Raw genomic sequence first — 68,962 nt, 5'->3', positions numbered from 1 at the left:
AGCAAAACCAGAAAATGTGCTTTGCCAGCTTGCATGATTCACAAAGATTAGATCACTGTATTGGTGGTCTTCTAAAAACAAAGAAGAAAAATGTAAAATTCCAACTAATTAATATTTTACATTTTTAAAAATAATGCATATGGGAAAATTGATTTTTTTTTTTTGTGAAAGGGAGAGACTTACTAAAAAATAAAAAGGATTGCACTTCAATTTTTGATTTAATAACAAGCATTTCTGCCCTGCAACTGAAGTGATTTGTAATTTCCCATGGAGAGAAAAGGCCCCTCTCCCAATTACATGTTTTCATCCCTGCACTGACTCTGTCACCCATTTGACCCTCAGTGAATTCATTCAACTCTCCAAACTAGCAGAAATATACAGGGGGGGGTGGGGGGGTGGGGTGTGTAGTTTTCTGCTTACTTAGATGAATCAGCTCGTGGTAGTGTCAGATGAGTACCTGAGCCAACAGAAGGAAGACGAAGGGAGAAGCATGCTGCTGCAAATGAAGGGAAAAAAGGACTAAGAAGTGACATTGCCCTCTTGGAGGTTGTGAGCTACTGCCCTGGCTCAGACATAATGCAAGATTTAATACAAAAGATGGACTCCCATAAACCTATGCAGGAAAACATCTGAGGATTTTTTGTTTCTTACAATTAGTTATCAGCTCTATTTCCATCTCTGCTTCCTATGATCCCTAAGAACAGTGCATGTTATATTTGATCCCATTCCACTCTTATACTGCTAGCATCTATGTGCTCCACATCTGCCCTGGACAATAAAGGTTTTCTGGAATTTTGAATAAAAGTAACAATAAACCTCACAACTATGATCATGAAGAAGGTCCCTAACCTGAGGAAACTTTCCAAAGCAAATTCTTACCAGCTTTCTGTGGCTTCTGTCCTGTTCATGAGGATAAATTAATGTTACTTCACAGAGATTCAGATCTCCTATCAATCGTTCACTGTGGAGATTTAAACTGCAATTAGCAAGCTCTAAAATCGCTTGGTCACATTATAGTTTTTTGTTTCCTTCTCCAAAAGAAGGGATCATATCTTTAATTAATGCCAGCAAAGTTCATCTTCATGAAGCGTTATAAATTTTAGCTAAGAAAGCAATGGGATCATGACACCATCAACTCCACTCACTTGGGGAACATAAAGGAGAAAGATAGATACAGAAAGCAGAATTGAGAACAGAGTACTCAGAGGCCCAAAGTTCAGCTCTAGGCACTACCTCCAGTCTATCACAAGACTGGTTTTAATAAATTCTAGAGACACTTCAGCCACAAAGCAAGTGTCTTCCTTTGGATTATGTGCTCAGTGCATCTCAGACCTGCTCTAGAAGTAAAACTTTATCTAATGAGTAAAATCGGACATCAAACAGCTCCCTGCTCTGATTCTGATCTAACATTGAATTTTAAAAGAAGCTGGCTAATTAGGAAGCTCCACAGAGTGTCACAGTCAAATGAAAAGAGATCTGTATCAGAAATTATTTTTATAAACAGTTAATTTGCCACCTAGATCCATAGTTCCATTATTTTTTGTATCTGCACTAACCAGAGACCAGCCTGAAAAAAAAACCCTAGTTTTACGCTAAAATTGTGGCAATGCCTATATTAGGAATCAAATTCTTTTTGCTTTAATTGCATTTTATAAAATATGGGCACAATGGTGAGAAAACATAGTAAGTCAGTCATATAAGAAAAAAAGATTAGAACTTTCCTCTATTATCATACAGCCCTATTCCTCTAAAACTGCACTATCAAAAAGTAGAAACATGTTCAAAATCCGTCTCTCACATCCAGTCTGTTCAGGACAAAATTTTGCTGTCTTTCCTTTCCTTCCTCTTTCTTATTTTGGGATCCATCATACCTACATAATTTCTCAAACACACATGGTTTTGCAGATCAGTCTCAACACATAACTAAGATACTTTACTTTCAAAGACATGTCATGAGCTGAAGTTAGAAGCCTGTGGCAAATTTATTTGGTTTTTTTAAGGAAAATTTATAGCTTTCACTGCGCAACATTTTCTCTAAGACCAGACATAAAAGTAACCTTAACTGGAAGCACTCCAATTCAACAGCAGCACTTTACAATTTCTTTTTTTTTTAAACAGTAGCATTAAATATATATCTCCTTACCCAAACCACATTAGCTCTGATTATGCCAGGCATGATCCATGCATTTAGTAATACAATAAGGAGTCCCCATTTCAAACAGTCTGCAGTCTAAGTAGACAAAATGAAGGAAGATATTTACAAAAGCTATTTTGTAAAAAGAAAACTAAGGCAAAGTTCTGAATCATAAATAATATAAGCATTAGGACATAAATAAACTACCAGCGATCTGGGAATAGCACAGAGACCTTCTAAGTCCCTCTCTAGTGTCTTAGCCATGAGGCTTCTCTTTATGAGTAAAGTATGACTTAGTATTGGACTGTGAAGTTTTTTAATCAAGTAGTATTTGTCTTACATATAAACATAACATTTTCTCCAAAAGCAAAACCAACTATTCTTTCTGACACCATTAATGACTTTTCAATTTACACTAAAATGCAACCAGCTGTGACTGCCTTTATATCCCAATTACTCATCTTTTTCAGCAGCATATACAGATTTTCTCCTCTACCTGAAATGACTTATGGATTTTTCAGAAACAAAGAAAACATTAATAGTAAGACTGAGATTTGCTCATCCTGGGACTGGATGCCTGACTGGCAAGAACCGTCATATTTGGAACATTTGGAGATGCACCTGAAATGCCATCCTTTTTTAAGAGTTCCGAGACAGCAGTGATAACACACCAGTACAATCCTGTGAAACAAAAGAGACCTTTTCCTTCATTATTTACAGACTGTATATGGCAACCCTGAAAAGGTTAAAGACCAAAGCAGTGTTACATGAAAGTTAGCGCCTTGGGTGGCCTTATGTCCTAAACCATTATAAAGCTCTGACTCAAGGGAGATCAATACCAACATATCCTGGAATTACTGGAGTTTGGAGGTCATGAAATCTGACAAAATCACAACCTGAAATGGTAATTGGCAGAGAATGACAGGGTTTTTTATTGCTCTTATTATAGTTAAAAAATAAACGTTTGGTTTATGTTTATTGGAAAAATGACAAAACTGTTTAACTTTAGCATTTACTACTATTTTAGGGCCTCGTATTTTTCTTCCTTGCTTCAGTCAATAAGGCCATCTTCAGATGAGGGCTTGGGGGGTTTGTTCTGATTTTTAAAAGAGGAAGACTATTCAAATACAGGACTAGAAAATTTTGCTACAGTTACTAATACCATAATTCCAAGCAGCTGTCAGTGCAATGTGTAAAATCTTCTGGAATTAACAGAACAAAGAGGAAAAGGAAAGATGGCAACACACTGTATCTTAACAGCTGGATGCCAATTACTACTCTCTGTTAACAAAACACAGCCATCTACTGGAGGTGTCTTTGCCTCCCCACTTGCACAAAGTGGTAATTCAATTAGAGGTCTCTTCCTTTCACACAGCTCAAAATTGTAGACAAGTTTCACCTAAAAAGATTAATGTTCTCCATTTCATTGAAGCCATTATTACGCTTCTTTATTGCAACCCTAGTTATTATAAATTATGGCTCTTTCACCATTTGATAAATTCTATAACTTTCATCTTTGTGTGCTTTTAAAGTTCACCCCTAAGAAGGAGGTCTTCTGTATAAAAAGGAACTCTCTTGATCACGTGAGACAGTTTAAAGGGATCTGTATTACATGAGGTGAGGTGTCAACAGAAATTTGCCACTGTATGCACTTCTAGTTAATGCCACCTGTAGCACACAAAATGTATTTGGCATTATTAGACCCTTCTATTTTTTCTCTAGCTGAAAAATTTGTAATGCTTCCTTGGTTGCTCCATTACTCAGGATTTAAGGAAGGAAGTTACACATGCCCATATGACAATACCACCAGCATTCAAGGTTAAAAGTGTAAGTCAGGACACTGTAAATTGAGAATCTAAATAGAACAAATTTGAAAGAATAATCACTTGAAGTCTTCTGGGGAAGTTTTACTTTTGGGCATACAAGCCTTCAGTCTACACTCAGATCATGTTTTATATTTATTCTCTTTATCTAAAGATGGCTACTTCAGATGCAACTCCTAATCACAAAGTCTCTAATCCACTGGTTACTAGAAGTTTTGGGATTTACCAAGGCAATGATTCCTCTCTCTAGTCTTTTTTTCCCTATGCATTTACTGCTGGTGTGATGCCAGGAGCCCCTGTGATTGACAAAAGATGGAAAGAAGAATGTTTAAGATAAAGCACTCCAGTACTAAGTCTGTCATCCACTTTGCTAATCTGCCATGTGGAGTCTCTGTGAAGCACTCAGGACAGGCAGAAAACTGGGGGCTGAACAGGACATCCATATAGCGAGCAATTCTTCCAACAAACAATTTGGAAAATATGAGCTGTTTCAGTGCATTAATCAGCAGAAGAACTATTCACTTCTGTTGTATTAGTTTTCCACCAACTCAGTGCACTGAAATGGCTCAGCAGCCCAATAACCCAGGGAGTCAGGGAAAGGATTTGGCCAGAGGCAAGAGACAGCAACAAGGCAGACAGCAGTTAGATTGCCTTAGGCTGCTAGAGAGCTACAGCCTTAATTTCCTGCCATTTTTTACCTTTGATTGGCTTATCAGGAGGTCAGTTGGGGAGCAGTGCTGTTGTAAGGAAATGGGAACACACAGCTGGAGGAAAAGGAGAACAGCAGCACTCCAGTGGCCCATCTTAGATTAGTTTAAACCTCTTGAGTCACTAGTGTCTTACATTTTTCAGTTCTGTTTCTAAAGGTGAGATGCTTATATATGATTAATTCCCTCAAAAGGAATAGCGAAGATATTTCTAAAGGATTGTTGCTGAGATATCGCTAAGCAATCTCACTGTTAACATCTAACCTGCCTACTCAAGTTTCCGTCTTACTCTTGAAGCATGGAAAGGCCTTAAGAGAAATCAGCCTAACCTGTAATGTGAGGGGAACTGATAACAGAGAAACAGTGAAGCTGAGCTACACACTTGCATTACCCAAACGCTTAGGTTTCCCTTTGATTCTGTCAATAACCAAGGTGCTTTTGCACATCTGTAAAACACCTAGTTAATTTTTCCCCCCTTAAAAATTCCTATTGAATCAAAATTATTTTTTTTATTTTTTACAAACTCCTCTGGGAGTTATCCTTAAGTGTGGCAAACCAACTATTGGTTACAGCTCTGCAAGGATAAAAGCTGTAAGGAAAGAAAGAAAAGGAGAGATAGAAGATATTATTTCTCTTTAAAACAAAACAAAAAATCTAGCTAAAGATTTATTGACTTCACTTTTGGTTTAGACTCTCTAGATATCTTACTAATTAGTATGCAGTGTCATTCACAAAGCAATCAGAAAACTCAGAAAATCAAAGGCAACAAAAAAACCAGGAATTGCACTTCTCACACTACCCCTTCCAATCTTTTTCAACTCTGTTTACTGCAGCTCAGAGATGTGACTCAGTTATAAGACCACAATTATTTGTGGAGAAGACTTAGCCACATGCTGCCCTCAGGTGCACAAGCGCAGCGTCACCAGAATTGTATGCAAGCACCTGAATGTTCTTTAGTATCTTAAAAGATTCTTCTAGTATTCCTATTGAAGGAGAAACTTACCACTTAAATATGCTGTAGGAAACTTAATAACCTTTGCCTAATTTCTCTTTTTTTCCTTTTTTACTGGAGCAGCAAAACACTCTGTTATCTGATATGTGCAGTACTTTGCAATAATTTAAACTCTAGAACTCTGTTATTCTTATAATACCATTATTTAGTAACTTTAAAATAATTTTTCATACATTTCTATTGCATCCAGCAAACTTGCAAATTTACAAAGCTTTTCAGAAAAGGACTGTGTAGCCTAGAACAACCAAACTTGTGTCTGCGGTTGGGCAGGAAAGGAAGGAGAGCAACCTGGAAGTGTAGCTGGATGCCAAAAGGGTACTTGGTATAAAAAAGTATTGGAAACCACTTGCCACAGATAAAGTGATGGTTTCACAATCTTTTTGTAGCCATGATGACATAGTAAATCATGCCATGTTATTGGAGGGGTGAGAAATTCTCTATTAAGTAGAAGTCTGAATTTTTTTCAACCTTCATGGATAATGATTAATTTTTTAATGAACTTCCAATATTTTCTTTTCAAACATATGACTAAAATAACTAACAATGTTTCTGTGTAGCATAAAGGTGTTTTTCTAGACTTGTCTAGGGACTGTATAATGTATTTCATTGGCTTATCATAGAATATCTAACTTTTTCTTCTGCAATTTGCAACATTTCTGTTACATTAATAGAACAATAAGAGCCCATTTCTTCAGCTAATTAAGTCATGTATAAGTATTCCCATGTGTGTTAGTTGAAAACTGCATTAAGTAGCAAAAATGTCAGCATGTTTCAAAGATACTGCATTTATATCTTACTAGGATTCAGCCTGTAATCAGACTTATAATTCCTTTGACTCTACACCCCTCCGTTGAGTTGATTTATACCACTTTTATAAAACCTTCAAAATTATGCTTGATCCAAAATTGCATGCAGTAGTAGAAAAAAGCCAAGCTAGTAAGAGCCAAGGGAAAAAAAAAATAAAAAAAAAACCACCACAAAAAAACCCAAACCAGATAAGCCATGAAAAATGTAAACCAAAACCACACAGGTCATGAAGTCTATAAATTAAACTATGCAAACAGATGTGCTCTGATTTCTGATTTGGTCCCCCTAGACTAGACCAAATGATACCACGTATCCAAACATCCTGACTCTTGTAAAGTGCTTGGAACATTATGTAACAACTTTTAACAGACCAAAATCTTTTGTAAAATATTAATCATCTCATAATCCCAGCTGAAACTCTAGAACAGATGAATGACCCTGAATTCATTAACAGCTAGGAGGATTACATTAGAGAATATTCCTGAACGCATATTCCACAGTCACAAATTGCAGCTCCTATAAAAGCTAGCCAAGCAACTACTTCCTTTTCCCCAAATGCCCTCTATTAGCACAGTTTGTATCACAGGGTGCTACAACTTCAGCAGCTTCTCAGGTAAGTATCTCAGCTTGGTTTTTTTCCTATTTAAAAAACTTTGTTCCAAGAAAGTAAAGCTTTTAAAGAGACATTGATGTGCTGTTGCTCAGTTCCGTTCCCAACAGAAGACCATTTAAAGATCATCTATAAAATCTACGTGGTCTTTTAAGGCTGTCACAAAAATCTGGTATTTACAGTGTTTGCTGGGAAGGTAACACCTTGGGAGCTATTTGGTTTTCTCCCAGGTAGCTTCACAACATGATACCTGGTCTCAGAGTGTTCTTGCTGTACGTTAGATGCTGCTCTGTGAATAAAGTAGTACCGTGGTGTCACCTAGTGGGAAGTTCCGCTTGTTGCCTCGCTTTTTACAGTACCAGCAAATAACATGTTCAATAACAAAAAGGAAAATCGGTGTGTTGTTTTTACCTGCTTTCACATTCCAGTCCACTACACTGGTATTAAAAGCTTTTTTTTTTTTTCCCCTAAAAAGTAGGCAATAGTTCAGAGTAGGTATATATCAGTAGTATACATAGTCTATATACTACACTTCTCAGACTGTCATTTAATATCTATCTGGTGAGTGTTTACTCTTAACTGGCTGATTAAATATATACCAAATTCTGTTGTTTGATTCCATGCTAATATCTTAACACAAGTTTCTCTTCAATATTCTACTCTGTATTTTCCTTTATTTACTGCAATGACATACATTTCCACCTAATACCATTTCCGTTTCCTCTCAGGGACTCTAATGACCTTTTAAATTAATTTCAAACAGCTGATTCTTTCAGTAGTAATGAGGATTTTTTTCAAGGATGGCACTAGCTGGTACGTTAGGATCAGGGAGCATAAGGTTGTGGGGTTTTTTTTTTTAAAAAAAGTAATGATTGCTTTGACTCAATACAGGTGTGATGACACATCTGGAAATAATTTTTTTAAATCATTCTTTGATTAGAAGTGATTGAAAGGATGTTATCTAATTAGCTGCACTAGAGGTAGAAGTACAGCTAAAGCTGTTGTCTCTAATAACTTAATTGCTATTATAATGGAGGAATTTATTCACTGCTGTGGAATTTTTTGAGGGGTTGGGTTTGATTTGGTGGAGTTTTTTTTCCTAAAGGAAACATGTTATCATTTCTTAATACTGTTTTTCCTCAACTGGCATTCACCTACCCCAGTGCAAAGGGGAAGAATGATCTAGTGGTTTGATGAATGGGAAGGGAGGGAATAGTACAACTCAAGCAAGGAATCTTTTATTGGTATTTGATGCCGCTGTAATCACTGGAAGATGACTTTTGATTGTTGCAGTACATAGGTGTATAGCTTATAGCCATCACACTAGCACAAAGTGATTCCTCAGAACTTGGGGGATCCAGCTCTACTCAGCAGCCACTGAATACTTCTTGCTGTAATTTGTAGTGCTCTGTGAATTTTCTATAATATGCTGTTAAACACACAACACACTAGGGTTTGGGTTTTTTACGTTGTTCCAACTACAGCTACACTTGGTATTTATTACTACTAGGCTTTTAAAGGTCAAAAACTTGACTAGCTCATTTGTAACATAATCTTGCTGAAGAGGTTATAGGAATGCAAGGTATGACTGACAACTAATCATGAAAGTTCACCCTTTAGCATACAGTGGCATTTTGGCTGGCTTTAAATATTTAAAGTTTGTGATTCACTTGAAATGTTAAATGGTAAAAAAGTTTCTTAAAACATTAACCCAAAACCAGTAAATCTGAGATAAGGAAGAATTAACCAAATAAACTGTGTGCTAAGTATCACTGCCTGAAAATTAGTATTCCTTTCAATATCACCGAATGCAAATAATATAGCTTTTCTTATTCTAAAATTAACTATCTTCCATTTTGGCTAGCCAGACTTTTGTCTTAAATGTAGTTTCCTGATTAAAATAGGAATCCTTCAGGAACAATCTTTTTCTATATTTTGAATTCACCATTATTTAAATATTTCAAATGTGGGGGGTTTTTTCCCCTCTCTTAAGACAAAGAAGGGGGTACAGTAAAACCAAACAAGGCCATGCAAGATCTGCATGAAAAAAGAACTGAATTTCACTTAACTCAGACAGCTTCATAATGATACTTTTTCTTTGGAATAATCTAGTTGATTTCTACGGTTAGGAAAAGCAAAAAGTAGTAAGGGCATCACTTAGCTCCCTGGCTAACTTTTCAGTGAGACCTAACAATTTTTTTTGTGATTACACAGAACTGACGTTTATGTACTCTGGCAGACCTAAACAAATCACATCATGGGCTTTCAAAATAAAACACTGTTCATCTTCACATGACTAGCAAAGGCTGGACTAGTGGTCTGTAAAGAGACTACAGTGGTGAAATATCATCATCTGCAGAAGACAGAGATAATAATAAGCCCACTCTCAAAGTTAAAAGTGAATAGTGTTATTCATGCATAGTGCCCCTCCTTGATAAATTTGTGAATCAAAACCAAAGTAACACCACATTTGGGGGTTTTTTTAAGGTGCTTAAAGCTGTATCCTATATAAACTACATCCTCCTTGGCTGCCCCAAATGACTCCTTAGGAAATTGTACTTTGTAAACAAAACAAACTTCTTTAACTTAGGGCTCACTTACAATGTTATAAGATTTCTTGCTTGCTTTAAAATAAGAACTGGAAGGAAAGACAGCATTTAATGTATTCAATAGCTGACTTCATAACATTTAACTCATTTTGGCCAAATAGTAATAAATGAAGCACAATTAAATCATATGGCTGTGTAGGAAAAAGTTTAGCAAATTTCTTATGCACAGTATAAGTTTCCTATTTGATCTCAGCAGACATCTGAAATAAAATGCTCAAATGTTTCTTTAATAGTAACATAAGAAAAGATGATCACAGACTATGTGGTAGTTCCACTTAATATTTTTACTGTAAAGGGGAGTCTGATGCATCATTACCTTATGGGAACAACATACTATAAATAGGAGTCTTGGTTTGCTCTTATTTTCTCAGTCACAAAACCTTTATGCCCTATTCTTCAGATGTATTGGAAAAGTTATTTCAATGCTTAAAATTCTGCTTTGCTTTTCTAGTCAATATTGCCCTGACTCTAATATTGGATGGATAGTAAAAGGCAGAAAATCAATGTCAAGCCTTACTCAAGTCAAACAGAGGTATATTCATATAGTCAACTGCAAGATTGCAACTGACAAAGCTGTTAGGTACCACTTCCTTATAAACACAGCCAAATACTGCTGGAGTCCACAAGATGGAGTAATACTTATCTCTAACCTTTTAGCAAAAGTAGCTTAAAGCCTATACTTAGCTCATATGAATCACGGGTGAATAAGAAGCTGCTGATCTCTGAATTCTCAACAAAAAACTAAGAGCTTCCCTGTGCTTTGTGGAACAAAAGTTGTTAAAGTTTTGTCTGAGAAACCAAGATAGAATCAAACTTAAAGTAGTTTATAGCAGGAGAACAAATAAGATACAGACCTGAAGATTTATTTAGCAAGACTACTGAAATTGATCTTCAACTCTCCTATTCCCTCCTCCTTCTCACATTTCGTAGCAAAAAAACCCACTTTTCTCTATGTAGCAAAAAAAGCTAATACGCAGCATCCACTATCTCATGACTAAATGAGTGATGTATCCCAAGCATATACAGTTGCTGAATGGAAAAAAGGATAATAAGCCATGCATCAGTAGGCTACATCGATATTTGAGACACGCAGTAAGGTCAAATTTTCATACTAGGGTAATTTCAGTTCCCCTTCATGATAGATCTTTTCTACCAAACACAGTCCAAATACATTAATGAAGTCGCTTACTGACTACAGTTATTTTTTAACATCAGTGATGCAAGCAAGCACTTTTCACAGCAGTGAACCTGTCATACCAATCCACCATTTTAATCAAGTTATGATGACTTTAATTATAGGCAGAATAATAAAGATCTCTTTAAGTTGTCACAATGTAGCTGCATAAATCTGGGATGTCAAAAGATACTATAAATTTTCTAATGGAAAATTATGTTTGGGAACACAGCAATAAAGATCTTTAAAGTGTATTTTTGTTACTTTCATAACTTGTGTGAAAGTAAACTCTTTCTTCATTCCCCCCCCCCCCGTCTTTAACTCAGAACATCAAGCAAACTGCTCAGTTTTGGGAGGGCTTGTCTTAGAGCCCTGCTTATGCGTGAAACTGCTTGAAAACAGCTCAGTTGGCTCTTCAGTACCTGCCCTCCATCAGGCAGGCAAGGCGGAGCTGCCGGCTCGATTGCTCATGACTAGTGTCATATGACACGTTAAAGATGGCTGAAGGGGAGAGTTGCACCGCGTCTGCTGCGGAAATAAAAGAAGACTTTGAGATTATTGACAAAAAACAGATTCCTAATACGACTGAGTTAAAAAGCGAGGAAAAAGAGAAAACGGAAGAAGCGAGGTGGTCTGCTCCTATCTTGTCGCTGGCCAAGAAAGCCTCGGAAAACTTGGCGCTGGGCTATGGCAACGCTCTGAAGTCTGCAGCTTTGGTAGGATTCATATCCAAACCAGTCAGCAATGACAGCACAGCAAAAACAAGTATGGTTATGCTTATTTAGTAAACTTGCTTTTATGGTGCGCAAATAAGTTTGCTCCCGTAAGTGCTGTTGATTAGTGTCAGTGATGTGTGGTTATTACTTTGAATTTATTTTTAAAAATCTGACGGTGTTTTTTAATTTAAGCAAAATTATAAAAGCAACACAGATGTAGAACTTAACAAAATGGATTGTAATTGGAAGAATTCTAAACTCTTAATATATTTGGGAAAACTGACTTCAGTTTTATGCAGTAAGCTTATATTTGATTCCTTTTCTCCCTCTCCCTTAAAGTTGACCTCAGCAGCAGCCTGACTGCACTCATCAGTGATTTAGTCAATTCGTTGTTCTTCCTAGGTGTGCTGGTTCACAGAAGGAACTATACTGCTGCTCGCAGAGCTTTCATGTCAGAAAGTGGACAAGTGAACTAAGATACAGATCTGTTATAAATTACTTTTTAACTACACTAAAAATGCCTTCTATTTAACCACAGCTTGCTTTATTAAACATCCGTATTCATGGATATAGCAACCATACAGATTTATGGAACAGGTCTTTTGGAACCAAATCAAAAGGGCTTTAGTTGAATTCATATCGAAGTTAAATCTCGGTGATGTAACATGGAAACAAAAGTTCAAATGTAGCAGTAATCGGGCCTGGAGTCTTGTATTCCAGGGTCTCAGACTAGCACTTAATTGTTTTGGAGCAGTGGAGGTCAGTTTTTCTAACTGGTGCTGACCCTTTTGGTTTTAATCATATTAAGTATTCAAGCTGGAGTTCTGTGGGGATGAATTGTGTCTGCATAGTGAAATAAGTTACTGCTGATGGACATTTTTATTTTTTGTGAAAATTCCTCAGTGTTGCATAGTCAGAGTTTAAGATTAAATCTGTCCTGAAAAAAATAAGATTTGTGTCTTTCCCTGCATCTCTAAATCTCACACCAAACTTCTCACAGATTTGTTTCCTGGATGCCCATCGTGAGCACCTGGGATCTAATCTGACAAAGGGCAGAATATCCCATTGTCTTCATCTGCATTTGGAATAATGCTGTGAATAGATGTAATTCAAAACAACACAGAGCATTTGGCAAGGGGTGGGGAATAAAATGTTCTCCTGCCTGAAATGGAGCTCCCACACTTAATGGAACTTTTGCCATAATCTTTCAGCTTCTTATATGTAAAGTAAGGGAATACAACACTACCTCCTCAAATTATTCAAAGTATTTGGATAATATGTTGATGAGTTTTGTGGAAAATTCCATAAGAAAAATCCATTCATAAGATATGAGATGTGAGCAGGCACTAAATCACCTATTCTGCCTATTCTACCTATTTATTATTACCTTTGACCAAGCACTGTAAATTCAATTCAAAGCAGGTATTTTTAAGAAATAACCTGAGGCCTGCAAGACCACTTGCAGAAAAGTAGCAACTTGTTCCCCGCTGCCATCTTTTTCCAAAGATTTTATAACCTCTACCTACAACTTCAGATCTGTTGATCACATGTAAACTGTACCACACACTGTGCAGTCAGTTGGATGTACAGAAAGGTACATCATAAAACCAGTGTCTGCTGTTGAAGAAACTTTGTCCTGCCTTGCAGAGAAGGCTGGGAGCTGCAAATCTAAAGAATACAAATCAAGAAAGACAGTCTTAAAGACCAAGAGATGGAAAACTGTTCTTCCTGCTTCAGTGTTTTCTGACTTCAAAGTGTGCTGAATGATTACAGTAAACAAGGCATGGGGCTTCAAAAAGATGTTAAAACAAATCTGTTGAATTGAATGAGATACGAGTCTGTGTGCATTCTTAAAGATTGCAGCATAATGTCTGTGATCTTTTGCACTTAGGTAACCCGATTCCTAATCTTTGAGGCTTGGCTTTGGTAATGTGTCTAATACCTATTTTGCATGTACGAACTTGTACACAGTTTTGCAAAAGACGCACTTGAGCGTGTAAATTTGCAACAGTCTAAAAACTACTGTTCAAGTAACTAACTTCATACAAACCTTTATTAAGACACTAATTTAAATTTGTGTTCATAAAGAACATTTAATTCACAGGGGTTTTTTTCTGGTTAGGGGTTTTAAGTCTTGTGGATAATACGGTATGTGTATCTTGAACAAGGCTTAGAAGCAAAGCGTTCCTGATAAAGTAAAAATTCAAATTCAGGAAACCACCAAAGTAAGCTGGCATTGCTACTGAAACACCACAATGCCCAAAGAAAGTCAGTGATTTTGTTTCTGCAGTCAGCTTTTCTTCTGTTCCTGATGTGTAACCTGACAATATTGACATCAAAATTCAAGACATTACAGCTCTTTTAATCCTCAGCCTCAAGACATTGTATGCATTTTTGAGGCATCCACTACATTGACTACAGTCACTGATACAACAGGCTGACAGGACTTTGTGTGCTTTGTGATTATTAAGATCAATTTGATTAGAATGACTCCCTGTTTTCACTCTCCTGATACGGGAAGAGTTTTGCTCGTTTTTAATCCTAACATCAACATTATGTGCACAAGAAGGAAAGTAATAATGAAAATTAGTGCAAAGAGAGACTTTCGCATGGTGTTAGAAGAGTGCTAACAGTCTTGCGTGTGACTGACACAGGGGCTCTACCTGTTAGACTTGGTCTTCTAGAACTGCTATTACTGGAAGGGAGTGTGACCGTGTTTGATCCACAGGTGACAGCAGGATTCTCCTAATGCAACAGCGTTGGCTCAAAAAATCATTTAGGTGGCCACTGGTGCGCGGCTGGCAGCATCTGTCAGAACCTGTTGTTGACTGACGGAAAAGCGGTAGCTGGCAGCCTGCTTTGGTCTCGCCCTCCCTCAGGTTTCGAGGAGGAGAGCGTGCCCCGCCCTGCCGGGGCGGAGCAGCGATACCTGCCGCCGGGGAGGCGCTGGCTGCCCGCAGCCACGCAGCACAAACTTTCTAAAATGGCGCCCGGCGCGGCCCGCCCCGCCGCGCGCGGTCTCGCGAGAGTTGGCGGGGGGCGGGGGCGGTGGTGCGTGCGCCGTTGCCGCGGTAACGCGGGCGGGGAGGCGGCGCTGGGCCCGGGGGCAGATGCCCGCGTCCCCCGGGACTGGTAACGGCCCCGCTGCCCCCCGGCCTCGGTTCTCGAGCCGCGCCTGCGGCGTGCTGAGGGGGATTCACCCGCGTCTCCCGCCCAGCTCTTCTCAAGCTGTTTACCTCCTCAAGATGGAGACCGGGACGGGGAGGCCCCGCTCTTGTCAGCGCTGTGAGGGGACAGGAGCACGGCCTTTCTAAAAGCAGCTTTTCTTTCTCCACCCGTGTCCCCCCACCCAGCTGCGCGATACCACGCCATGGAGGAGCGCGCCAACCTCATGAACATGATGAAGCTCAGTATCAAAATCCTGATCCAGTCGGCCCTGAGCCTGGGCCGGACCCTGGACTCGGACTTCCCTCCCTTGCAGCAGTTCTTCGTGGTGCTGGAGCACTGCCTCAAGCACGGGCTCAAAGGTGGGCGCCCACTCCCCCAGGCTGAGGAGAGGCAGATAACTGTGTCGTGTCTCGCTGTGTCTCCAGATTGACTTCTGTGTGACGTTAACATTAATCGCATGCACCGTATGATGCTAATCAGTATTACGGATATAACTATGTGGTTACCTTCTCAAATACCCTGTATTTTGTGCCTCCTAAACTGTCAAGGTATTTTTAATGCTCCCTTTTCATTGACATATTAGGAGCTGGTAAGACAAAGTAAAACATAGACTAAAATTTGTAATTCTGGATTTGGAAGCCCGTCGCTTTTCCTCACAAACTTCTCTGTGTACTCCTTCTAGTGAAGAAGACTTTTATTGGACAGAACAAATCATTTTTCGGTCCTTTGGAGCTAGTGGAAAAACTTTGTCCCGAAGCATCGGATATAGCAACTAGTGTTAAAAATCTGCCAGAGTTGAAGTAAGTTGGTTGTTGGGGATGATGCATTTCACTTATACTGCTGGGAAAAAGAATCATTCTTGTAGTCTCTCCCCTTCCTTAATGAGGTCTTGTTCCCAAAGAGAAAAATTTGGTATGTAGGTATGTAATATGGTATGTAGAAGGCATTGACTTCTCCAAGAGATAAGGAGGATATCAAAATACTCAGTGCTTCTGATTCAAACAGTGCTGTCAGATTAAAAACAGCATTTGGAAACTTCTATAACCTGCTAAAAATAACCGTAAAGTCTTCACAGGTGTTTTCTTTCCTCTTCTTTCCCTTGCTTTTATGACTTTGTGTCATTTTGTACATACTAGTCATATTTAATTTGAGTAATTCAGAATGATAGAGACTAGTTTTAATGCTAGGATGCATCAATAGTTGGGTTATGGTGGCAGTTGAAAATATGTATGTCTTTCCAAGTTAAGAAGACTTTACAATATATTTTCCCTTCACTGAAGCAATGGGATATACTTAAATACTTCTGTGGTCGGGAGACAACACTTCATTTCCCTGGGGATTTTTCTAAAATTTTTGTTTTTTCAGTAAGTAACAACCTTCATCTCCCTTTGTAAAGGAAGAATTTTGAACTGCACAAATCTACTTAATAAAACACCTATTTTTTTACCAAAACATGCAACTTTTCATTTTAGGACAGCTGTGGGAAGAGGAAGGGCTTGGCTTTATCTAGCACTCATGCAAAAGAAACTGGCAGATTATCTCAAAGTACTCTTGGACCATAAGCATCTGTTAAGGTAACCGTACAGACGTACGTCGATTTTATTCACTGAATCACCGAAACCTTGCATTGCTGTAGTTAAGAGGTCATTAATCGACCAGCTTAACTTTAAGCTTGTTCTTGCAACCTGTAGAGGAGGTTGTTCATTGTTTTTGCAGTGAACTTACAGAGGAATGAGCAGAATATTTTCTGTGAGAGTTCTGTATCTTCTGCCTTCAGTGAGAAGGGGCTGATGAGCTGAGCTTTATGAGGACTGCATTACTTTTATATGATTTCAGTGCTGGAAGTACTGTTATAATTGTTTGATATGCAGTGATGCCTTATAATATTTCTTCTAGTGAATTTTATGAACCTGATGCATTGATGATGGAAGAGGAAGGAGCTGTCATTGTGGGTCTGCTAGTTGGGCTGAATGTTATTGATGCAAACCTTTGCTTGAAAGGAGAAGACTTGGATTCCCAGGTGAAGATTAAAGCTTAAATAAGATCAGTTGGTATGAGATTCTAGTAGAATTAAGCACATCCATAAATACTTTACTGAGACAAGTCCACAGTTCTGTCCAGAATGTCCTGTGTTGATGCTTGTCATGTTTCCCACGTTGAATTGAAAGAAAGTACATAAGCATCCGTCTCAGTTTATGTTGTCAAAACTAATAACTGCTACGAAACTGAGCGCACTGAATGTGGTTATTTTGATGCTGACAAACACTAGCTTGCGTGTTTGCTTCAGCTAGGAAGAATATAGGCATTACCCATCTCTCTAAACTTAAACTTCAAATTTTTACCTTTTTCCAAATATAAAGTAATACCTGCTGCTGTGCAGCATTGCACTGTGAAGGTTGTTAATGTCTTAAATATATTTTTCAGGTTGGAGTGATTGACTTTTCCTTGTACCTTAAGGAAACACAGGACAGTGATGGCAAACAGTACGTATGGTGAATTAGTTATTTGTAATTGTTATGTTTTTTGTAGAACAAACCTGTCAGACAGTCTGTGGGAGCACAGGAGTGCTAGAGATCTCAAACTCTTTTAATCCTCAAAAAAAGAGAATCAAAATAGACTTTGTTAGCTAAACAAAAGTACTAACTTTCAAAGGTTGAGCCCATGGTAGTTTTAACAATACAGTGTGGAGAGTTTGTGTCTTGAGCTGGGACCAAATTAAAAGCACCCAAAATTTTAGATTGTGTTTTTATTTGGTTTTAGGAGACATGATCTGCCAGGTCACCCAGTACTGAATCACTGCTTTGTTTTTAAGCACTGTTTCAGAGGTGCTCTCAATTAAGTAGCTGTCTTTGTGGGAGAGATCAGTTATGGGGGGCAGGAAAGTAATTTTAGGTGAAACGTTAGGTGAATTAGAGACTGCAACTGTTAGCATCACTGTATCTAGAAGACCTGTAGTGAATGGAGAGCACTTCATAGTTTGTGTGCTTCTGGCACTTCAGAGCATTTTACTGTCCAGCTGCTGAGGAGAAGCAGCTAAGCAGCTGCTTCATCTCCCTAGTACTTCCAATCTAGCTCAGGCACAAGTATTTTTATAAGAAAAGGAGAAAAAGTTTCAGCTCAGTTTGCAAGTCTATGCTAAGAGCCCTAGCATAAACTAACACTTCAGAATGAAGGAGTTTCTTCTCAGTCAATAAATTCTCACTTTTACAACTAGAGATGGAGGGATTACAGCTGTCCTTGACCAGAAGCATTATGTGGAAGAACTTAACCGACATCTAAGGTGGGAATTTCATCTACTCTAATGTACAAAGAGTTGTCCTGTTTAGCTTTTCCAGTATGGCTTTGAATGTCTCTGCTGTCAGCCTTGTAGATTTTTGTCTGATATTGAAATGCATTTTCTGATTATTTCCCAAAATCTTAGTTTCATTTTGTAATCTTACTCTTCTGATGGCATGTGAAATGCAGAAAACAAGTCTGTGTAACGATAGGTTACTTTTTTGAGACTTATTAGTGATTAACAGAAGATTTTTGGAGCTACTTTTTCAAGAGAAAACTATTACAAGTGTGCATCTGGAAATTCATTCTTTAGAGGAAGAGTCTCTATTCTTGCCCTGTAGGTTGCTCAGTGGAAGCAGCAGGCCTCACTTACCCACTTGAGCATGAGGGGTGTTGAGACTGCAAAAGCTAAGCCAGAACAGGGCTGCTAACTAATATGGTAGGCTGCCAACTGTAGGGAAATGCATAGTCATCTCAGTGCTTAAGAGGGACAGTTGTCCTTCCTCTCATTTTTCTTGCCAGCTCACCAAAGTATTTAACTGTTAACAAATGCAAGATGGTAAAAGTATGGTTGAGGATAGGAATAAATGTTGAACATTGGCACTTCTTTTATTGTTCTTATGCATCTCTCTTCCTTGCTGCAGTTGCACGGTTGCAGATCTTCAGAACAAAATAGACTGTTTAGAAAAGACCAATTCAAAACTCCAGGAAGAGGTTTGTGTCTGTTCTGTTAAATACTTCTGTTAGCTCTCTTCCATTAGAGGTGAAACTCCCCAAGAATATACCTTGGACGTAAAATATTTGAGTTGATGCTAGTGAAATATGGAGGATTGGTAGTACTGGCATGAGTTAGCACATGGGGAAAGCTCTGTGGAAAGCTTCTACATTATGTTAGCTGTTAAAATGCTTTGGGGCGCCTCCTTGGTAGATGGGTGTCCTTAACCAAGTTTTTTGTTTCGCAATTCTGTCTCCACACAAAACTAATCATACCGCTGTAATGAACATGACTTGTCCCTCTTCCTTCTGCACGTACATGTGCGTATGTATTTGTCATGTGAGTTGAACAGAACTCGGAAAAGAGAAGGAAAAGAATCATACTTCAATTAGGAAATCTTTCCTAGCTGGGAGCTGAAATAGAGTCCAGCAGCATGCGTGATAGTGGTTGTTGGGGGTTTGATGGTGGTGGGTTTGTATCTGTGTAGTCTGATTTCCAATACTTTGGGGTATCTCCCCTTGAAAATGCCATGAGGTTCCACCAGTGGATGTCAGCTCTGACTTGCTGTATATTTGCGCTGCATTTGTGCCAGAATGAATACCACAGATGGCAGATCTGTGATGGCTTTCAGCCTTTTACACTAGGATGCGTTTCTTAGCGCAGTTAATATTTAAAAATAATTGATGAGAGCATGAAGCAGAAGGTAAGTGAACCAGTGTTGTTGGGCTTATTAATTTAGTCTGTAGAGTGAGTATGGGTGCCAAAGGGTCAGGCAGCTTCTGGGGAGGATGAAGGGGTCGAAAGGGGAAGTGAGCAGCACACCTGCTACAAAGGCTGAGCTACCAACTTTAGAATTCCTCCAGATGTTGCATGCTTGTACAATGATTAAATATAGATATGTTCTCTTTGTAAACAGCTTGCAGCAGCAACTGACCGAATTGGATCACTTCAGGAAGAGCAGCAGCAGTTAAAACAACAAAATGAATTAATTCGTGAACGGAGTGAAAAAAGCGTAGAGGTGAGACACCTATTTGAAGATGATGAGGACCCTTAAAATAAGTGATCTCTTGTGATCAGCTGTAGTCAGTGCTCTGAGAAGCACTTTGAACTGGAATGTTAAGCACAGTTTAGCGTGCTACTGTGTAGATCACTGGTTTTGTGTATAGTACGCCCAGGCGTTAGAGTTTGCTGTTCTTTACTGCATGCTTAAACATACGCTTGCAGAAGGGAGAAAGCATTAAAAGTATTGGAATGGTTTAATTTTATTTTTACTCTATCCTTTGAAATTTCACCTTATTAATGTTTGCCAGCTTATTAAGTGTAAAATAGTAGGATTTTACTTGAAATAGCACTAGAATTATTGTGTTACGCACAAGAATTTAAGGCATACTTTAAATACATAGCTTTGTGATCTTAACGTGGCTTTTTTGCTCATGTTTCTTGTAGGTAACAAAAGAGGACACAAAAGTAGAACTGGATACTTACAAGCAGTCACGCCAGGGTCTTGATGAAATGTACAGTGATATTTGGAAGCAGTTGAAAGAAGAAAAAAAAAATAGGCTGGTAAGGAAAATTAAATATAGAAAGTGAAATGAAAGGTGCAGGGTTCTGCATACTTTAAGGTAGCGTTACAAATACAAGATGTAGGCTGTGCACTTTTTGCAGCTATTCAGAATTCATAAAGGAATTGCAAGCAAGATGCTGGACGTTGGTTGTTAATAGTGCTGTAAAGAACTGGAAATCGGGGCTTTTGCGGTCTTTCCCTGTTTAAGAACCTACCAGCATTATTATAGGAGAGACCAAGATCAAAACACAGAGGCAACTGTCTTTATGGAGGAAAATACGGTATATGCACAACAGTCACTTGCACAGTGAATGTTAATTACTAAGTGGTGAAGAGGCTGCCCAGGCCCGCTCAGCCTGTGGCTCTAAGTTAGCCCAGCTCCAGCTGCCAGGAGAAAAGCTTCATTTGACAGGCCACTGGGTTACCCGCGGAGCTCTACGCTTCATGCTGGCAGATCTGCACCCTTACCCTGGTCTGGAGAGCTGGAATAGTATTTTTGTGTTACTAACTTAATGTATTATTTGAGACCTAGTTCTTCTGTAATGTCATAGTTCGGTGTTATCTCAGAGTAATGTGTTGTGTATGGGGTTATATGGGTTTTGGAAATACTTATCCCTGACACATGATGACACAGCAGTAACTAGGAAATCTCTTTGCAAGGAACTAGAGAAGGAGTTGGAGCTACAAATTGGAATGAAAACAGAAATGGAAATTGCCATGAAACTTCTGGAAAAAGATACTCATGAAAAACAAGACACTTTAGTTGCTCTTCGCCAACAGTTAGAAGAAGTGAAGGCTATTAACTTGCAGATGTTTCACAAATCTCAGGTATGGCCACAGTGGAGAATAGAAAGAGCAGCTGTAGTGGTGGTCTTCCCATGTTAATCGTGCACTGGGGATGCATAAGCACTTACATGCATCTGAAGTAATACTTAGATGCAGCAATTTTCTTAAGAATATCTGTTTTAAAACTGTAGAAGGAATTGTTTAAATTTTTTATTCTGCTTCATTATTGGTATGATACTGGATCTGTTTGGAAAGAAAGGGAGTTTCCTTGAGTATGCTGCATAGTGTGCCATGGGATCATCCAGCAAACGCTGAGACAAATGGAGAGCTCTGGTGGGAGAAGGTGTTTGGGAGAGTCCTTTGTTCTAACCACAGAATGGTTAGTCTTTAAAAAAGCTACTTACTGCAGCCAAGAACTGTCTTACTGCTTCTCCCCATCTGTGTTGTCATGCCTTTCACCTGCACCACATAGAACACTGTTTACTGTGAAACCAACCATATGGCTCTCTAAACCAGTAGAAAACTGTCTCCTGAGGTCTGTACCCAAATGGTCAGCTGGGTGCTGTAGCCCGTGGAAAGGCAGCACTGGGTTTGGGGAGCGAGGAACTCTGTGGTCAAACTGGCCTCTGGAGCTACCAAAAAAATTGTTAGATTGGTTTAGGTATTTTGTTATACCCCCTTTAGCAGAAGATCTGGCTCTCCAGATGTAAGGTGGTTAGAGAAGTAAAATGAAAAACATTTTGCTTTCTGGGCCTGTCTTCCTTCCGCAGTCTCTTCCTTACCCTGGTAGTTTTTAGAGTTTACTTTCTCCATCCTTTGTGTCATATGGGGACATTTTTATGGGGTTTTTGTTATTTGGGTGGGTTGTGGTGTTTTGTCTTGTTTTTTTTCAGTTGGACAAAAAATATACTGATAGGCATTTCTGCAAGGAAGTGACAGAGCAGTAGCGTTCACACAAAATATTACAGAGCTTGTCTCCATTAATCAAATAAGAGTTTAACTAGACTTCCCCTCCCATACCTGGTGCCAGAAATCCAGAGGGGATTTCTCTCAGTTTTTATGGACTGTTTCTTGATGCCTGTTCAGGCTTTATCCAGGCCTTTGCCTCCTTCACAGATGCACAGAAACTTGCAAGGCAATGGCCAGTGAAACCCCAGTGCTGAGGTATGCCTTTGCTTTCAAAAGCAGTATTTTGTATTTCTTTGACTTCCTGGTTCCACACCCACTGAGTGCAGTTGTTACATTCAACTCATAATTGATATTCTTACTCTGTCAATTTAATCTGATAATTTCTTTCTTCAAGTTTGTTTCTAAAGAGAAGATTTTTGGCTTGTAGCTGATCTCATAGGTCAAAACTTAGTACAGTTAAGATGTTTTTCTGAGCTCTTAACAAAACAAGTTGAGAAGTGTCTGCTCTGGCACTATCAGCATTTTGTTTGTACATTCCAGTCAGACCCAGGCATGGCCTGTAACAAGCTAAAAGTTTGTCATCTAGTGGCAGACTTTCATTAAATGCTAATGCTTTGTGCTTTAGAAAACTAAAATGTATTACCTGGAATATCTGTTCACCTCTACAGAATGCAGAGTGTTCACTACAACAGAAAACAGAAGCAATATCCTCTTTTGAAGGAAAAACAAATGAGATGATGTCTTCTATGAAACAAATGGAAGAGAGGTAAGTACAAGCTCACGAAGTCAACACTGAAGTCAGTAGAAAGTTTCCAACAGAAACCTTTATAGGATGACTTCCATACACCTCCTATAGACGTTTGGACACGCGTGCCAGCATGATGTTCTTTTTCCTTTCTCCTCCTTATCACTCTCTGTTCTTGCCTGTTCTCTTTTCCCAGGCAAACATGCTCATAATTGACTCATTTGAAAACCATAGCTCTTTCCATAGGCAGGCTCTTTAAAAACATGTTGACTTTGGTTTAAGAACATGTCTGACTCTTGCTTTTGGAGGTTTTTTGCAGAAACAGTTGCTTTCAGAAGTCTTTTTATTTTTTTCTCCACTAGCATTTTCAGTTCAAGCTTTTAGAAAGATCTGAATGGTAAATCTGAAAGAACAGAATGAGAGGGGGTAGGTAAAATATGTGAATTGACAACAAATGTACGTGTTCCTTACTTTGTAGGTTGCAGCATGCGGAAAAGGCAAGGCAGACTGTGGAAGAAAGGTGCAACAAGATGAAGCAAGAGCTTGCTGGCAGGCTTGACACTTGTCGGCAACAGATGTCCCAACTGGATAGCAAATGGTATTTAACCCGATCAGGTGTTTTTCCCTCTCTTCTGCCATTTCTTTAAGAAGTGCTTTCTATTCTGTTTGTGCTAAGGGGTAGGTTTGAATTATATTGGGTTCAGGAAGTATTGACATAAGTGTGCAAGATCGAAGAAAGCACAGCACTTCTGTGTAGTGCACAGTTACCATGAGGATTTTGAAATGTTTTTTCTAGAATATCCTGTTTAGAGCACAGAGTGCCAGTAGAAATCTGGCCGTTCTGGCTGGCAGTGGAGCTTTCAATTGCTTTCTTACTAAATCAGGAGGTAGGTATGGTCATGCCTGTAGGCTGATCATGTAAGTGACTGTCATCCAAATGGACTGGGGTTTTTGGAGGGGTTTGGGGGTGTGTTCTCGGGGAATGTTAATCCTCTGCGGATTTCTAATACCTAGAGAAAATGCTTCTTTCACTGTTCAGACTTGAGGGTAGAGCATCATTTTTAAACATGGATGTTTAAACAGCTAGTCAGATATGTACTTGTGGGGATTCGTTTTGGTTTTGTTTCCCTTTTTTCTTCTAGCCATTCATTGCTGCTTGTTTTCTGTGACCTGAAAATGCTGATACTGTTTTCGATGTCTGCTGCCGTAACATCCCTGTTATTTCCCAGAACACCACTCTAGTTTTTGCCCTCTTTTGGACAAGGTTTCTTCTTCTCATACTATTGCTATCCTTAAGTGCTATAGGATATTTTTCTGCTATAGGGTTTCTTAGAATGAATTCTTTTTAAATAGCTCAACTCTGGAAAAGGAGTTAAAATCTGAAAAGGAACAGAGACAAACTTTGCAAAAAGAGCTACACCAAGAGAAGGATGCTACCACTCTGCTTAAAACAGAATTGCAACAAATGGAAGGACTGAAGAAGGTATGCCCGGTGCAAACGTGCCCCATGCTCAGGCTTAAAGCTGGCTTAGAACCAGGGCAGTGTTTGCACCTGCAGTGGAGTGTTTCTTCTGTACCACTCCCCTCTGAGGGGTTTCAGAAGCTTGGCTGACCTACATGAAATGCTAATACAGGGCCCAAGCAATGAAAACAGCTCAGCAGCCTCCTCAGCCACCTCTGGCTGCCCGCCCTGCCTGAGCTGCATGAGGTCTGAGCCACAGTCAGTCAGCAGCTGAGCTGGGGTGGGATAGCTGGGGACAAAAAGCTCATCAGCTATGGGACAGATACCCCTGCTCAGGCAGGAAGTGGCACATTCAGGGCTTTCGCTGACTGTGTGAGGTCTTTCAGCTGTGTGTAATAAAATAACACATTTTCAAGCATTCAAAACAACTGAACATGATTTATTTTTTAAGCATTAAGATTCTTGTTAACCCAAAGAGAATTTGCTCCCGTGTATCCAGCAGCTTAGATTTTGACATCACAGTTGTACACCAGTATCTGTCCGTACGCTCGTGTGTGGGCACGGAGTGCTGCGTTCTAGCTGTGCTCGAGGATGTTTAAAGCTCTGTCTGGTAAATACGGTTGAATGATTTCATTGTTTGTGCAGAACCCGTGGGTAGTTCACCCATGTAATTCTAAAAATCAAGCCTTAGAAATAGGTAGTTTTGTAAGGGAGCTTACTCTTGTGAACTGCTTGGGTAGTTTGGATAGACTGATCTAGGTTATAGGTCAAACTCAGCACACAAAAAAATTGATTTTTGTGCTTGATTTTATAGGAACTGAGAAAACTGCAAGATGAGAAGCAGCAGTTAGAGAAAGTCTGTGAGGAACAGGAGCAAGCTCTTCAAGAAATGGGACTTCATCTCAGCCAGTAAGTTGTAGGAACTGAATTCCTGTAAGTGATGTAACCTGGAGGATGGAGTATCAAACTAATACAATTTTAAAACCTATCCAGTTATAAAAATCAATAAAGATGAGAATTTTAGGAGGCAATTACTATGCATGGGCAACTGAACAGCCATAAAATAAAAGTGAGGGAAGACCCTTGCATGAGTAGGCTGCGTGAGGTAGGAAACACCACTGTAAATGCTTAGTTCTACCAGTGGAACTGTGTTTTTCCCACAATCTTATGAATATACTGAAAATGGGGCAAACCCCAAGGTGACAAAGTTTCCTGGTGATACTGAGCAGTTCAGAGCTGTAACAAGGAGCTGAGGAATTAGAGTTTAGATTCAGTGGCTGGACAGTGGAACGGCAGGTAAAATTGGACACAACCAAATGTAGAGTCACGCAGAGGGAATAACTTTTTTTTTTTGCAGATCGAAGTTGAAGATGGAAGATATTAAAGAAGTAAATAAAGCGCTAAAGGTACTCGACAGCTCACGGATGTTTTGACTAAACGTGATTTCATTTAACACCTTCCAATTGCACTACAGTTATCTTACTTTAAAAGATGGCTTTTGAAAAATACCGACAACATTGGTAAGTTGCCTTTGAATTCTATTTTATAAATTTATTTGTATCTACAGTGAGGTTTTCATTGCACTTTTCTAGGGTCATACCTGGCTGAAGGATGATGAAGCAACACACTGCAAGCAATGTGAAAAGGAATTCTCTATCTCAAGGAGGAAGGTAGTGTTGTTCGGGGGGTTATTTTTGCCTTTTGCCACGGAAAACAAAAACTGCTGTTGCCTGGTTTGCTAGGGAGGACCGACACTGCTTCAGTGCCAGCTCTCGTTGGCATGATAACAACGTAGAGAACTAATTTGGCATTTCCCATCCTAAAAATAGTTCTGCTTGGGTGCTTCCCTCAGGAGGGAGCTGTTAGGGGCCGTGTTCTCCCATCCTGTCCCTTCCCCGCTGAGCTGGATGCTGACAGCGGGTGCTCAGCACCTTCCAGGGGCGAGTGCTGCTGCCAGGCTCCTGCCCGGTGGCTCGGGCCAGTGCTGTGGGCCTGCACAGGGCGCCAGGCGGCCAAGGCACCACGTTCCCTCGGTGCAGAGCTGGGCCTGCCTGTGCTTTCCTGAGCCCGAGAGCTGCTGGGTGGCAGCGGGGCGGCTCCTGGGGCCCTGGCCAGGCCCCTCTGGGCTGGGGGTGCTCAGCCCCTGCGCAGGAGGAAGCGCTGCTGGGAGGGTGACGGCAGCGGACTCCAAGAGCTTTTAGGTCTGATTTCGCTCTTCTTGATGCTCCATTTTTAGGCAGCTGCACTTATTCTAACTCTCTGTTTGCAGCACCACTGCAGAAACTGCGGGGACATCTTCTGCAACACTTGCTCCAGCAATGAACTTGCACTGCCGTCGTACCCTAAGCCTGTCCGTGTTTGCGATACTTGTCACACTTTACTCCTTCAGCGGTGTTCGTCTAATTCCTCCTAAGGCTTTGTAACCTTGACAGGACCACTTTAACATTGGAAAGTAGCCATTATTTTTTTAATGCTGAATTCCAGGTATCTTCTGTGCAGCAGACTGGTCTCTAGAGTTCTCCACTGTAACACAGAGTGGTGTAAAGTAATTTGTAGGGATAATGGAAGCGAATGTTTCTCCAACTGGAATAATTAAGAAATTTATGCCAACTGTAATTTCCCTTAAAGTTCTATTTGAAACTAAATTGCAACTTCCCTTTTCTGATTTTTATAGATATTTGTATTAAAATTTGTATATGGCATTTCTACATTTATTTGATCCCTTTAGATGTCACTGTCTCTCTGCACATTAACTTCAGTTCCTCTGTAACTCTGCTGTAGGTGCTCCTGTTTGTTTCACAGGCTCGTGTACAGTTTTGTATTTGCTCTAAGTACAGAGAAGAAAAGTCAATTTATGAATTGTCTATAGAAAGAGATTTATGAGAATTATGAGAAGTGTTAATGAACGTGCCTTCTGTTCACCGCAGTCAAAAACTACACCTTGTACTTGTTCTGAAAGTCCCTGTGACCACAGTACAGTAGTTACACAATAAAGCCTTTTGCAAAAACTGAAAGCAGGGTTGAAGTTCAGAGTTTTAACGGCCATCAGTCACGGATCATGGAAGAGAATGTTCCTGTATGGCTGTGCACAGCGAGGGCTTAAACTGGAGACACCAAAATGTGCCCAGAATAACTGAGTGGTAAGCTCCTGCTCAGGGTGCCAAGGCTGCTGCTCTGCAGGAGTAACCGCTTCCCCTGGTGAGAGCGGGCCATGACCCCATCCCGCAGGGGGGCAGGCACTGCTCACCCAGTGAGGGCAGCACCAACTCCTGCCTGTCCCTCGCCAACGAAGCCCTTTGCTGACCCCCAGCACGGCAGCAGCGCTGCACCATGTCAGAGATGCCAGGGCAGGGGCTGTTGTGACCCCAGCAGTGGTGGTGACTGGTCACTGCCCAGAGCTGCTCCCCGGCCCTGCGCACCCACCTGCTGCTTCCAAAGGCCTCGCTTAGAGCAGTGCCAGCCCCGCCCAGCCCTCCTCCACCTCAGCAGCCAGGTCCCAGAGCCCAGTTTTAATAAGACAGACAACCTGCTCAGGGTTTAACAAGTACTAAGGATGGGAGGGGGGCTGCGTCACTGTAGAAAGGGACCTCACATTTCTAAGCCTCAGGAAGAATGGTTAATTACAAACAGCAAATCAATTTACTACAGCAAACACACAGAAGTTCCAGTGCTCAAAAGCTGCAACTCAGCTGCTTATAAAACCACATTAAGGACAATGTTTAGCAAGTGGAATTTACTGAAAGATGGTTGTGCCAAGCTGCCCAGTCCATGGATACACACTTTGGCCCTGAAGAGATGCCTCTGAGGCAGCACAGAATTTCCTCTCAGCCCCCTGCACAGCTCCAGCCACAGCCCCACCTTGGGGGACTGACCAACAGCCTCCACCCCAGCTGGGGCTGGTTTTCCTCACTAACACCCCTCAGCTGAGAAACAATCATCACTCCACCACCCTACCAGGCCAGCTCTGGGGTGAGGATGCTCACAGGCAATGCATGTTAACAAGCACTACAGTCAGCGAGCAACACTGCCGCAGGTATAGCTACACCACAGAAGCTGGAGAGCAAGAAGGAATGAGTTCCAGTTTTTAAAAGGAAGATTTATTTAACAAGTTTCACTTAGCGCAATACACCTAAAAAGGAAATCACAATACAATGAAAGATTAAATCAAGGCCTCAGAATTTTATACGAACACCAAGACCAAAATCCTAAAGTAGCCGTATTGCGTCTCAACACGTTTCCCCCATTAACTTAAAAAAAAAAAGCTTTAACGTGCCTTACAGGATATTAAAAGAAATAAACTAGAACTAACATGCCAAATGTTCACTTTGAATTTCAGACACAGCTTCTATATGGTTTCTTTACAAAAAAGCATGTCTCTCAACATGTATTCAAAACAGTGTTGGATGTAATATGGTATAAGAGCAACATTTAACATAATTCAAACAGCTTTAACCTAAATACGCTTACTGCTTAAATACACTCCTACAACAAAACTAACTTGAGAAACGCTCAAAATTGTTTAACAGTTATAGTCTTTACTCAACTTGGTTATTACATCCTACATGAATGTTCATTTCTGTATGTTCAAAAATACTGAACCTGAAAGGTTTTAAAATAACAATCCTGAATTCACTTACAGTAAAGCATAAATCACAAGCTCGTATTGCAAAACTGTTAAACTTAGTTTTTTGTTTTTTTGTTTTTTAAAAAAAGATGTGACCAAAAGTCAGCGATGGGTTACATTCCCCAGCCACCACTCATGTTGGACATGTTCGACATGCCGCCCATGCCGTTCACTCCCATGGACGCGCGGTTCCCGCTGCTGTAGTAGCTGCTGTTCATGGCGCCCTGGCTGCCGGGGTCTGAGGGGGAAAACCGACAGCAGGTTCACAGCTGGTTCAGGCCGATTCGAAGCATCCTTCCCCCAACGCCTGTCCTTGCTGGGCCACCTCGTAAATACCGCCTACTGGGCCCAATACTGCAAAGTGTCAGTTTAGAGCTCCGTACTCAAAATTTATTGATGTTCAAACGTTAAGAGTCAGCTCTATCTTGCCCCCCCCCCCCGCACCCCCCTTTCGAAGTCAGTCTCCCATCACTGCTGTGGGAGCAGAGAGGACCCGGCCCCCCATGGACCTTCCCCCCGTCTGTACTGCAGTTCAGCCAGGCTGGTCTCCAGCCTCCACACTGAGGGAGCAGTGATCAGGGTAATACCAGTCTGGAGACTTGGCATTTCTGATTTCCCCCATTTCCCCCCTCCCCCCTCAACTCCAAGTTCTTGCTTTGAATCTATTCCCCTCCAGCTCTCCATTAGTTTCAAAATTCACAACAGCCAAGTCTTCAACTTCCAAGGGCTTGTGCTGCCCAGTCTGTAACACGACCCTCCAACACCAGGGAACACTTTCAGACATGCTAAGCCAGCTGCACTTCGCCCACCTAAACCAGTGAAGAAATGCTCTTACCATAGCCACTCATGCTGCTTTGGCCTCCATATCCTCCTCCATAACCCCCGCTCAGCTGCTGGTTAGCTGGACCACCATAACTGGATTGGCTTCCTTTCAAGTTAAGGATGAAAACGTTAAGCACTGGCCTGTCTCAGCCTGCTGGCCATCAACAAATCCCCCCTTCACCCAACCGACAGACCCATACCCTGGCACTAGCGCTCCCTCTCACCCAGGTAACTTTCTTCCTAAGTACAGAAGGTAACAAAAAGCAAGCGAGCAGGTTTCTGAAGACATTCCTACAGTCAAGCAGCAACAAGAACTTTTAAGAATTACAGCAACTGCTTGTGACTCTCCAGTCCTTGCTGTAAGGGTTCACTTTTGCTGTTCCTATGAACTACACACAGCAGGATCCATCTGCTGGTGAATAACACACACCCCAAGAGACCTGAGTGACCCAGAGAGGACTGTGGCCCACGGCAGTCCCCAGCCCCTGGGGAGGCACCATCAACTCATGAACTGGGGTCATTAACCCAGTCTTGGCAGACTTATTCCTGTTCCAGACCAGTTGTGCATCACAGCAGCACAACAGCTCGCTGGAGAGGACACCTCTACTTAAGCTCACTAACTACTGCTCTTCACCTCATGGCTTGTCTGTACTCCCACTTTAACGGTAGTTAAAGCATCAGCATTAGACTTCAAACATTTTGTCATCAAAATACTACACAAACAGCAGTGTATCTACATACCCCTAACCCCAGCACCCTCAAGAAAGAAACTCCCCAAAAACCAACCACCTCCTTAATCTCCAAGAAACCAGACAAGTCAGGTATCAAGAAGGGTATCTGCTCATAGACACAGCAATAGCAATCATTTAGACTTGTGTTGCAAACACGTTTTAGATTTTGAAACAATTTCAGGGTTTGCTAGAGCAATTCAAACAGTTTCTCCAAATTCCAAATAGATTCTTCCCTCACCACCAAGACGAGGCTTGACTGGCAGGTCACGTGCCACAGATACACCCTCCATCACCAAACTATGTTCTGGTCTCCAAAAGGAAAAAAAAAGGAGGGGGAAGGAGAATAAAGAGACAAGCATCTCCCACTTCACTTTCACACCACCACATACCCAGGAGCCACTCATCCCTCTGCTCATCCCACCACGCACGCTGCAGGCAGCACCAGAGTTTATTCAACCTGTAATTGTTCAAACGTATTCCCGAAAGGTTTATATACCTGGCAATGTGCTAGTGTTCCAATCTTGGACTACCCCTTCCGATTCCTTGACTGTGTGATTAAGACAGAATGTTGTATTTCAGTTTTTATGCCAGGAATAAAGTAAGCAGGAGCTGTACAAAATAGCCAGCTTCCTTAAGTGCTTGTTTAAAAGTGCGGTTAGACTGCTTACACATACCCATTGCTCCCATCATCTGACTGCCATAAGCACCACCACTTCCTCCTGCTGTAGAATTCAGGAAGAGTTCTACGTATCTGTGTTCTGAAAGAAAAATTTTGCCGTGAGAGCATTTCACATCACACCAAACCTGGGCAGTTTGTCTCACTGCCAAGTAAGGCTGCAACAAAACCTTTGGCATTCCAGTTACAGCACACGCAGTATGCTGCAGCGCTGTATTGGCCCTAAAGCCACGTACTCAGAACAGTCGTACTTACGCATATTTGCTTTGTCTTTGGACATAGCAGCCACTGCATCCTCATGAGTAGCAAATTCAACATCTGCCTCTCCAGTTACTCTGCCATCTGGTCCAATTTCGATGTGTACTCTTACAGGGTTCAGAGGTGAGAAGAACTACATACAAAATAGTCACAGAGATTAAAACGCACCAATGCAACAATTCGGTTTTACAGCAAGCCGTTTCCTCTCAAGGAACACTTGTTAACTGCAGTGCAGTTGACACATCCAACAACAGAACCTTAAAGCCATGCACTGAAGAGCAGATTTGGCACTCACATTATAGATGTCGTTCTCCGTAGCTCGGTAAGGCAGACCTCTCATGTGGACGCAGTGGCCAGTCGTGCTCTGGAAGGTGGATCCCCCGTCGCCGTATCTGTGGTCCGACATTCCTGCAGAGAAAAGAGTCCATTCTAGGTCTTTCAGATGTATTTTAGTTTCTTTTGAGACGTATTGAAAGTTCAGTTACTATTGCTATTAGAGCAATCTTACCTCTTCCAAATCTATCAGAACCAAAACCATAGCCATCATTATACCCATTGTAGTCATCATAACCTCCATAACCTACAAATAGATTGGACAACATGTTCATTTCAACTACAGAAACATCCAAATACACATGAACACAAGTGCAGACATTATCAAGTGTCATTTCTAGAAGAAACAAAGCCAAGGACATAATACAAACCAGTGGTTACAAAGCAGGGAAGACACTACCAGGTCCAAGTGTTGCTGCTTCTCAGATGAGCAGCTCCCTCTCGGACTTCGCGTACGTACCTCCTCCGTAGGCTCCACGCCTCATTCTTTCCAAGCTACTTCCTCTACCAAGACTGTTATATCCCCGCGTAAGACCAGGTCTGTCGTAAGGACCGGGTCTCTGCATTGCCAACAGCTTGCGTGGAGGGTCGTAGTGAGTGCGCACTTCCGCTCGACTACTCTTGAAGATCTCAATGTACCTACAAGTGTTTCCACAGAAAGAAGTCAGTCCTTCGTTCCCTCCTCAAAAACCTCACAACTTCACATTAAAACAAGCCATTTAGTCATAGCCTCGAAACTGGCAGTATATTTTAAGCCAGGTTTCTTTACATTATGTAGGCAATGACATACTATTATAAACACTACATTACTTTCAAATCAGTGTATTTTCAAGAAATTACAATTACTGAAGGGTTTACATGCTCCTCATACTTCACAGTATCCCAACCTTAAGGGTGGGGGAGCAATATTGATTCCCCACCCTCCTCCCCCCCAATTTAAAAAGTGTTAGTCAAAAACGTAGGAGGGACCGACGTCCGCTCAACTCAGCACTGTTTTGCTCATGTGGCAAGGTAAACAGAGGGTTAAAAACCCAGTCTCCACCAAGATTTTAACCCATCAGGATGCTACAAAAAGCTCTGCATGTGCTAGTGAACCCAGCCTATGCTTCAGTGATTCAGCGTAGGCAAAAAGTGCATGCTTCAATGAAAAATAGTCACAAGTAAAATAGAATAAAACCCTTTGTGACAATTTCTTGAAAGCTATGCTTATTACATTGAAGATTAATACAGTAAGAAAATTTGTTACATTTCAACTTATAAAACAAGTTTAGAAAGTATCACATTTTCTTATGGTAGTAAGAGTACTGTGCATGTCTTTAGAGCTAAAGGCATAATTGGTGCTATTTGAGAAGTTAAAGCCATAGTCTCTCAACTTTGTCGCTTTCAAGCTATCAGTTTTTCACTCCTCCATTATTACCCAGTTTCCAAAGCACACTTAAGCTTAGCCCGATTTTATGGTTTGTTTTGGGTAGATCCAAACAGTCTGTGCCATACGCACATCAGCAATATCTTATCACCAAGTTAGAGACCAAAGTACAATTTCTAGTCGGATGTTAACACTTTCAGAAGAGAGAATATGGATTTAATTGTTTACCATAAGAAAAGTGACATAGCCAACCAACCATCCATCCCCACCTGTGCCCTATTCTTTCCTTGTGTTTCTTTAGAGCCTTTTCAGCTATTTCCTGTGAAGCAAACTGCACGAAGGCCTCCCCCGTACTCCTCCCCTGGAAGTCCACCGGCAATGTTATCCCATTTGGCACGATTTCCAACCCTTCAACCCAAGGACAAATAACCCCAGTAGGGGGGCAATATTAACATCACAAGCCCAGTCATGAGTTTTTCTTATAGCTTTAAATACACCAGAATTTTAACACTTGTAAGTGAATGGTATGTTGATTCTAGAACACCAGAAGAAAAAGCATGTCAACAAAGAGATCCACGATCACATACCATTCAGTTTACGTTCTTAACCCACCCTGCAGAGCACAGAAACGTTCTGAGTGTCAGGGACAACTCCTCAGATAAGGCATCTAATGCAGGGTGCATTAAGAAGTTCACATATTACAAACCTCTTCAATTCTGTGAAAGTATTTAAGATGAACTTTTTAAGATAAATTCAAACACAGCAAGTTAAACAGCTTTATATATAACAACTATTTTTACTAGAAGACACTCAGGTAAAATAGTCTTATGCAAACATCAAGTTTCAGCATTATTTTTTATCTTTAGGAGTGCTTAATTAAGAAAAAATCATGAAGTAATTTGATTCAAAAGTATTAGTTTCTGAACAGAAGAGGCACATTTTGTATATTAACCACATGAACAGTTTTTTAAAGTTTGAATCACTTAACCATGTAAGAAAAACAACTTAAAATGCACATGCTTAGGATTTGCTCTTGTTCACAGTATATTACCAATTCAGAAATCAAAAAACAAGTTCTGAAGTTGTAAAATTGGAAGTATTTCTACTGTATTTCAAAGCAAAACAGTAAACTCAATCGTATCTTGTTATAGCAAAAACATTCCAGCTTATTTTAACACTCACATTTAGAAATCTACTACTTTGAAAATGCTACTAACTTAAATCCTAGACAAGTCAACAGATTTCATTCTTAGGCATTTGTAATAGTATTCCAGTTCCTAAAACATACAACAGCTGCAAAAAAGCAAGAATGAGTCAATACAAGACATTATCTCTTCATCCATGAAAACTTTAAGCTAGAGAACATCAAGGGGGTTTCTTCCCCCCTAGGAAGGGGAAGGGGAAGATCTGTACTTGGATAAGAGTTCAGCATGTTGTTTTTTCTCCTGGAATCTTATTCAATACTAAATCTATGTTTATAAAAAAAAAAAAAAGTCACAGGCACAATGCATGCCCTTCCTCAGATTCCTGCTCCTTGAACCAAGCCCTGTGGTAAGGGCGTTCTCCATCCTTCACTGAACAGCATGAGCCAGCTAAGCGTGTGGGTGGAAATATCCTCCCATCTGAATTGTTCACTTCTAATTTAGAAACCGAAGACACTTGCTTTCTGCTATCCTTACTTGGAACAGTATGTCTTGCTAAGTATAAATTAGAGTAGCTTTCTGGAGTTCCCTCAATTATTTAATAACCAAGTAATTTAGGAATTGATCCCTCAAGTCCAGATAACTAATGAAGAATTGCTTATTTACTTTTAATACCCATTAGTATGTTGGAAGTACTACTGGGCAATCCATGGTTTGTTTTTTTAAAGCATAGACCAATAGTGCTATAGCTACTACTTTTATCCCACATACCTGAAAAAAACTGTACAATTTCTTCTTTACTACAGCCAAATGGGAGTCCTCTAAGACGTACAAAACCATCATTAGCCGTATCAGGGCTGTTGGGACCAGTATGCTTCAGAACCCAATCCATTTCAACGTTGTTTGACTTGAAAACTGTAAAAGGCACTTAGAATTAATGCATTCTGGAATATGCAACAGCTTTAAAAGTAATTTGCCTTGAAACTAGTCAGCTTAATGATATACAAGTCCATTTGTCCTTTCACATGCATTTTAAAGAAACAGAAAAGCAATTAACCAAAAACCCATCAAGCACAAACACATTTAGTCAGTTACTAGACCAACTGAGTCAAACCTTCAACATATCTGTGTCCCATTGTTTCTCTGTCTTTTTTCAGTGCCAATTTCACATCCTCCTCTGATTCAAGTTCAGCAAATGCTTCTCCACTTGGTCTGCCCTCCCTGGTGTAGATGAAACGGATACCCAAAGCCCCATTTAGAATTTTGCAATCTGAAAATGAAACGGGAAGATCAGAATTAATTACTACAGGAACATTGACTTTAAAAGGTTCAGATACTCTTAACAGGAAAAAAACCTAATAGATTATATCAAGAAAATGAAACCAGGAGTATTCTTGTTGTAACTTTTATAGCGACCAATAAACTAAGGGACTAACTAAAATTAAGTTACCCTTCTTCAAGGCTGAAGATTAGCAAAATTAAGCATCAATGCAGATTAGCTGTTTTCAAAGATTTGAAGCTTTGCTGCCTCAAGACAAGTTGAATGTGCTATCTGCTTTTCATCATGCCTTGAAGACTTTCTCATGAGCATGAAGTGAAATAAGGAGTAGTAAAAAACAGTGTAAGCATAATGAACTAAATGAGAACCAAGTCCAGTATGCCAAATACCTGATGCAGCTTTAAAATCTCCAGACACTGGAGCAAGCATGTATTTATCACCACTATTTATTACTGCAGGATGCTAATAATTTGTGGGAAGGACACGACACACTAACCGCTTCACACAAGAGAGCCTATAAGGACAACACCAAGAACTAAACTGATTTAGTTCAACCTGAAGCAAGAATATTGAAGTTTTCTTTAAAATGAAAGCGTCTCTCTTCTGGCTGCTCAAGAAGCTAAGGCAGTTGGGGCTATCCCAGCAACTCACAGACTAAGCTCCTTTGTGTCTAGCTTCTGCTAGCAAAAGCACAGCTTTCCATACCAGGTCCTAGCTGAGGCACTTGTTGCATTAGAAACTTCACTAGCTACTGAACTGCCCTGAATGCTTTCAGGAGCTGCTCACTGCAGCCACTGCCATAGTGTCCCCAGGAGGAACCCAGTACTGACACCAGAGCCCAGCCCCTCTCCCAGCCCCCTATCTCCCCACAGTCCCACTTACCAGAGAAAAACCTCTGCACCTCCTCGGTGGAGCAGGACCAAGGCAGCCCCCTGACTTTCACCACATATCCCTCGCTGCTCTCCGTGTTGAGCATCACATTGGGGGTGAGGCTCGGCTCCGTCTCAGCTTCTGTGGTTGCTGGAGAAGACCAAAACAGGCCCTTTGAGACGCCGCACAGCACGGCCGCCACCCGCACCCCCTCAGAGCGCCCGGCGGCCCCCTTGGCCTGTGCCCTCCCACCCCCGAGCCTCCTCTACCTTGGACCGCTGCCCGCCTCACACACACAAGAGCCGCTCCCGCCCGGCGCACGCCTGGCCCGCCCCTCCCGGCCCGCGCCCAGCCCCCATCCCCGCACGCACACATGGTGGGGCTCCGCGGTGGTTCTAGGGCTCCGAGCCTGATCCGCTGTCCGGAGAGCGCCTAGTCGCAGTCAGGCGGCAGCGAGCGGGCGAGCCTGTGGCGAGAGCGCGCTAGGAAATGGCGGCGGGGACTCCCGCTTCCGCTGGGCCGGGCCTTCCGCCGCACAAAGAACCCCGGCCCCAGACACCGCCCTGGTGAGCCCGACGACTCGCAGTCCCCGCCGAGGCGCACATAATCCGTGGCCGGCAGGAGGGCGGCGAGCGGCCGCCGAGGATCCGCGGGCTGCCCGCACCGGCTCCCGTAAGGGGCTGCGGCGTGGCTCAGAGGAATGCGCGGGGCGCGTGCGCAGAACCACCCGGCGGGCTCCTGCCGCGCCCCCGCGGCCCCACCTGCGCATGCTCCGTAGCGCCACTGCGCCGCTCCGCCCCGGGACACACACCCGCTCCGCAGACGCTGCCCGCGCCGCGCCCGCCAGGTGCGCATGCGTCCTCGCTAGTCTAGGGCCTGGCCGCCCCCCGCCCCGGCCCTCTGTGCGCATGCGTCGCTGCCTACCGAACAAAGCCACGGCGCGGATTCCCGCGCACAGCGCGGGGCGGGCCTGCGCGCATGCGCCTCTCAGCGCCGCTCTCCACACTGCGCATGCCCCGGAGGCCTCACGCCGCTCCCCCCCCCTCCTTCCGCATCCCCCCCCCCGCCCCCTCCTCCGGCGCCCCTGGTGTGTGCGGGGGTGGGGGGCCCGGTTCCCGCTACCGACACTCGCCCCCACCCCCCGCACCAGCACGGCACCGCGTTGCACGGAGAGTGAGGAGTCTGGCTGAACAGAGAGGTGTGTGGGAACTAGCACTTACCAGCTTCAAATGCTGACGCTACCCCACGTGAAACAATCTGCTCGCTTCGGTCACTGAAGCCTGGTGTGTTTGTAGGAGATGGGGAAAGAAGAGACATGGGTCACAATTATCATAAAAGAAAGGAAAATATAACTCCCTCCCATCTCCTCCAAACACACCAGACCTAGCTAGATTTCACCCTGAATCTCGTTATTATAGAGGCAACAGGAAGTTACAGGAATAACTACAGTCACACAGCCTCCAACAGTTGCACCCATAAAAACTATCATCTACAAGTCCTCCATCCCCTTTCTTTACCCTGCAAGAACAAGCAGTTATGTTTCAACTTGCCCACGCAGGAGTTAAGCACATTCCATTCCACCCCAGGCATGCCAACACTGACACGGGAATTTTGGAAGCAAAGGTGCTCAGAGCAGCATCTAACCCTTCCTCCCTGCGTGTTTCCGGTCAATACCAAAACTGACAGCCCTGGGCTGAGCCATTTCACTGCCTGCAAATCTACACGGCCTTATCCCTCACGTAACTACGTAAAATGTTTAGTTTAACAGACACCAATCTGGCCTACTAACAACCACCTCCCCCCAAAGCTGGAGGCTTTTTGAAAATTTAAAAAAAAATGATACTCTTAAGTTTATGTCTGTAAATCAAACAAAACAGAGCACTCGTTTACGTTAATGCAAATCGAATCAGTAAGCGGAACCGTTTTACGGTAACTTCCTAACAAAACAGCTCTGCTCACCTCCCATTTTAAAAAGCCCCGCGGGCAGTAGCTCGGCAGAGGCCGGGCGGGAGGCAGGAGCGGCGGCGGAAGGAGCGGCTGCAGCCCGCCGCGGCGGGGGAGGGGGCAGCGCCTCCGCCTCTTCCCGGGGAGGGGTGGCGGGAGGCGGCCATCCCGCCCACCGGCTGGCGGGAGACTTAAAGTGGGCTGGAGCAGCCGGGAGAGCCCCGTGCGTTCCAGCTCGGCGGCGGCGCCATGTCCACCCCCGCCAAGCGGCACTGCCGCAGCCCCGCCAGCTCCCTCGACTCCAGCTTCCAGAAGCGCCTCCGGAAGATTTCCATCGAGGGGAACATCGGTGAGCTCGGCGGTGCGGGGAGGGAAGGGGGGGGGGAGGTCGGGGGCTGCGCCCGCGGGGGTCGGGGCCTCGGGACGCCCGGAGGCGGTGCAGATGGCCGAGAAGCGTTGGGAGCGGGGCCGCTGAGGGGCCTTTTTCAGCCACCTCTGCAGGCAGGCGAGGGGATCATGTTGAGGGAGAAGCGCAGCCGGCGCTCAGCCGAGACCCGCTCCCGGCGACACTCCGAAATTGGCGCCATGGCCCGGGGGAAAGGGAACCCCGCCGCCCACAGCCCCCGCCCTGCCCAGGCCGGACACGCCCGGTATCTGTTACAGCAAGGACGCGGCGTCCTCCCGCCGTGCGGGTGGGCTTGAACAGCATGAACGTCCCGGGCTCCGGGGAGACCCCCCCCCCGGCCCGAGCCTTCGCACCCAGGGACGGGGCCGCCTCGCGCGCGCCCGGCCCGTACGCTCCGGCCCGCAAACGCGCCGCCCGCCCGCGCCAGCTCGCGCGCCGCGCATGCGCAGCGGCCTTCCCCGCTCGGCCAGCGCGCGCAGGCGCGGCAGCCTCCGCCTCCCAAACAATGCCGCGCGAGGCCCCGCCCGGCTCAGCCTGCTCCTAAAATGGAGGCGCAGCCTCCGCCGGGTTCTTATCGGCTGCCCGGCCTAGGCTCGGCCTTCTGGCGCTGGAGATTAGAGCCGTTTACTCAGAAGGTGCATAACCCCGCTCCCAGCATCCCAAAGTCTGCCCGGGTGCCCTGCACCTCTAACGCTGCAGTGACACTGCCTACAGCCTAAGAAACCTCAAAACTACCACTATCAGTAAGACCAGTCTAACCCACACCCTTAGTGAACTTCTCAAATCTTCTCCAGCTGCAGGGAAGTCAACATTTGTTAAGCTACTAGAGAAACACAGTGACGAGTGGGAGATCATCCCTGAACCCATTGCCAAGTGGTGCAACATCCAGACAGCTGAAGATGAGTATGAGGTAGGTGTGCTGGAGCTGGGAAGCTTGGGGAGACAGATGTTTTGGCTGGGGAGCCATCCCAAAATTCAGCTATACAGAGTCTAGAGCGTCCAGAGTCATCCCCACTATCATATCAGTTGACCAAACACTCAGAAATTGTAAAGCTACTTGAAAGATGCTACTGAATGCATATTCCAAATAACTACCCTACTCCATCCACAGGAATCACATTGAAGTATGCAACTCAGTGATCAACTTAAAGAAGCTGTCATTAAATACTACCATCAGCTCAGAAACAAATCTCTTTATTCCTATGCCTAAGCATTTTACAAAAAAAAAAACCCAAGGCCCTGAATTCTTACTTCAACATACCAAATTTTGGATTAAGAAAAAGAAATTAAATCCTGCAAATATGCTGGTATTTTCTCTCTTGTCCCCTAGGAACTTTCAACATCACAGAAGAGTGGAGGAAACCTACTTCAAATGCTGTATGATAAACCCACAAGATGGGCTTATACATTTCAGACTTACGCTTGCTTGAGCCGAGTAAGAGCACAATTAAAACCTGTCTCAGCCAAGCTACATGAAGCAGAACATCCAGTGCAATTTTTTGAGAGATCTGTGTACAGTGACAGGTAATTACTCTCACATTGCAACAGGAGTTCAGATTAAAAGCTCCAGATCTGTATGTTCAGACATGGAGCTGGGGAAACACTGATACTGAACTAGTATCTGCAAGGAGCAGGGTCGACTCAACATCTGTATTTTACAGATGTAGGAGTGCACAGCTATTTTTTTTCAGTATCATGATTCTGATTCTAGTGAGAAGTGTTTTAGTAGTTTGCCTTGATCATTCCTGGCATGAGACTAATGTCTTCCATTACAGATACGTATTTGCTTCCAACCTGTTCGAGTCTGGAAATATTAATGAAACAGAGTGGGCTATTTATCAGGACTGGCACACGTGGCTTTTGAATCAGTTTGAATCCGATATAGAACTGGATGGCATGATCTACCTAAGAACCACACCTCAGGTATGTTCACTACTTTCAGCTCTAGATTTTGCTTCCAGGAGCTTAAGAGGATACTCATGATATAATACTGCAGCAATTTAACACTGAATTAACTCTCCCCCCACAAACCAATGGGAAACCTATCATAATTTCTGATTTCATTCAGAGACCAAATTAAAACCCCTCTCTTCTGAGCTGCTATTCTGAGGTCAGCAAATGCCACAGTTGCTAGACCCACCACCACTCCCAGTAAAGATCCAAGGCCGAAATTGAACTTCTGCAGGAAGTTTGACTCCCCTTCCCATACAGTCCTGACTTGAAGGTAATCTTTTACTAAGAACTAACATTTAGCTAAAGTGGCTCAAGTTTGGTTTTTTTTAAGAGGAAAGTTATTCTAGATTTAACTCATTTATTTTCAGCCAAGCATTTAAAAATTAATGCTTACTAATGTCAAGCATTAGTCCCGATTTAAAGACCACTTGATCTGTTCAGCTGATTTAGCCTTCAACACATTAATGTCCAGGCTTGTACTCTTTTTTTCAGAAATGCATGGAAAGGCTACAGACGAGGGGAAGAGAAGAGGAGCAAGGAATTGAGCTTGAATATTTGGAAAACCTCCACTATAAACATGAGACCTGGCTTCATGAAAGGACTATGAGGTATGAACACATTTTCTGTAAGCAAGTTTCAATTTACAGGCAAAGCTTTTTCTACCTTATGCTAATGTTGATTAGAGCTAAAATTAAGGTTTAGCTAAGTCTAGCTTCACTCAGGCACAGCTGGAAGGACTTATCTTTAGACCCACTCCAGGTTTCTTGGCACAGATGTGATTACTCTAGGTTATATGCAGAGAGAAGGTCATCTCATGGCAGGGAAGTTAAAATTGCCAAGAGATGGAAATTAATCTAATTTAAAGCCTTTGTTAAGCATTAGCTTCAACAAGAAAGCTATGTAGTTCTAACTCCAGCAAGGATATGAGTTTTGTTAGCTGGAAGTACACAGGAATAGGACAGAGTTGAGATTGTGTTCAGTAGCTAATCGCCTAAGTTACCTACTAAACAGCTTCCAGTTCCAATATAAGGGAGGGCAAGGTCCCAACTACCTTTAAACTAGGGTGACTGTATTTCAACAAGGTTTATTTTGAAGCTAGGATTAATATTTAAACAATGATCAGAAAAGCTTTTGGCAGGTAGTGTTACAAGCAAGAAACCCAGTCAGTGACTTCAGTGACCTCTGCATACCTCCCCCTCAACTTCCTTACTGACACTTCCTAACTTTCCCATGTAAGCAATCTTTCAATGTGAAAGCAGACCTTGGATTTTTCCCCTAGAGGAGCCTGAAATACTCTAAATGGGAAGCATAACAATTCCAGGAAAAGTACATTATCGGTCACATCTACTGTCCTAAATTTCACGTAGGATAATCCAAATGCTTAAGAGACAAGTAGGCACTGCCTTATTGTGGCATTTTGGGAACGTTTACACTGTGTACTCATTCCAAACTTGTGAGCAAGCGTTTCCTGTATTTAACACTTCAGTCTGCAAACACAAGTTAAGAATGCTGTTCAGCACACTTACTGCATTTTAGAAATGCTTTTCACACATAGGGAGAACTATAGCTTTAAGAGAACAACGTTGTGCAACTGTTGCTCCGATCTGCTCCTAACTGCTAGTCAAAATGGTCTTGCTTATCTCAGAGCCATTATAACCTGTGAAAGAAGTCACCCTCACAAAAGGAAGCTTTAAAAATACACCTTAGTAAACGGATTAGCAGTTAACTATAAAGGAGTGGGGGAGACAAAGGGCAAGTGATATTTTAAAAAAATACTCGGTTATCGAAATCATATTCCTGATAATTGATTCCATAACAAGAAGAATGGGATAAAGGACATTAAGGTAAGAAGCATAAACTTCCCCCCCTGCTTGTACAATAAACATAGAAAATAAATAAAATTCTGGGCCAGATTTGTGAAATACATTAAAGTGATGTTAACACAATGTTGACTGGGTTATACAAGAGCAATTAAGGACAAACTTGACTAGGGCTCTATACTTAAGTCACAGGCATCAGCATTAACATCTCAGATGCATGTGGTAATTTAAGTAATGCTGCACCCTCAGAATGACTTGGAAAGCAACTGGAAGAGCTAGATTGCTTTATACAGAGTACTTTTTACCACTTTTAATAGCAGGATGTTCTTCCATTTAACAGAGTTGACTTTGAGAACCTTAAAGAGATTCCTATTCTAGTTTTGGATGTTAATGAAGATTTTAAGAATGATAAGATTAAACAGGAGTACCTGATTGATAAGGTAAGTATTAAATGTTTCCTCATCTGCCTTTCTTCTGTGGTAATAGCTCTAAGTTATTGATTTACATTCTTAAAATTTGTAATTAAGTATTTGTTTGGGACTAGTGCAGTCTCCTTCATAGACTTGGGAAGCTTTTTTCTCTCCTTCAAAAAGAGGATTTAACCCTACCTCACCCTCACAATTCAAGGGAAAACTGGGTGTTTTTAAAGAGGAGCAATTGTGGGGGATGCAAGTGCACAGCAGCTGGAGCAGTCAGACTACTCTGCCAAGTCTGCACTGCCATACCATTCATTAAATAGCTCACAGAATTATACTGTCCAATTCATGTCAGCCATGATGTCCTTCAAAAAATTCTGCAGTCGGTTTAGAGCTATTTTTGCCCCCTTCACATTCTAGGGATCTAAGCTCTTCATGGATAGAGCACAACACATCTGACAAATGCAGAGCTAACTGAACTTTGCACATAATTCTAAATGCATGAAGTGACAATTCTAAGAGTTGTGAGGGAGAGCCAACAGCCATTTGAGGAAACAAGGTAGTAATAGGTCACGAGTCAAAATGGTGTTCGCTAATTCCAAGGAAAGGCAAGACTTAGGAAGTAAATGCCCACATTCTGCTGGAGCCATGTGCTGTGTGCCTAGTCCACAGCAAGAAAACCCTTTCCTAATGCTTACAGGCATGGGTCTCATCCCCAACCCTCCAACAGAGCTGTAATATTACTTATTTCACTCACTCGGTCACTTGAACCTTTCTTTCCCCCACTGCCCCAACAAGACTATCCTTGTAAGATGGAAAAAAGTGCCCTTGCCCTCATATCAAACAGTGTAAACCATTTTCTCCATCTTGTTCTGGGTCGTCAATTTGAGATTACTGAAGAATGACTCCTTCAAGCCAAGCCTAACTCTCCCGCTTAAATAGCTCTATATAAACTGGGGAGGGGAACACAACATTCAGTTGTGGAGGTTATCTGTTGTCGAGTTGTATCCTCATGGAAACCAACAATTGACTTACGAACCAGACTACACTCATATCTGCTATCTTTAACTCGGCCCACTGAAAGGCCACCAGTGTTGCCTGCACCAAACCCCCTTTGCCACCCAGCATATGGAAAGCTCAGCTCTGCTTTCCGCTTGGGGCAGTGGGTGCAGCACCATGCTGAAAGTGCTACCAGATCTTTTAGTTGTCAGACAATCCCTCTCTTCCTAGGAAAAAGCTACCTAATGAAGAAAAATTATTTTCTTTAATGAAGTAACATTCTGTAAAGCATTCCAGAAGCTACCTTTCATAATTACTTGCTATTTTTGCCTGATTAAGTTACTCAACTCTATGTATTACTAACTTCCAAGTCCTGGGTTCACAGCCATGTGCTATACTGAAAAGCATTTCAGGTCAGGAATTACACATAGAGGCAGAACAGCACTGGAAACTGTACAGTAACAAATTATTTGTTCCCTAATAAAGGGAAAAGCCTCATGATTTAGCTTTTCTTTTAATACAAACATATATGCTTTTTGTTTTCACAGGTCAAGTCTTTCCTGACTTCTTAAGATGACAAAAACTAATTTGAATGATAAGTGCCTGAAGCTCAAGAGTTAAACCTAAAAATCAGAGCGTTCTTAAGCAGTTTACTTTAACTGAATGTGTTACCTTTATAGCTTATTTTAAGGCAAGATTGAAGTGCAAAATTTGGTTTGGTTTTTTTTTTGCTTGTCTGACCTGTCTGGGTTTTGACAGAATTTTCTGTATAGTTAAAACAAATACAGGGTGCTTTGATAATGTACTTTTTGTATATTTTCTGCTGTTTAATAAAGATTTTAAAATAATATGGACTAATAACTGGCTTTAACAACAGAGGAGTTAACTGGTTATCAACGGCTGACAACCCAGTAAATAGAGATAGCAGGCGCTGAGGCAGGGTTGTTTTGCAATAACTGGCATAGTTCACCATTTTAAGACGAGACTGTTATGGCGTCCAGAAAGCTTTACTTTCAACTTCTGCTTTATTGAATGGCTGTTCTCACAGCTACTTAAGGAGGGACGTTACTGCAGTCGCAAGGTTACACCTGGAATAAACTGTAATTTACGTGGATCTTGTTTACCACCTCCCCCCAGTAAACAAATCCCCCCCGGTAACGGCAGGGAGCGGGCGGAAGGAGCCGCTAGCACCGGAGGCCGGGGCAGGACAGCAACCCCGCTCCCACCCCCCCGGACCGCGGCCCCCGCCCCGAGGCCCCGCCGAGCGCCGCCACGACGCACGCGGGAGGGGGGGGAGGGGAAGGGAGCGGCGCACGCGGCCGCGCCGGGCCGTGCCCCCGCCGCCATGGCCGCCCTCGCCGCGGGCCGCCCCGGCACCGCGGTGCGCTCCCCCCCCTTCCCCCCGCCGCCAGCAGCCGCCAAGGCGGGGGCTCAGCACTGGATCGGGCGGGACCAGCCGCCCCTCCCCAACCCCAGCGGCCCAGCCGCCCCATCCCCCCCCCACCTTCCGTTTCCCCACCCCCCCCCCCTCGCCACCGCCTCCCCCCCCTCCCCGGGCCTTACCCAAGCCGGGGATCTCGCCCTCGGTCTCCTCGGTGTGACAAGGGTCCATCTTGGCCGCGCCTTCCCCACAGGGACCGGGAGAAGACAAAAGCTCGGTGGGGGAGCTCGGGCGCTGCGCAAACGGAAACAAAAGCTCAGCGGCCGCCGAAGGGACGCTCCGGCGAAAGCGGATCGAGGTTTTTCGGTCGCTTTTTCCCTGCTCCCGGGGGAGGATGAGGCGCGATGAACCCTCCGGCCTACCCGCGCCCGACCCGCCTGCTCGCTCCGGCTGCGCAGCGCAGCTCCGCGCCTATAAATACCCGCGCGGCCGCGCTGCGCAGCGCGCTGACGTCACGCACCGGCCGCCAGCCAATGGCAGCGTGACAAATTAAACCAGCCAGTCACGTCCGGCGGCCCCGCGCGCGGTGGGGGGGGTGCAGGGGCCCGGGACGGGGCGGGGGGGGGGGGGGGGGTGAGAAGCGCGGCCGCCCCGGGGGGTCCCGCAACGGCAGCAGCGGGCGGTTGGGGGCGGCGAAGCCCCGCGCACCGGGCCGGGCTCAACCCCCACCCCTCCTCGGTCAAGGGCCCGCCTCGCCTGTTTTGCTGCCCAAACCCCAAACATGGTGGCGGCTTTGTCCCTCCCCGCCGCGCCGATCGCTGCCCCCCTCCCCGCCTCCCCTTCCTCCCCCCCAAGCACCCCCGCTCACGGCGAGCTGCGGCCGCGGAGCTCCAGCGGCCAGCGGGGATCGGCGGCTCCGCGCACTGCAGCAGCGCCCGGCCGCCGTCAGGTGGGCTGGGCTCCGCCTCCCGCCGCGGCGGGGGGGGTGGCGGGGGCGGGGGGGGCACACACGGCCAGGCGCGGGCGCCCAGCGGCCTGGTCGGGCCTGTCCCGCGGGGAGCAGGCCGCAGGCCCCTCCGCCGTGAGGGGAGGGCTCAGGCCGCGCTGCCAGCCCCGGAGGCGGCGGGGGAAGGAGCGAGGGGCGCCGCAGGGGCGGGCAGGGTGGGGCGCGGCCTGCGGGAGGCCCCTGCGCCGAGATGGCGGCCGGGCAGGCCGCGGCCTGGGCGGCGGGACGGGCCTTCGTCGGGCTGCCCTCGCACCGTCCGAATGACGCTTTTTGCAAGCTCTGGCGCGGAAATGCAAACAATGGGGATAGTAACCGCAGCGGCTGAAAATCTGCCAACCCTGACCTTTCCAGATCGTGCTTTCAGAGTGACTGTTTGTTTGTCTGGGCTTAGATGCAGCCAGGTTTGTTTGCTGGATCCCGGATTGGAAATCACCGAGTTCCCTGGTGGGGTTACACGAATGGCCACTTTCTCGCACGCCTGCTGCACCCTGAAGTCCATTTGTCTTCTGCCTAACCAGACCAATCCCCTCAGCAAAATGCTGTTACAAAGAATCATTAGCTAAAACATTAGATTAAAATAACTGTAAGAGAGCCAGTTCGATTGAACAGATAAATGGTGACCTTAGGACTGTGGAGGTGTGGCATCTATTCACAGCTTTGTTTCTGACAGAGCAGTTAGTGTAAAGCAAATCCCTTTGCTAATCCCCGTTGAAGCCTTTGCATTTCTGACAGTGAGTTAATGATAATTCTTGTCTTCTTATAATGTATATTAATTATCATACACTGGGGTACATTTACGATGTGTCATTTTATTAGTCTGGTCTTAGTCCACATTACTGCATTTGAATAATGATGGAAAATGGGTTCTCTGTTGTTTACACGTCATGATCCACATGACTTCATGGCTTTGAAGCCGGCTGTACTGGCTGGTTTCTAGCTATCTAATTTTCAGTGATAAGTAAAGCCTGGCTTGCCCAATATTTTCTTGATTGTGTGTTTATTATAGTCAATCAGTTTTCTCTTTAGAGGTCTCTTAGGAAATCAAAATAATCCTGTATTCGCACCAGCAAGAAGTTCTGCTGCATTCATATTGTTCCAGTGTTAGAGAAAGGTCATATGACTTTTTTGCAAATATGTAATTGCTATTAAGCATAGGCAAAATACCTCCCTGCCTTGAAACTTGACACATCCAACAGGAAGTTGGGTACAGCCACTTCTGAGGGAAGAATGTGACTGTGAACTGCAGAGGCAGACAAAGACATAAATAGTTATCCAAAGAGTTATGATTAGCCAATGTATATGTTGTGTTTGAAAGATGAAAATAATTATCAATTCAAGCGGAGTTATTGTTACCAGCAGCAGCCCTTTTCCTGAGAGGCCATCTCTGGTAGGCGCTATTGCAAGTAAGGGTGGTCCCATGGTACATACACGAGAACTCGAAAAGAATGAGATAGAGGATAAAAATCTTGCTGGAAACATCTGATGCAGTATTTTATTAGGTTTCATGAGCAAGGAAACAACTATGTATGTATTTTACATGTGTAAACTTCCAGCTCTTGCTTCTGTGATTTCTTCTAGGACTTGGGCATCATCAATTTACCTGGCTTTTTTGCTTTATGGTGCCAGCCTGACACCTGTACCTTCCTCTCCAGCAGACACAGCTGAACTGTCTGTGTCAGTCAGCAACTCGAACTGCAGCTTCAGGTACTTGTTTTTCTCTGAAAGAGCTTTGTTCTACTTCAGAATTTCACAGGCCTGTTCCTGCAAAGGGGAAAGGCACACCTGTTGCCCAGACTGCTCGGGAGAGGAGCTGCTCTCGTTTTCCCACTTGCATTCCCAGAAGATAAATTTTGCCTTGTTCAGGTCACCCTGGGGAGGGCTGTAATCTAAACCAATCTCAGCCTGCTGGGTTTTGTAGCCCATCTGGTAGAAAATGGGCAAAGAGGTGGCCTCCTGGGTAGAAATCTGCTGGAGAAATGATCTGCTAAATAGTCACACAGACCCTGTGCAACAACCCCAATTCCCTCCAAGTTCATGGTGAGCAAGGCTGGGAGCAGAGAGCTGCACCAGGGCAGCATGAGCACCAGTCCAACCTGCAGAGAGATGTGTAAAGCTGAGTAGACATGTTAAGTGTTAAGCTGGAACAAAGTAAAGCTCTTCCTTGAAACCTGCTACCTGCTCAGGACGTTTCTGTTTGGTACCAGTCATAAACCTCTATTTGTTAGCTTGCTTAAGTTTCTTTCCTGGGCAAGAAAATAATGGAGCAAATCTGCAACTCTGGTTCAAGGGGTTTACAGGTATCTAAGCATATGGAGATACGATGGCAATACAAAAAATAATTACCAATAATTCTTTTATGGGTCAGCATTTGCCATTTCAGGGAGAACAGCGATCAGAGTTTAAATACCTGCTCTGAAAAGATGACAGAACTCATTATCTGTCCTCCTGACCCCACTGATGTATGCGCCTTCCCTTTCTCTCTTTCCTAGCTAGATGTTACCCATTTGTTCTACTGCTTCCATCGTAAGCTTCATCCTCCGTGTCTCAGCTACGTCTGTTGCATGTTCCTCGCGTTTGCATATAAGCATGTATAATTCAGGATCTTACAGTTAATCTGCAAACCTGATTAACTCTCAACAAATACTGCTAGCAGCTGACTTGCTTTATCATCTGAGCTCTGAAAATGGGGAATGCACAGAAGTCTTACCCTACCAAAGCTTTGTAGGTTTGTCTGTATGTGTGACCTCCAGTCAAAAGCCCTAGAATTCAATTATAACCTTTCTATTGCTACTCATGGCTTTAGAAACAGCCTCTAGCTGTGATGCTGGGACAAATACAAGCTAAACAATGCTATTAAATATGCATGATCTGTGTTCTACCATATTAGATAACATGGCCACGTTCATCACCTGCTAATGCTGCCAGTTCAGTTTTGCTAAAGCAGCCTCCCTCTCGCTTTTGCTTTGGGCAATTTAAGAGGCTTTTTGGTTACACTTCACCTTTATTTTCTTCATTTTCACTTTTTTTATCTTTATTCATTACTCTGAAAATGGTGGTCTGCAGCAGAGACTGGGCAGAGGTCATGTTTCCCAGCTTTTCTAATCCGTAGTTCACCAAGAAGCCAAGCCAGTCTGGAAAATAGACACTGCTTTAGTGAAAAGCTGATACCCAAGTCCCTCCTTCTCTCTGAGGCCACTGCTGTACTGTTTGAATCTATCACCCTTCCCTTTATACCACCAGCTTATCCACAGCTTACGCTCAACATCCTTTGTCACTGCAAAAATGGAAGAATTCCCCCTGTTCTGCTCCCTCAGCAAGCACATCCTCTCGGGGCTCAGCTGGGAGTTGACCTGTCTGATGCTTTTCTGTTCATTAGCGTAACTCAGACCTGTTACCATTTTGGTTTTGCACGATTAATAGTTATGGCATTTGGCAGAATACCTTTTGCTTTTTACCAATACAGCTAGCTACCTTGCTGTGAATGCAGTTACAGCAGTAGAAGAGGTGTCTTCTACCAGCGTACTTTAGGTATCTGTATGTTTTGCCTGACTCTGAGCTAGGTGGGCATGAGTCAGCTCTGATCCAGAAGCCATCTGGCCGTGCAGTGCTGTACTGAGCTCATCAGGCTGCTCTCGGAGAAGGTTTCTTCGCTCAGGCAGAACACTTACAGCTCTTTGGCAGTTCTTCCATGTACCCACCAGGAGAGAAGTGGGCACGTGTCCATTTGCATCCCTTGCGACAAGCCTCGTCTGCATTTCCTTGCGTCCTCCCAGAAGGAAAATGAGCTGTAAAGCTGTAAAGACTTTACAGTGGGATGACTGAGTCCAGCCTTGGGAGAGTGTGCTGCAGTATCTGTATCAGGACAGATAACAGTACATGAGCTCTTGTTACTCTAGCCACGCATGTTCATGAAATGGAGCCTATTTTAGCCTCTCACTAACCGCAGGCTCAGCAGCACTGACCACAGCAGCTCACTGGTTTCGTCCTTGCTGACATGATGATCCCTGACTTCCACCCCTTGCAGATAACATTGCCTTAGCTGTTTGGGGTCACCCAGCTTTCTCTGGTCAAGTAGTGCAATGTCAAAGCAACGCAGCTAATGCACACACTGCTGGCACAAATCCCCTTTTATTCTCTCACTCCAGGAGTGCTCTGTGAGTCCTCCTGAGTGCTCACCCTACTTTTGTTCCTCCTACCTACCTTTTACCTTTAGCTCTTGGATCCTGGAAATCCCTGAACACAAAGTCGGGCACACTTTTTCCAAAGCTTCCACAGCAAATGTGTTAAGTTCTCCTTTGGAGGGAAGGCATTCACAAAAGGGCATGTTAAGCCCTATCCACCTTGTGTATACTCTGCCCTCACCAGGGGAAAGGGGAATTCTTGGCGCTCTCTTACAAGTGATAATTGCTGTGAGGTATAAAACTGATGAAGATGAGGCAAATTGTAACCTTAGAGCTGGATTTTCCTGGCCTCCCTCCCTTGACCTGCTAACCTACAGTGGCAGATAGCTACTTTGGTTTTGCTTGGGTTTTACCCCACTATCTAATCCAGGAATGGTTTTTACAGCATAGGACTGTGGCCTGTGGTAATGTAAAGGGAGTATTTGCCCGTGGGCGAGGGTCCTGCTCTCACAGGCCTGCCTGGAACACCCTGCGCCTCCATCCACGGCTGCGTCTCTTTTGCAACAGTGCAGCATTCAAGCCAAACATGGTGCTCTCAAGCCACAGGTATGACCGGGGTCAGCCACAGTCATGGTCCTCATCCCAGTCCATCTCAGTGTCTCCAGTGATGGTCGTGCTCTTGCACCTACACCCTCTGATTCCCCCCCACCCCGAGCAAAGCACTCCTTCCTCTGATCTTGCTCTTCCACACACCCAGCAGATCTGTGTGTCTGTATGTTTACTCAGATAAAGAGGGTTCTGGATCTTACTGCCCATAATGTTCTTCTCAGTTTTCACATTGGTGGATACATAGTTCAAAAAGACTGTACTGCGAGCAGCACGCACCAAAACGCTGCTGACAGCAAGGCCTCTGCAGAGTCAGCACATAAAATGGGTCACTACCACAGTTATTTCAGTTACACAACTCCAGTGTGTCTGCCTTTCTTTTTCCTTGTCCTTGAATGTAAACAAGTAAAACTAAGACAAGGGGGTAACAAAATTAGGATGAGGAATGGAGAGGGGAAGGAAAAGCATCCCACAGTACTGGTCTAGAGACTAGCATCCTCACAGCTCCAGCCGGCTGGTTCCCCAGAGCTCTGATCCTGGAGCTGCTGCAGAAATAAAGACCCATTGAGAAGTGTGGCTCCAAATTAGCATTTGAATTCCCTTGTAGTCTGTTGTCAAATGGGCAGGAGGTGGGTGCTAGTCTCGGTCTCAGTACTGATAGACAAAGGTGGCTTTAAAATGTCCTGATTTTCTGAGGGAAAGAAATGCATTGCTCAAACTATGGACACTTTGTGTTTTCCTTTTTTTCTTTTTTTCTCTTTTCCCTCTCCCTTTCTCCTCCACCTCACCCCCTTTCCCGGATCAGGCTGAGCCGTAGATAGACACGTCTGGGTATTGTTAGCCCAGTCTGACCTACTTCTTTCCCCCGCCTTGGCCCCGTGTTATGGATGCTGGTGCTATGGAAACCTGGGTGACATGCCAGTGCCACAAAGACAAGGCCACCAGCTGCACCCTCCTCTCCCAGCCTCACAGGGCCTTCCCCTCCCAAACACCCCCCCAAAGAAAGTTCATAGTGCTGCTTCCCAGGGAAATCCCAGGGTGTGCTCCATCCATCCCACCAAGCCATGCTCTGGAGGGATCGGGGTGCTCTTCCTTGGGCTTGGGTGCAATTTTTCCTTGGTCCCAGGGCACAGCATTTTGGTGCTGGGGGCCCACAGGGTGTAAACCCGCCATTGTCTGCACTCCAGAGCTGTCTGTGCACGTATCCTGCGCGGGCCGTCACATGACGGGTAGGAAAGTACACGTGGGCACCCTTGAAGTTTTCAAGATAAAAATAAGCTACAAACTTCTGCGACGTGGTACAGAAGCCTTACAGGAACCTGGCTGGGTTCCTGCAAACACAGGAATGGGAGGGCGTGCCTCAGTGATCCCTGCAGCGGATGGCAGCTGCTGCGGCGGTGGGACAGAGCTGTGCGCTTGCATCGTCACTCGTTTGCTTGCGTGGGAACAAGCCCCAGTGGGGGATGGAGGCTTGTTTACAAGTTCAGCCTCTGCGTTTCTTGTGATAAAAAAGTTCTCGCTGGTTCTGCAGGTTTCCTTTGCTCTCTGATGGCCTCCCATACAGCTGGCGCATCGCCTGGGAGGCTGTGGCAGTATCAGAGTGGATTTGCTTCCAAATATCTCACGCCAAACCTTTCCCTCCTTGTTGCTGACACGGAACTGGCAGCCGTCAGGGGAGGAAGCAGGACGGAGCTCGGGAATCCGTAAAGCGCTTTGCAGGGGGCTCCTGTGTCACTCGTAGGCGGTCGCCAGGAGATTTCTGCGAGGCTCCAGGGCTCCCCCACCCCAATAACCTTGACCCCAGGGCCTGGCCCAGCACAACTGAAACTTGAAGCAGGAGGGTTTGTGCGTGAGGGGCCGCCGTTGGGGTGCAGCCGGCGCTGCCCTGGGCGCCTGTTGGGGTGCAGTGAGCCGCGCCCCTGGCACAGGCGTTGGGCCCCCTCAGACACCCCCCGGCCCTGCCGCCACCCCCCCACACGCACCCGGCGGCCGCAGCCGCGTCGCACCGGCGCCCTCTCCCGAGCGGCGGCGGCCGCAGCCCGGGCCCGGAGGCGGCGGTGGGCGGGCAGGGCCGGACCGGCCGGAGGCCGGGGCAGGGCCTGGGGACGTGCGGGAGGGCTCAGACACGGCCTGGGGCTCCTCTGCCCCCTCAGCCGGCTTAGCTCACCAGAGCAGAAGAAAATGAAGCCAGGACACAAATCCCCGGGTGGGGAGAAGCTGAGCTGGCTTCGTGGGTCAGCCCCGGCCTGTCCCCCCATCACAGTTCCCACGAGGCCGGGCAGGAGGCGGTGGAGAGGGGGCAACTGGGGCCAGGAGCCCCCCGGAGCGGGCCTGCGCTCTGCCCCGCAGCCGTACCGGTGGTGGGGGGCGGTTGGGCTGCCGGTAAACTGGAACCCACAGAACGGTCTTCACACCAGCCGGATGGTGACCCTGGAGCCATGTAACCGTGCGGTGGCACACGGGCAGACCCTGTCCCACCCAGCGCACACCCTGCCAGGCCTAAACCCGGCTCCTCAGCGGCGTCTCTGCAGCAGATGCGAGCGGGCAAAGTGGTTTCGTACAGCACCCGTGCAACGTGCGGCAGCATTTTGAATCGCGTAAATCCTGAAACCGTCACCTGCATGGTTGAACCATGGTCCGACGCAAAGCGATTTTCTTTGATGGCAGTTCTGAAGTATCAGAGTAATGACAGCATCCCTGGGTGGACCAGAGGAGCTTTCCTTCTGCTAGAGGCACCTGAAATGACCCCTCTGACAATTGTTTGAAGGGGTTGATGTGCCAAGCAGTTTTTCTGTGGCAGAACTAGCGACGGCGGGCAGCCCAGGCTGCGCTGTGCCAGGATTTGTAATGGTCCTCTGTGCATGCAAGGGGAGAAGTCAGCTTGCCACAGGCTCGCTGCTGAATCATTAACTTCCCTCCTCTGAGTCACTCTGCAGCCCTGTCACACACAGAACTGAGATGAGCAGGGCTGAGGTGAGTAGTGGCTCAGGGATGATAGCACCAGGGTTAGAAAACTAGTTGCAGGGTCAAAGATGGAGGCTGTGTCTGCAGAATCAGTGAGCACCTGCTTGGACTAACCCGAGACACCAGTTTTGACACAGAGCCAGGACCTGCATCAGCAGCTGGGGCTGGGCCTTCTGTATTAACCCTCTGGGAGGTGACTGGTTATGCTGGTAAAAAGGTGAGGACTGAGAATTAAATTCAGGAGATGGTGGGACGTGTTAATGTAAAGGCTAAGTAAAATCTCACTGGGGGCAGGTGCTATGTGTGTTCCTCCCCGGCCTTGCTAAGGCACAGCTCCGGTTAAACAAAGCACAGCCTTCTCCAAAGTCTATTACCAAAGCTGCTAGAAAAAAGTTATTGTTGTTTATCTTGCCGTGACACTCAGGAGCTCCTGTGAGGATGGGGCCCTGCTGCACTGAAAACTTTGCAGAGGCAAGTGCTGTACAGTTATTTTTGTCTGGATTTAAGCCTTCCCCTGCAGTGTTTGCCAACTTCAATGTGGTAGCACAACTCCAAGGCAGGAGAGCCCAAAAGGGAAACAGACTGGGGGCTTTGCTGGGTAAGCCAATTTGAAATGCAGGGAAGGAAATGAAACAATGTGAAACATTAATCACTTCTTCAAAAAAACCCCTGCCTTTTGTTCTTACAGTCTAGATATGCCTACTGCTGGGGAAGGGAGGGGAGGACAGCAGGCTTTACTATGTGGTTAGACTGGCAGCATGTTAATGCAGTTATTTTCGCTCTCCGGGTTTGGTGTGAAATCCCGTTGTGACAATGGCACGGAGCACTGCTGGTGTTTTCTGAGATGTGCCGCTAACATCAGCGGACCAATGGCCAAAAGCATCAGCATTGTGAACACCGGGCTTCCATGGAAATCCAGCCCTTCCTGCTGCAGGGGGGGTGAGCCCGGAGGGGGACCCGAGCACTGGTGCAGGCTGTACTGCACGGCAGGGAAACCGAGGCAGCCGCCTTGTGCTGAAACACCCAGGTTTTTGTTTTCTGCTAGTTGCAGACCCACAAGGAGACACCTGGCACAGCAAGCTCAGTGCCTTTTTATTCGTGCACATTGTTGCTCAGCACTATTCAGAGTTATACATGCAGTAGTGGTTATAAGTTTGCTCGGTCTGATTTACAATATTGCCCACAGGCATAATAACCATTACGAGGGCACTAATAGAGTTTTGCACAACATGTTGATCCTGTTTATCCCTTGCCTCTTTTGTTACGCCTCAGCCCACATCTGGTTTCAAACAAATGCCTTTCTTAGGTGTGAGCCTTGGAAAACTGGCATGAACCCATGGACGGTGCCTGGGCTGAAGGCAGAGCCGCTGGAGGAAGTGGAACACATGGTGGTTCCTGGGGTCAGCTCACTGGGAAGCTCATGCTGAGACAAATTTGCTTTTATGTGTCCGGTTTTCCTAAAATTCTCCTTGTTTCAGAGAGTTGTTGTTTCCGCATCAGGTGTAGCAGAACTGCCAGATATGGAGCACTTGGCACACACAGTGCCATGGGGAAAAAATACCTCCTTGAAGAGCTCAGCAGTTCATGCCGGCTCTGGGCAGTGGGGAGGGAGGTGTGAAAAACTCAGGTGAGGGTGGATTTGTCACTGGGGGCTGTATTAGGTACAGCCAGTCTGTTACCGTGGGCCAGAGGGAGCAGGACTCAAAGGCAAGGACACCAACAAGGGACAGAGGAGCAGGTCACGCTGTGAGAAGCTGGAGGACGTTCAGCCCGAAGTAGTGAGAGAGGAAGAAATGCAGGATGCCCAGGGCTGAAGCTGCAATGAGAATCCAGAGAACTCCAGTGCTGAAGTATATTGGGGCGAGCCTGGCGGGAGAGAGGGACCCTGCTGAGACCTAGCATTGCTGCCCTTGCCCGGGAACAGTCCCTTCCTCTCTGCAGAAGGGGGGTGGAAAGGCAGCCCCTGGAGGGGCTGTCCCCTGTCCCCTGCATGGGGTCCTGTGCCCTGCTCCCGCTTCAAGGGAGCACACACCCACCTGCAGGGGCTCAGGGCAGCTCCAGCCTTGTCCTGTATCTGTGTCTCTGTCCCAAGCCCTGTGCCCATGCCCACATTATGCCCCAGAGAAAGCTTGGTAAGGCTGAGTCGTGCAGGGACCCCAAAGGAGCCAGAGGGAGTCCTGAGCTTCTCCAAAGCACGTTATGTTTCCAAATGCAAACTCCCAGAGGTTACCAGGCTGGTAGTCCAGGCTGGCAGAGGTGTTTACCTTTCTGAGGACGATGCCCTGTATCCCATAAAGTAGCAGTAGCGGGCGTAGAGATAGAGCAGACCCAAGGCTGCGGCCAAACCTGTAGTTGACAGAGATCACAGTGACCATCTCCAAGATGGAGCTACTTTGAGCCAAGTAGGTAGCCCAAAGTGAAGGAATAGAGGCTTTGTGTCCTCTGGCTCTACCCTTCCATCAGAGACAGAATTACTGCCTAATTTATTGTTGAGAGGGTGAGCAGGACCTGAGGACTGAGCCAGCATGCAGGGGAACAGATCCAGGGACAAACCAGGTAACAGGCTATTCTCACCTTGGTGGAAGAAGAGTCCGGCCTGCCACAGAAGTGCCAGGAAAATGGGAAAATACTCAGAGGAGTTCACCCTGGCAGGAAAGAGGAAGGTCATAAACAAGGGAAAGGAGGAAGATCTTCCTTTTTTGCTTCCCCTAGCAGTTTCCAGAGACTGCAGGCTGCTGCTTTTTAGAGCTGATGTCACCATAAAAAGCCTCCAGGCTTGCACCTTTCCCCGCAGTTCCCGTCGCACCTCTAGTTACAGGAATTAAACAACGGAAGGAATAGGGTCTTCAGGGCACAAGAAATTAAGTAAAAGATGCCCAGGTCAGACCCTGCACAGAAAGGCTCCATGAACCACCCCCACTGCCCCTTTTCGAGTGCTGCAACTTAAACCCTGCTGTAAAAGCCCCAAAGCCGCAAGGAAGGTCTGCCCCAGCAGGGTGCAGACACGCTGAGGATGAAGTGCATCTCAAGCAGATAAGGCCAGAGCTGCTTGGGCTTCGTGCAGGAGTGGGAGGGAGCGCTCAGCTGTTTGCATTGTTTGTACGCCATGCCCTGTCCCCCTAAAGACAAAGTAGTAGGACCAAGAGGTGCTGGATGAGGCTAATTCTAGGCTGGCAAAGGACCAGAGAAGGGGATGGCTGAGGGGATCCTTCTTCTGCTGCCCGGTTCTTTCTTTTTCACTGCTCAGCTAAAGCAAAAGTGGGAGCTTCCTCCCACTCTGCTTCTCTCCCCACTGCAGCACAGAAGTCACAGCAGAGATGATTGATTGTGGCTATCCCCATACCTGAGAGCTGAGATCTCTCTGGGATCTTGTCCTTCCCAGTGAGCTGGGTTCAGAGCAGGGCTGAATCTGCCTGAGGTTTTGACATCGCTTGGCTAAAACCAGCCTAAGACTCAGGCACCCACAACTTTGTGTTTAGCAGCCCTACACTCTACGACAGCAATTTCTGTGTGGTTTCTATCAGCAATGGCTGGTGTGTTTAGGACTCATTAGCCTAGGCAGTCTCGATGCTGATTCTTAAACCCATTAATTTAACCCTGAGAGAGGTGAGTAACTGCTGAATTACAGTCCTGAGAAATAAATGGTAAAGCAGGGGAGGGGCAGTGCCATTAGACATGTGATCTGGAAAGCGTTTTGTAAGAGGAGTTTCTTACTGTGCTCGAAAGATCCTCTCAAATTCAGGTGGGCCAGAGGTCTTTGGAGGAGAAATGCCAAACGCTCTCCTAGCATAGATCACCTGAAGGAAGAAGTAGGCTGCAGCAAAAGAGAGAAAGGTAGCAATGGTCAGTCCTCTGTCTGGGCACGGTGGGGCCAGGAGACCGCCAAAGGTAAGGACAAGAGTTCTGCGGTCTCCTCCTAACCTTGCATCCCCGCATAGGTGGATGAAAATCCCAGATTAAGTTTCAGACACGGAAAAGGAGTGACCCAGTGCAACAGTGAAGCAAAGAGTATGCAGTCACGTACCACCAGTGGATATTTCCTTTCTCTCTTGCGTAATAAACAGATCATCTATTATCTGTGGAAATTGTTATGCAATTCAGATGCACTTTGTTACTGCCAATTTTAAGGTTTTTTTAATCTTTAATTTTTTCCCCTTCTAAATCCTGATGGCTGAGTAGGGAGGGAACTGGTAACACAGATAAGCCACCCAGACCGTGAATTAAAATTGTCATGCCATGTGGAACCATGGCCGGGAGATGCTCTGTGTGACCTACCACTGCCTGTTCTTCCACCTTTCCACACTGCAGTGCTGTTTGTACACTAACATCTACGCAAACGTCAGGAACTGCTGTAAACCCATTTTTCAAAGAGAAGAATTCAACATGTTTTCACAGGAGAAGATCTACCAAGAAATTTCTGAACTGAGGAGGTAGGTCAGTTCAGAGGAAGAGCTTCCCCAGCACTCGTTTTGTGAGTACGTTTCAAAACCCAGACAAGATATCACTCTGCTATCTGAAAAGTGGAAAAGTGCCAGTGCAACAGCAGAAATGAAATATGGAAGTGAAAGGAAATCAGTGGAGATGCAGTAGACTGACCCAGCAGGTATTTGGTCATGTGCATCCAATGGTTCCTACCTTGCTCCAGGACTCCCAGGACTGTCACAGCAGCCAGCAGATGAATCTGATCCAACATATTGACTCTTCCAGACCCCAGAAAATCTGATTTCCTGATCAGAAGCTCCTCTGGCCAGGTTTAGCCCTTGCTCATGTGGCAGTCGGCGGTGGTAGCTGGCAGCATAGATTTGCTCTAGTTGAATAGGGAAGATTTGTATGTGGTGCTTAAACCCAGGAGGAGCGTGGCTTGTCCGTTACCGTATGCACTGTGGAAATGTAAAGTGGCAGAGGGGTGTAATGGAGTATTTCCGTTCCCACCCTCCCTTTTCCAGGAATGAGTTACAAGGAAGTGGTAAAGCCAGCAGAGAGTGAATGTGAGAGATAAGAGAGGGGAACTGGCAGCTGAATGGGGGGAAAAATCTCAGCAGCCCGGCAAACCCTTCAGGCATCTCATTTAAAACCGCTGCTAACAAAGGCCAAGGCACGTCCCTCTTGCTGACATTGCATGAGAAACCATGGCACCACTTGGCCCGTTCTGCGCCACTTGAGCATGAGGACAGGCAGCATTTCATGGTACGTATCATTGTGTGCACAGGCTCTGGGAAGCGTGCGTTGGGCACAGAGCATGACTTATGGCCACGACACTGAGACAGCATCGAATAAAGCCCCCGAGTGAAAAACCCACTGCAATGGTAAAACAGGATGTGATAAAGTATAAAAGGTACAGATCTGTCTTGCATGGTGATACTTTATTTGAGGATGGGTCCAACAGAATGACTGTCAGACATCAAGAGGGTTTCAGAGCCAGCCCTCGTACTGGAAGGACTGGGAGCCGTGCATTTAAGTCTTCTGATCAATCCCCAGCCAAACTAACTCTCACTGTAAACACCAGAGAGAGTTCTGTGTGGGTAAAAACCTGCAGAACTCATTAGGATATAGCAAAAGGAAAATGGTGTTTTCACATGTCAGGAGAGACCCACTCAGTTAATTCCTGTCTAACAACACAAAGCTGGCACGGCTGTGAGCTGCTGAGGCTGCCGGCTTTGTATCCTTCCTCTCCCTTCATTCGGGGAATTTTCCTTTCGGACAAAGGAAAGCGGATTAAGACAAAGTGATCGTTATGTCACTATTATAGAAAATAAAATCAGATTAAAGCAGTTTACAGAAATTACAACATATGCCTGATGTCCTTGATAGACTAAGAGGCAATAAGCTGGTTCCACTTTTCTGCCTCTCTATAAGAGATAAAGGCACCTGAAGAGGCTATAACAATGTCCCAGCTTAGTATTTCTCCAAATATCAAACACAGACACCACCGTTTTTCAAGCACCAGCTCTAAGATTAATTCTTTCATCTCAGAATTGGTCCTTTTCATTCCAGTGACTGTTTAGAAATATGAGGAACATTGTGTTTTGTTTTCTCCCATTTAGCTGTCAAAGAAATTAAGGACTTTCCTGTGTCAGCTCAAAAAGGGCAAAGGTCTTGTGGTGCTTAATGACGTTTGATTTCCCTCTGCTCCTGTCTGATTACAGCCCACTAGCAAGTACAAGGCAAAACAACTGAACAAAAAGAGATCTGAGCTTACACCTCTATCGGATGACAGTGTAGCGTAACCTGCATCAAAAGTGTCAAATATGTGTAAGGAAACTTGGGCCAGGAGGAGCTGTAAAGGCTGTTATAGAGCACTCCTGCTCTCCAGATCATTAGATGCAAAATACTTCTAGTGTCATCTAGCGTAGTCTAAATATAATAAAGGCTAGTAGAAACATGAATGAATAAACGAGAACAGATGTCTCTCCCCTCCTCCTCCCTCCCCCATAAGCATGATTTTTCAAGCTGTCTTTACATCCTGAAGGGCACAACTTTTTTCTTGTCCCTGTTTGTCACCATCAGAACTCGCCTTACTTTCCGTTCTCGCTCAGTGTTTGCAAGGAGCAGACACAAGTACCCTCCTCCCAGCACCAAATACCCTTCAAAGACGGGACTCTCACCAGTGGAGAACCTCAACATCCTGCAGACCACAGTGGCCACCAACGTCCCTGTGTGGGGGATGCCACAGCAGGCTCTGGCCAGCAGACATGGTCCCCCTCGCCACCCCGGCCCCCACCACCTTCCTGCTGTTTGCATCTGACCTAACAACTACACAACTGCACAGTGACTCGGATCACGCCACTTGATGGAACACAAAACTCTCTGGTCCGCAAGAAAAGGGCAGCCCGCTTGCAGGCGGCTCAGCGAGCCCAGCTGGCTCCATGGCCACCGCATCCCTGGGCTCCGCTGGAGGAGAGGGGCAGGAGGGGCAGCCGGGGAGGGGAGATGGGGACAATGCGTCACTACTGTCATCATCTGCCTGCAATGACACTGGAATAAACATATTGCAAAACCTCACCCTCCGAGGCTGACGCGGCCGAATTTCCTCCTAAGCAAAGACAAGTTCTGCGGTCCCAGGCTCACTTCGGGATGGATTTGCTGAGTGGGAGCTAACGAAATGCTGTTCCCTGTGGGAGTGTCAGCTCTGCACAGCCGTGGGAGATTCAATATGTTAAGAGTCAAATCATGTGTTACTGGTAAATGATTAAGAGGCAAGTTGGCATTGGCCTGTCAGCCCTGCACAGCTGTGGGAGATTCAATACTTAAGAGCCAAGTAGGCATCAGCCAGTCATCACAGCTCAGTCAGAGAGCTCTGCTCAGGGAAGCTTGGTGAAGGTGGAGAGCTCTGCTCAGGAGCTCTGTCCTGCACTGGCTTGGAGAAGCAGCAAGGCTTGGAGGAGAAGCAGGCCTTGGAAGAAAGATAAGTCAGCTCAGGGGAAGTATGGAACTGTTTCTGGGAGAGAGGGTTGATGACTGTCTAGTTGTTGATTTGTTTATTATGAAGTAAGAGCTTGGATGAGAGCATAAGTATGTATTATTGTATGAGTATCTATTAAGGTAAGAAGAGAAAAAGAGATATTAAAGAGAATAAACAGCCCTTGCCCTGCAGAAAGAAAGAAGAACATTGTGATGTGTGAATTATTTTGGCTGCTACAACTTAGTACAACTTAATACAAAACTTACTAAAATTCAATACACTTCCCCTCTCCCCCTGTCTGGTGTGTACTCTGCTCTCCAGATCACATTGTGTGAATGTGGCCCCGCATCACAGGGCGGCTGGACTTGGCATGGTCCAAATTCCTTGTACCTCCCACTGAGTCATCCCTAGAGGCATTTCTCTGTGCCCACGGTTGCTTTTGCCACCTCTTCTTGCAGCCATTAATCCTTTCTGCCTCCTAATTACCGCTTTAGGGCCACACTGTGAGCTGGATTGCAACATCAACCTGGATTAAAAATAATCTTGGGAAGAAAAATAAGCAACACAAAAGGCTTGAAAGAGTTTTAAGCATCCACAGAGTTTGCAGTATCTATTACTCCCCAGGAGCAGCGGGGCAAGGAGAAGCGAGCAGCACTGAGTCCAGCACCATTACATGCAATAACATCCCCCTAGAAATGTATTTCATGAGAGTACGATAGACCAAGAGCTTTCTGTTAGTGGAAGAGGAAACATTTTGCAGCTGAGCAACTTACCCTTCAGCTGTGAAGCATGGAGGTGCCTTGTCCTTCCAATCGTATTGTAAAAATGGGAAAGTATTTTCTAATCTAGTTGACGCTTGTGCTTCCTTTCCCTTCGAATTCTTTTGCAGCCACTGAGAACATCCAAACCCGTGACCATGGAACTGCTTGTGAGAACAATGTGTCTTCCTAACAGCCACACAGAAAAAAAGAGAGAGGTTTTCGTTCAAAAGAATTAAAAGCCACACAGAGAGAAAAGAGTTTTTCTAGTTCAAGAGAATGAAAGAGCGCTCAGCCCCGAGCACCTCAGTTCTGTTCAACTAACAGCTCCTTCAGGCTGGGCTGGTGGGGCTGGCAACGCCTTCCTGACCTCCCATGACTGTGGAGTCTTCTGTTAATTCAGACCAACATGTGTTGAGATTTTCCTGGAATTCTTGGATTTTGCAGCTGTAAGAGGAAGGACGCGCTGAAGACATGTCCAGATAAGGCCAAATTACAATTTCATCCCTTACAAAGAAGCGGTTGGCCACATGTGGCTGCTCCTAGGAAGTGGGGGCAGCTGCAGGCAATTTCTGCTCTGTGGTTCCCACTGGGGCTCCCAGCAAGGCACAGGCTGCCTCAGATCTCCCGAGCATTTTGAAATGTGTCCTGGGATCTGCATTTTATAATAACCATAACAAATCTGCATGACAAGTATTACCATGTCTTCCTAAAATATGCGTCTATACAGAGGCTCCTTCTTTCAGAAAGTAAAACAGCAGGCAGTTGGCTTTGCCAACAACATCCAAACTGGCATTATGTGAAGCATCCCTCGGAGTACAAACTTAGTATATACTGGAGATGTGAACTAGCCTGTTCATCTAGGCGGATTTCCGACAGATATTCCTGAGATTTCCATATCTCTGGCTTGTCAAAGAGGTCACATAAATGTTCTCAAATGATTAGTTATGGCAACATTTCTAAGGGCCAAACCAAGCTTCTCTGGGCTGCTTTAACTCTCTGCTTGTATGCCCCTGCATGGAGCAGGACAGCACTTCTCACCTCAGTAAAGGTGATGGGCTTCACTTTAAAGGTAAAATGGGGAAAACACTCAAAGCCATCTTCTAAAAAGCAAGATAGAAAGCTGAGGCTTTGGGAAACTACATAAATGAGTATATGATACTCATGACTGCATATACTTGGGGTAATTTGGAGAAATTTTTTTAAAGCTTTCTTCTAAAGGGTTTTTGTGAGCTTATCTGTATGCATATTAAATCCGACTAGAGGGCACATCAGTATAAAAGCAGTTCTAAAATTCTCCCCTTAACCTATCACCAAAAGGCACTGATACATGCAAATGAATAATACCCCTTCTTTTATGGTCAACATCTGTTAAAAATATTAGGCAAATTAAATCGCTCTCTTGTCCTGCCTTGTCTTGCATTATTGTCACATGAGGAAACTCCTTTCCATGTGTTTTGCCAATTTTCCTACTCCCCTTTCAGCAGAATGTCATAAATAACAAATAAACAAAAAAGAACAACGCCAGAAAGGCAACTGCACTTCTGGCTAGCTCGAAGAAGAAGGAATCTCTGCAGCGACAAGGGCGTATGGCAGGGAGGGGGAGGATTTCCCTTTGCGGAGGGACAAACAAGCCTTTCAAACATCTTTGGCAGCTCTTATGTTAACACACACTTAGAATTATCCTATAATGATGCGGGGGAAAAAATTGCAAGGCTTACAGGACACATCAAAATACATCAAAGGCTCAAAAATTGTCATGGAGTGCAGCTTCCCTTTCCCTAAATTACAGGGGTGAAGAAATAGAGCCATGTAGCTTTTCTATCTTGTTTGGGCCAGAAAGCCGCCTGTGAGATAGGGCTGGGCAGGGCATCGGTGAGGGGCTGAGCGAGGGCAGCTCTAGGGAGACATTTTTTAGGGATTCATAAGGAGACATTTTAGGGATTGGCATTCCTGATAGGTCTCCTGTGAAGGAGAGACCCTTGGCTTGCTGGGTGTGGGGGAAGAGTGGGCGGAAGTTGCCTGAACTGGGGAGGTGTTGCTGTGCAGGATTGTATCTGCAGGGATGGGGCAGTCAGGAGGGCAGTTGTCCCTCTGCCGTTATGGTGACTTTTCACACCAAAGTCCTCTCTCACGTGGGGTTAGGGGAAAGGAGGAGTTTTGGGGAGACAAGGGAGGTAGCCTGGGGGGAGATTTGCAGTGGGCAGAGTGTGATGTGGACCGAGATGCAGGCTGGGCTGCCCGAGCTCAAGGCCAGCTCTGTAAGCAGGGACCACACCGCTGGGAAGACAGCGAGCTGCAGAAAACCTCCGTGGGGTCCCTGGTTTGATTAGGAGCTGCACTTAACCTAGGGCCCTCATGCTCAGTTTTTGCCATGGGCACCTGTGTCTGGCCATTTGTCTCGACCCTGAGCTTGGCTTCCTCAGACATCACTCATCATGATGACTGGCATGGCCATCTCTGGGCTGTGTCTGTCCTGGTGACCCTCACCAGAGCTGCTCTGCTCTCCTTGCTGGGCACTGCAGGATTGTGCCCGGTGGGACCCATGTCCTGCCCTGTGTCACCCTGTCCATTGCCCCAGGCCATGGCTGAGCTGGATGAACACAGAGAGTGAGACCACAGAGTTTCCAGCCATCGGCATGGGACAAGCGACAAGGCCAGCAGAGGAGCTTGTGCAAGGGCAGAAGGCGCTGGGGGCCGTGCAGCCGGGTGCTTTAGGAGAAAGACAGATGTTCCTGTAAAGCTCCTCTGACGTCAGCGGTGTTAAAAGGTTTTGAAATACATCTTCAGAAGGAACCAAAGGCAGATGCTGCAGATGAGAGCGGGTCATCATTTGGACTGTTGTGCTTCGAACTCTTTCGTTCCTGTGCCCCCAGAAGATGCCTGAGGGAACGGGGTACCCGGGCAGGGAAGGAAGCTCAAGTACCACGTGGGATGCTGCCAGCGAGGGATACACACACTGTGCTGCAGCTGCGAGGCTGCAAGTGCAGTGTAAGCAGTGAGAAGAGGCTGCCCGGGTCATGTAAATAGCTGAACCCAGAGGAACAGAACGGGCTCTGTCCCCTCTCCCGTCTCTGAAGGAGAAGTTAAACAGACCTGGCCTCCTGCTGGCACAGGACCAGGGAGCCAGCAGCAGCCATGGGTCACGGGGGCAAGACACAAGCGTGGGAGCAGACCGGTTTCTAGTTACTGATTGCTACTTCTTGTAGCCTTTGTGTGTTGGAGCCTGACCTGGGCATACTCGGCAGTGGTGGCAGCTGTGGGGAGAGCTGGGGACAGTCTCTGGGGAGAGGTGACACGGGAGCACGACTCCTCCGGCCTCACGTGGAGCCCAGACCCTGCATGAAGGCTGACCCAGCTCTGCTGTCCATCAGCAAGGGCAGGTAATGCCTACCCCAGCGTCTCAAGTTGGGGGGCATCATTTAAGGTACCAGAAGAGGAGGCTCCTTCTGAGCCTTTCCCTTTCTGTCCCTGCTCCTGGCTTGCAGAGCTGGGCTAGAGCAATGCTGGTGGTACCACCGTGACCAGGCACTCATCCTGACATCGGTCATCCTTCCAGCACCTTCTGAGCAACTTCAGCCTCTCCAGCTATGGGGGTGCTGGGCCACAGAGGCAGGCAGGTAGGGGCTGTGACAGCAGGTACGAAGCTGGGATGGACAGACAGACAGACAGGGGCTCTAAATTAGATAATCTTGCTCTTCCCCGAGGCTTTGAAAAGCAGCTGATGAGCTCAGCAAGAACAGGGAACTTTTGCAAAAGGTGAGAAACTGCCTCTCAGCAGTCACAAAGCAGTGACCAGTCCCACACTGGGACAAAGGAATTGTTTTAAAACCAGCTGAGTTTATTTTTAGGGTGTGAAATAGTTGCATGATGCAATTGTGTAAAAGAATAGAACTACCAGAAACAGTGCTAAGTACCAAACTTGCCTGCACACCCTTGCTTTTAACCACTGAGAGGCTGAAATGAAATTGATGTTACTTTGCAGACTATCTGCATCCCAAATCCTGGAGGTGGGATGGATGGTGTCTACAAGGGCTCTGACAAGAAGAGGATTCATCAAGTGACACTGGGCAGTTATTGAGTTCCTGGTTAGAGCTGTACTACTGGTATGCTGGGGAAAAAGGCAGAGAGAACCTGCTGTAATCTGAGGATTTCACCACTTCCAGTTTCCTGACATAACTTCATTGCCCTCTTCCAGTGAGGTGCATTCAGTGTTTGTTTTAAGGAAAACTTGCTTGCTTAGTGATACAAATCCCCCACGAGCCATCACACTTTCAATACCTTGTCTGCAAAACATGTAGACATACTCTTTGATTTGTGCCTGTGCCAGCAATAAGCAAGATGGACAGTCCTGGGACGTGGATCCCACTGCCCTTTGCATCACCTTCAGGAAACGTGTTTTCTAGCGTCTGTCCATCAGCTCCACACTGCAGAGGACTGGGATGCTGTCTTGTAACTTTGCATGTCTTGGTGGTAGCCACTTCTGTTAAGCAAATTCTCAATGCCCAAGTCAGTGCTCAATGCCTCCTGCCTACCCAGACTTCTGTCTGCAGGACAGCATTCATCCCCTACCTCGCCATGATCGGAGCAGGCTTTTATCTGGGGTCTGGTGCAGCAAAGCAAAGCTGAAGACAGCACACATGAGCTTGGTCTTTGCTATTTGAAAGCCCTGACATTAGTGCTGGTCATTGCAGTTTTACATCGCAATTTAGTCCTTTTGTTTAGCACCTGCAGAGATCCCAAATGGATGCTATGCCCTGTACAGTTTCAGTGATGACATGTAACAGCTTGTGCACTTTATTTGCTATCTTGGTCTTCTCCCCCTGAATACCCCCCTAAATTTTTGGCTGTTGCTATAGTTCTGCAAATACCAAAGAATAATTTGCCTTGCCCTTTGAGTGGACAAAAGAGCTCTGGTATCTGTGTGACAACTAAGCTTTTGGCAGCAGGAATAACAGCACTAGAAATTAAAAATAAAAGCAGATTATACAAGAAAGGGATTTAAGGGAGCTCAATCTCAAATTTCTGCAATTGCCCAAGAGGAGCACTGGTGTCTCACAATCTATTTAAAAGATCTTTCACTAAGCCACATGCCACAGAAAGAGAATTAGCAATAACCCATATGACTGCTCATCATTTGCTGATATAATTGAATGCTGTAAGTATATTTCCTGGACCAAGGCAGCCAAATAGGATTTTAATTCATTGACATCACCAAACCAGTAATTGCTTGCTGTTTATAACTGCCTGTCTGCCAGACTTTCTAGTGCAGGCAAGACTAGTTAAGAAGCAACCAGAGAGCTTCTGGGACTGGCTACAGCCAACCAAGCAAGGAAAATCCCTTCTGAGCTAGTCGCCTGTAGCAGGGAAGATGGGCAAGAGAACGGGGATGTCAGCTTGAACCTCCATTTGGAAAAGTGTATCAGCAGGAGAACATGGATGCCCACCTCCAAGGGCATTTATTGTACGCTAACTTTAAGGATCAGTCTCACCTTTTCTGTAAAGAAATGCCAACAGATTATGCTGCAAGGAAAAATCTTTTATTTTGTCTGATAAATAGCAGGATGGATGTCAAGCAGACGATAAGGTCCTTACAGAGCCATCCTTAATTCAAGTTTTTATGGGAGGTTTTATTAGGACACTACTAGTTTCTGTAATTAACTCCTGTCAAAGAAGTATGTGGCTTTGGTACAGGACTCATCAGGGACCAGTGTTTAGGTTATTACTAAAGCAAACAGAAAAATCTCCGCCCATAATTTCCACAAGTTCAATATTTACAATAGATTAACACGGTCAGCTGCTATCTGCAGAACACTTTTTTTTACTCCAGTGAAAATGAGTTCAAATTCCTCCCAAAGTCCTCTAATGATCAACCATCTCAGTATTTAATATTTTTTGTACCAGTGATCTTCTTAACCCTAAATGTAGGGTTTCTTAACCAGATATATACATATAGATTTTTTATTATGTATATTTTTACTACATATAGATTTTTATTATACATATAGATACATATTTTTAATATATATACGTGTGTGTGTGCATATATATAAAAATCTATCAAAAGCTGTAAAGCAGACTCTGGTTTAGTAATAATTTAAAAAATTAGTAAACAATTAGAAACAAGTTTCATAAATTTAATTTGGGGATTTTTCTGAGTTTGCCTCAGATCTATATCTTTATATTCATAAAGGGAGAAGAATCTCTTTGATTCTGTTTGCTGCCTTGTAAAAAGGTATCAGAAAACAACCTCTAACAAAGATCTATCTAGGTTACAGAAAGCTTGCATCTCAGTCCACTTGAACCTTGGATAAGGGTTGTCCAGCACGACCAAAAGGAAAGATCCTTGTCACAGAGTTGATGGACAGATTATAAATGTACCTGTTCACAGGATAAAGTCTTAGATTAAAATGTCCCAAAATAACGAAGGAAGCTAATGATGTGCTTTTATAAAGTAAGTCAGTGACTGATTCCAGTTCCACATACAGATACCTGCAAAAAAGAGAGTCTGATGGGGGAAACATTTAGAATAAATGAAAGAAATGAACTGGAAATACAAAACGGAAATAGTGAGCGTGTCTGCTATGCACCAGGTAGGTATAATCCACAGTTTCTATGAAGGGAAATGAGGGGGCAGCTCAGCTGCAAGTCTCTTCATCTCGGCAGGGTTAGCGTGCTCTGAAAGAATTCAAGCTCTCACCTAGCCTGGTTTCTTGATGGAAAACTAAAGCACCACATTTTTGACTCTGGAATTTCTGTTTGAGAACAGCAACATTCCCTGAGGCACAGCTGATATTTTTGTTAGTCTTAATCAGAGTTATCTCTTCATTCCTCCTCATTCTTTCGAGTTTCCATTGAGCTTGGTAGC

At 44.9% G+C, this 68,962-nt stretch overlaps 4 protein-coding genes and 1 long non-coding RNA gene across 23 annotated transcripts; 3 read left to right on the top strand and 2 right to left on the bottom strand.

Annotated features, from left to right (window-relative positions):
- Window positions 1-11,373: 11,373 nt before the first annotated feature.
- On the top strand, window positions 11,374-27,231 carry RUFY1 (RUN and FYVE domain containing 1). Of its 2 annotated transcripts, none has more exons than XM_074884201.1 (18): window positions 11,374-11,641; window positions 14,946-15,119; window positions 15,443-15,560; window positions 16,233-16,334; window positions 16,657-16,780; window positions 17,185-17,243; window positions 17,975-18,040; window positions 18,681-18,750; window positions 19,668-19,769; window positions 20,198-20,314; window positions 20,976-21,143; window positions 22,679-22,776; window positions 23,234-23,353; window positions 24,109-24,238; window positions 25,032-25,126; window positions 25,575-25,623; window positions 25,810-25,887; window positions 26,487-27,231. In XM_074884201.1, exons 1-18 carry the CDS (start codon window positions 11,374-11,376, stop codon window positions 26,628-26,630), a joined length of 2,082 nt encoding a protein of 693 aa, XP_074740302.1. In that variant the 3' UTR covers window positions 26,631-27,231. The 2 variants fall into 2 exon arrangements, with proteins under 2 accessions (XP_074740302.1, XP_074740303.1); XM_074884202.1 differs by having other exon boundaries at window positions 11,459-11,592.
- Window positions 27,232-28,292: 1,061 nt separating this feature from the next.
- HNRNPH1 (heterogeneous nuclear ribonucleoprotein H1) lies at window positions 28,293-46,234 on the bottom strand. 13 transcript variants are annotated; one of them, XM_074884209.1, is made up of 15 exons: window positions 46,106-46,234; window positions 45,420-45,531; window positions 37,539-37,598; window positions 36,331-36,468; window positions 35,284-35,439; window positions 34,941-35,084; window positions 33,297-33,435; window positions 32,122-32,300; window positions 31,837-31,908; window positions 31,624-31,757; window positions 31,326-31,461; window positions 31,069-31,152; window positions 30,891-30,941; window positions 29,677-29,769; window positions 28,293-29,079 (listed from the first exon to the last, which is right to left on the bottom strand). In XM_074884209.1, exons 2-15 carry the CDS (start codon window positions 45,466-45,468, stop codon window positions 28,955-28,957), a joined length of 1,560 nt encoding a protein of 519 aa, XP_074740310.1. In that variant the 5' UTR covers window positions 45,469-45,531; window positions 46,106-46,234; the 3' UTR covers window positions 28,293-28,954. The 13 variants fall into 13 exon arrangements, with proteins under 13 accessions (XP_074740310.1, XP_074740315.1, XP_074740309.1 ...); XM_074884214.1 differs by lacking the exon at window positions 37,539-37,598; XM_074884208.1 differs by lacking the exon at window positions 46,106-46,234 and having other exon boundaries at window positions 28,293-29,195; window positions 45,420-45,710.
- Window positions 38,496-44,944, top strand: LOC141949978 (deoxycytidine kinase 2). 2 transcript variants are annotated; one of them, XM_074884221.1, is made up of 7 exons: window positions 38,496-38,611; window positions 39,463-39,578; window positions 39,999-40,192; window positions 40,444-40,591; window positions 41,114-41,229; window positions 42,782-42,881; window positions 44,405-44,944. In XM_074884221.1, the coding sequence occupies exons 1-7, from the start codon at window positions 38,512-38,514 to the stop codon at window positions 44,426-44,428; spliced, it is 798 nt and encodes a 265-aa protein (XP_074740322.1). In that variant the 5' UTR covers window positions 38,496-38,511; the 3' UTR covers window positions 44,429-44,944. The 2 variants fall into 2 exon arrangements, with proteins under 2 accessions (XP_074740322.1, XP_074740321.1); XM_074884220.1 differs by having other exon boundaries at window positions 42,782-44,944.
- A 139-nt stretch (window positions 46,235-46,373) lies between the features above and the next one.
- LOC141949981 (uncharacterized) lies at window positions 46,374-62,421 on the top strand. Its single transcript, XR_012630896.1, has 3 exons — window positions 46,374-46,974; window positions 47,822-47,947; window positions 62,226-62,421. It is a non-coding gene; the product is annotated as an uncharacterized LOC141949981 (long non-coding RNA).
- On the bottom strand, window positions 48,580-62,415 carry LOC141949979 (leukotriene C4 synthase-like). 5 transcript variants are annotated; one of them, XM_074884222.1, is made up of 7 exons: window positions 62,400-62,415; window positions 62,110-62,283; window positions 58,570-58,814; window positions 57,649-57,748; window positions 56,509-56,579; window positions 56,199-56,280; window positions 48,580-50,095 (listed from the first exon to the last, which is right to left on the bottom strand). In XM_074884222.1, the coding sequence occupies exons 3-7, from the start codon at window positions 58,625-58,627 to the stop codon at window positions 49,768-49,770; spliced, it is 639 nt and encodes a 212-aa protein (XP_074740323.1). In that variant the 5' UTR covers window positions 58,628-58,814; window positions 62,110-62,283; window positions 62,400-62,415; the 3' UTR covers window positions 48,580-49,767. The 5 variants fall into 5 exon arrangements, with proteins under 5 accessions (XP_074740323.1, XP_074740325.1, XP_074740324.1 ...); XM_074884224.1 differs by lacking the exon at window positions 62,400-62,415 and having other exon boundaries at window positions 48,580-49,374; window positions 49,912-50,095; window positions 62,110-62,251; XM_074884223.1 differs by lacking the exons at window positions 62,110-62,283; window positions 62,400-62,415 and adding an exon at window positions 60,938-61,723.
- Window positions 62,422-68,962: the final 6,541 nt, after the last annotated feature.

Source organism: Strix uralensis, chromosome 14 (genome assembly GCF_047716275.1).
Source record: "Strix uralensis isolate ZFMK-TIS-50842 chromosome 14, bStrUra1, whole genome shotgun sequence".
Lineage (NCBI taxonomy): Eukaryota > Metazoa > Chordata > Aves > Strigiformes > Strigidae > Strix > Strix uralensis.
The sequence above is the reverse complement of the archived record's forward strand: the minus strand, read 5'-3'. Positions and strand labels throughout refer to the sequence as shown.

Excerpts from the sequence above, each read along its gene's own strand:
- LOC141949978 (XM_074884220.1), top strand. The coding sequence starts at position 38,512 with ATGTCCACCCCCGCCAAGCGGCACTGCCGCAGCCCCGCCAGCTCCCTC. Across the intron at positions 38,612-39,462 it reads TTCCATCGAGGGGAACATCG|CTGCAGGGAAGTCAACATTT; the intron begins GTGAGCTCGGCG and ends AATCTTCTCCAG. Across the intron at positions 39,579-39,998 it reads CAGCTGAAGATGAGTATGAG|GAACTTTCAACATCACAGAA; the intron begins GTAGGTGTGCTG and ends CTTGTCCCCTAG.
- HNRNPH1 (XM_074884209.1), bottom strand. The coding sequence starts at position 45,468 with ATGGACCCTTGTCACACCGAGGAGACCGAGGGCGAGATCCCCGGCTTG. Across the intron at positions 35,085-35,283 it reads GGGACACAGATATGTTGAAG|TTTTCAAGTCAAACAACGTT; the intron begins GTTTGACTCAGT and ends TGCCTTTTACAG. Across the intron at positions 31,153-31,325 it reads CAAAGACAAAGCAAATATGC|AACACAGATACGTAGAACTC; the intron begins GTAAGTACGACT and ends TTTTTCTTTCAG.
- RUFY1 (XM_074884201.1), top strand. The coding sequence starts at position 11,374 with ATGGCTGAAGGGGAGAGTTGCACCGCGTCTGCTGCGGAAATAAAAGAA. Across the intron at positions 17,244-17,974 it reads CAGGACAGTGATGGCAAACA|AGATGGAGGGATTACAGCTG; the intron begins GTACGTATGGTG and ends TTTTACAACTAG. Across the intron at positions 24,239-25,031 it reads AAATGGAAGGACTGAAGAAG|GAACTGAGAAAACTGCAAGA; the intron begins GTATGCCCGGTG and ends TTGATTTTATAG.
- LOC141949979 (XM_074884222.1), bottom strand. The coding sequence starts at position 58,627 with ATGTTGGATCAGATTCATCTGCTGGCTGCTGTGACAGTCCTGGGAGTC. Across the intron at positions 56,281-56,508 it reads CGGACTCTTCTTCCACCAAG|GTTTGGCCGCAGCCTTGGGT; the intron begins GTGAGAATAGCC and ends TGTCAACTACAG. Across the intron at positions 50,096-56,198 it reads AGGGCATCGTCCTCAGAAAG|ATACTGCAGCACACTCTCCC; the intron begins GTAAACACCTCT and ends GTCCTGATACAG.